Here is a 72089-nt window from a genome sequence, read left to right on the forward strand (position 1 = left end):
TTGGAAAGGGACATTCTCAAGCTGGAGGAGACCACTCACATGCATGAGGCTATCCTGTCCTTGGAGCTCAGAGAAACAGTGTGGTGGAACAGGTTGCCATCCAGTGGCAGAGGCAGATTTGCTGTAAGGGAAAAAAGGGGATATTCACCATGTCTCACAGATGACTTTATTAAATTATTGGAAAACGTGTCTTCTGCATCAAAAGCCATAGCTCTAGCAAATGTAATCCACAATTTCTTAGCTTATGTGTGCTCCTTGTGTGTGCATTCAATTGTATGACTGCCTGCTTCCATATACATATATATATACATATATATATATATGTATATATTTATATATACATATATATATTTATGTGTGTGTGTGTGTGTGTGTGTGTGTGTGTGTGTGTGTGTGTGTGTGTGTGTGTGTTTCTGAATGCCAGACTCTCTGTATGTGCAGAGAAGTGGATGAAGAGGGTATCTGTAGTTAAATTTTGGAATTGGGGTTGGTCACCTCCACGAAGCCCAGGAGCCACTGACAGACTCTGACAAAAATTGCCGCAGTGCAGGGCAGATGCTGACCCGAGACACAGCACAAAACATAGGGTGGACACAGGCCAGGACCCAGCAGGCCCCCACAGGCCAGTCCCACATCACCCTCAACCTACTAGCTTCCAACCCACTACATCCACACAATGTTGAAATTATTTAATGTAACCTTCAGATTTGCAAATGTACAATAGCTAAAGACTGGACTCCTCAGTAGGAAAAGGGACGTGTCATTGAGGAAATCATAGTTTAGAGTTTTTATTTTGATTCTGTATCTGTTTGTTCACCTATTTGGACACAGATGTGTAGACAGATGTCTAAACTAGAAATCACCACATAAAAAAGTGAACAGTTTTTCCACCTACACAAAAAGCAACGTGCAGATCTATTTAAAATAATGATATACTAAAATAGTATAATAATATTAATGATATAACAACATAGTACAAAAATATATTATTTGGTTTTAAATTACTTTCAATTTGTTGATACTTGGATCTATTTTAACTGTATTTTTGTGTTTTATTTCTATTTAAAACAGTAACATTTGCCTCCTTCAATTCTGCAGATGCCGTGAATGCTGCGTTCAAGTACAATGAGAGAATCAAATATAGGACACATGTTGACATGTTACAGAAGCCATTTCTGTGCTCTGTGCCCAAGCCGGGTCTCATGGGATCTGGTGTTTTCTGCTTCACCAATCAGCTCTCCAGCTAAAAATGTATTGAGAGAAATATGGGCTTCTGTGTACAACTGGGGCCTTTCTGAGTGCAAACTTTCCAAATCTGATGATCGTATCATCAAACTGTTGCCACCATGTTGGGGATTGTGCTACTTTTTGGAGAGCTGTGTCCTATTTGTGCTTCACACTGTGGGTCTGCTCACTGGAAAAGCAGTACATCTGAGATAGAAGAGGCAGGAAACGTATACTAAATGCACTGAGTAAAGCTGTTTTTTTATTCCCTTGAGCTTTATACATAACAGGAAATTAGCTAAGTGTTGTTGATAACTGGAAACTCTGAACAGACTCATTTTGGCTTGACTGGAAGTCCATTTAAAAACTGAAAGTCCATACAGGAAACTCACATTCATTTTAAATCTCAAGTGGCCACACTTCAAGTATGAAACAGCAAGTGTAGAGTGTATTTCAAACCATAATTCACATCACACATGCAAGACTGATATTGGTGTCATCTATAGAGGTTTATGACATTATGGATATTATATGGACAGACAAACAATTACAGATGGCCCCATTTAACAGAAGCTGGACATAAATATTACAAATGTTAAAGCTCATGCTACTCAGACACATGTAAAAGAAAACTGGGCAAAAAAAATGCATCAATGCATTATAAGATTATTTGGATGTACGTTTGGATGTCTACCAGTGTTTGGAAATATTTCTGCATTTGCATACTTGCTGATATCGCCGTGGTGACAAGAATCCTCTTCAGCCACACAAGTGTGAGCAACACACATGTGGACGGTGGGGCGATGCTCTGTGGATTGTTAATAGCAGCAGGACGAGCAAAAGTCATCTGAAATTTCATCATCTTGTCAGCAATGTTGATGAATGAACATGAAGCCTGTGTATAATTCTCGGGGAATATTACAATTCTGAACATATAGAACATATAGTGCAGAGCTGTAATGGTCGAAATCCTTGTCACAGTGCAAAAATCCTTTTAAAGGGTGTTAAAAACAAGGAAATGTGAATTAGATATAGTATGTCATATTTGACTGTGTGTTTTTTAGGATAATTAAGAATTAATTTCAAAATGGCTATGAAGTCTTATTTCACCTAATTTCTGTTTTAGCTGTAGCTAGCAAACAAAATGATTTTTACTGGTTGGCTCCATCTGGAGAGTTCATTCTAGCCTCAGTGATGAATAACCACCTTTCTTGTGCTGGAGAAAGCACTTGAAAAGTTTATTTACACTGAAGGCATTTGCAAAGTGTCTCAGTCAGGTTTTAATTAAGCTAAAACTCTGGGATTAAGAGTTTTTAAACACAGCTCTGTCCTGACTTAAGTCATTCCTCTTCAGCAGTCTCTCTCTTTTGGGGTTCCCCAGGGGTCTATGCTAGGTGTATTGCTGTTTTGTACATGCTACCTCAGGGGTTTATACTGAGGAAGGACAATGTTTGCCATCAGTAATCCACTCACACCCCGACTGAATCATCTGGCTGCTCCTCTCTGTTCGGCTGATGGTTCTGGTCCCTAAGCTCCTCACAGTCACTCTGATGTGGGGAGTCTGGGCTTCATTCAGGACTGCTCCTTTAAGTTAAACTCCAGTTAACCAGACAGCTTCTCATGCAAATTTAAAATGTAAAGGTCAAGTTTTTTCTGTGCCTGCTCCAAAACTGTGGAATACCTAACCTCTGCATATCCACCGTACTTAAAATTTAATTCCTTTTCCTTAGCCTTTGACTGAATAGAACATGAGAAGCTAGACAGTTTTTAGAAATCGTATTTCTTTTTGTAGCTTGTCTTCTGCTTTCTGTTTTATTCTGTATTCCTTTTATTGTTTGTTTGGTGAAATTGTTGAGTAGGTGGGTCAACTTTAGTTGTTTTTAAAATAACTGACAAAAAAATGTAACCGCCCCCCAAATTAACAATAGTGTTAAGGTTGACATTACTTTTTCCACTCCAGAAATGCTGTGGTTATAGAAAAATGGCAGTAGTGAATGGAAACAGCTGAAAGTCCCGCTTTTCTACGAAGAAAAAGCCCATGTTTTACTTGTAAGAGTTTTGCAGCACTACATTAATGTCGCTGTCAAAAGACAAATATTCTGAAGATATCGTTAGTTAGTCTGTTAGTCTGTTAAAAGATAATGTTCTTACAAGATTATTTATGGCCCTAAAAGGTCACTTCTGACTATTACTACAGATGTGGAGGATTTGAGGGAAATACTGATATACAATCTGTTCTCCATTTGGTTCAGACACTACGAAAAAAAATGTTGCTGCTAAAGTTAATTATTACGGGTAAACCCGCTGCAGGATTGTTGAAAGGAAATTACTGATCGCCAGCAAATGTTTTGTACTGACAAAGGCCACATAAAAAACACAATAAGACAACATATTTTCTGACCTGAGAAACTTTATTGTAACAAAAAAAAACCTGCAGGTGCCTCAGTGGTCTAGCAGCTGACTCCATCAGAGCAGTCCGTAATAGCTATAGCATAACCTGCTGTATCTTTATTCTTTACCAGTGGGTTGTTCCTTCCCTTGAAACTATGATTCCAATTGCTTCGTATTCCTGGGTCATAGGAGAAATCTATCCTCGTCATCTGTTTATTTTCACTAACCCCTACCACTTTTCCTGAGCAGATGATCCTGGGGGAAACCAAACGTGCTCACCCTGTCTGTGTTGCCAATAACAGGCCAAACATTCATTCTATATATTTTAAACTTGACAGGAAAAAAGTGGTCTGCCCGCTTTGGGTTGGGGTCATTCTCTGCCTCTGGTGGAGGAGTTTAAGTATCTTGGTTTCTTGTTCACGAGTGATGTTAGGATGGAACAGGATATGGACAGACGGATTGGGGCTTAGTTTGCAGCAATGCAGGCGCTGCACAGGTGTGTGGTGGTGAAGAAAGACCTGAGCTCAGCCTTAGAGATAGGGTGAAGAGCTCCATCATTCAGGGTGTAGCTAAAAGTAGAGCTGCTGCTTCTCTGCATTGAAAGGAGTCGAGGTGGTTTGGGCATCTGATGAGGAAGGCTTCTGTGCGCCTCCCTTTGGAAGTTTCCTGGGCATGTTCTGGAGAGGAGATCCAAGGGAAGACCCAGAATTCGCTGGAGGAACAATATATTCTGTTTGGCCTAGGAACCCATTGGGATCCCCCAGAATAAGCTGGAGGTGTGTCGCCAGGGAGAGGGATGTCTGGGTTTCGCTTCTGAACCTGTTGCCCCTGTGACCCGATCTTGGATAAGCGAAATGCGATGGACGGACGGACAGATTTCTCTACTATGAGAAGAAGGGTAGAAGGTAAAACTAAAACAAGCAAACAGGGACATAATAAACAAGTATATCTAAAGAAAATGATGTATAATGATTTTACATTCTTTCACATGTATTACATGAAATTGTCAATCTTTGATTAACAAGTTGAAAGATGTATGATTGAAATGTGGTTAAGAACTGAGGATTAGAGTAAAAAATATTAAGGTTTGACATTCTCAGTCAGCTATATATGAAAGAAAAATAACTTTAATCATTTGTGAAGCATGAATAAAAAGAATTGTAACTGTGTTTTAAAGTAAATGCAGAAAGCTGAAGAATGGAATGTGTAATACTGTGTAAAGTTTAAAACTGAATAGATTAGGGAAAGAACTGTAGAATGACTGGGAGTGAGGAGAGCCAGTTGTATGCTGACAATGAATCCTTTTAAAAGGAAGAAAGGGAAGAGGTGACTATAGCCAGCTGTGTGGCTATTATTGGCATCTCCATGGCCGAAACAACAGCATCCGTGGGTCACAGTGACCGTGACTAAAGTATTGGGCAATAACCAAGAAGCCGAGCGGAAAAGGTTGCGCAATAACTAAGAAGCCTAATAAGGGGCTGACTGGTGAAAGCATCAAGCGCTATAAAAACAATGCTGAAAGCAGAAACGGGGTTGTTCTCCTCGCAGAAGACCAGTGAATGAGATCGGACGGAGAAAAGAAGCTCAGATGGAAAAGGAACAAAGACACAGCCCAGGTGATTGACTGCATTAAAAAGAGGATCAACCCGTGAGCCCAGAAAGGACTGTACCTCAAAATTAAGAATCTGATTCCATCTAAAGCCTTTTTATCCAGACAACAGAAGTGAACTTGATCGGTGAACAGCTGATTGCTCTAAGTTTCAGGCTTCCGGAAGTCCTGAATCAGCCTCGTTTATGTCTCCGGGTTTCCCTCAACTCTTCGGCCTCTGGAAACTACTGTATTCGGAGACATATAACAACAAAGATCCTGTTTAACCAACAAAGCCTGGAGCATCAGTGCCTGCCACTTAAAGGAAGAGAACTGAAGATTAAGTCGTCTTTCCTTCAAGAAATCACTCAGTGTTACCAGAAGAAACGTTTCCATCAGGTGCATGGATGAGCCTCCGTCTTCAAAGCTTCTCCAAACTCACTAGTTTCAGCATCAGGGAAAGACAGGTTGAGTTGATTGATTCATTTTTATTATTGAAATTATTTTGTATTGCCGAATTTAAGCTGTTACTGAGCCCTTTTCATTGGTGGTAAAAAGTCTTGTTGCCTGGTTCTAAGATATTTTAGGAGGTTTTTATAGGTTGCCTTAGCCAAGTTTGTTAAAACAGCGCCCTTGGGGCTCGTGCTGAGCTACTAAAATGAACCTAGCCCATATATATACATATATACATGTTGTAAAATTAGGGAATGAGCAGCTGTGAACAAAAGTGACTGTTGAAATGGTAAATGGACTGAACTTATATAGAGCTTTTCCAGTCATACAGACCGCTTTACACTAGAGCCACATTCACCCAATTGCACTCACTAACGCTCACACATTCATACACCGATACGCAGATCGGTAGGCAACTTGAGGTTAAGTGCCTTGCCCAGGGGCACATCGACATATGGCAGGAAGAAGCTAGAATCGAACCCACAACCTTCTGATTGCAAGACGACTACTCTTCCTACTGAGCCACAGTCACCTCTAGTGTGGATGACTGCGATAGGCTACTCAGTCGTCCAGACCTCCAGTTGAAGAAGGGCGAGACTTTTGGATGAAGGCTGTCAGAGGCTAGGCGAGTCTTTTCCTGACACCAGCTTAAACAGAACTTTCAGTAAACCTGCTTAGTAAGATCTTTCAGGTTTAGGGAAGTCCAGACCCGTTAGATGGAGAGCTGGATTGAGCAATCCCTTTAGACATGGGGAAGTAGGAGGGATGGGTTAGCTCATCGGACAACGAAAGTATGAATTTATTAAAGAAAAAGTGATTTTGGGAAATTACTCAGAAGAATACATTTACCAATTCAGAATTTCAGGGCTGTAGTCTGAGCTGTATTGTACGTGCTACCTATTTTCAGGAAGCATAATGAAAAGAGCAAATAAATAATTTACTTTCCTTGTCTTTGCACATTCCTACCAAAGACACAGAGTTTAATATGATAATAGTTCATCATAGAGAGCTTTCTATGGAAAAAAGCAAGGGTCTGTAAAGTGCTTTTAGTCCGTTAAAGGAGCACTAGACAGAAAAGACGAGAGAGGACAGGAGGACTGAGTGTTGTGTGGGAAGAATGTTTACACTTCACAAGTACAATGCCATCTGTCCATCTGTGTCAGTGCATGTGTCAGACAGCATCAGACGCAGCCTTTGGCACTGTAGAAAAACACAGTGAGATGCTGCACATGGTTAGTTCCTGGGTTTTTGTTAATGGAGCAGAGGACACAGTGCTGGCTTGTTAAGACTTGGGGAGTTAATCTATCTGAAATAGAAACAGCTTATCTGTCCTCTGTAGATGATGTTTTAATTGATACGCTGGGCCTTTCTAAGATATCCTATTTTGATTCTGAACATTCCCACAGAGAAACACGTGTATAAGAAAAAGCACTAACAGATTGTTTTGAATTACTGATGAGTGCAGAGGGAGACGTGTCACTAACACAGTGTGTAACATGATTCACACAAAGAGATTCAGTAATGAATTAGACTTGAGACATGTGCAGTGATGCTTGCTTCACTTTGCATTTAGTAGGCTCACAGTATGACTTCATTCAACTGCCTTGCAGAACTACAGTGGTTGGACAATGAAACTGAAACACCTGGTTTTAGACCACAATAATTTATTAGTATGGTGCAGGGCCTCCTTTTGCGGCCAATACAGCGTCAATTCATCTTGGGAATGACATATACAAGTCCTGCACAGTGGTCAGAGGGATTTTAAGCCATTCTTCTTGCAGGATAGTGGCCAGGTCACTACGTGATACTGGTGGAGGAAAACGTTTCCTGACTCGCTCCTCCAAAACACCCCAAAGTGGCTCAATAATATTTAGATCTGGTGACTGTGCAGGCCATGGGAGATGTTCAACTTTACTTTCATGTTCATCAAACCAATCTTTCACCAGTCTTGCTGTGTGTATTGGTGCATTGTCATCCTGATACACGGCACCGCCTTCAGGATACAATGTTTGAACCATTGGATGCACATGGTCCTCAAGAATGGTTCGGTAGTCCTTGGCAGTGACGCGCCCATCTAGCACAAGTATTGGGCCAAGGGAATACCATGATATGGCAGCCCAAACCATCACTGATCCACCCCCATGCTTCACTCTGGGCATGCAACAGTCTGGCTGATATGCTTCTTTGGGGCTTCTCCACACCATAACTCTCCCGGATGTGGGGAAAACAGTAAAGGTGGACTCATCAGAATCAGAATCAGAATCAGAAAAGCTTTATTGCCAAGTACGTTTTTGGACATACAAGGAATTTGTTTTGGCGTAGTCGGTGCAATACAGTACAAATTAAACAGTACAAACATATCTACAATATAATATAAATATAAGTGCACAGTTTTAAGTGAGTGAGAGTAAATATAGAGCAGTATAAGATGCAAGAGCAATACAACAGTGCAGGTGATCATTGTGCAAGTAAAGCAGGAGTCCAAGCTGAGCGTTAATGTAACGCATAGAGTTACAGGTTACAGGTGTCCTGTCAGCAAAAAAAGGGGGGGTGTGGGGGAAAGGGAGAGTGTCAGTGTGGTTTCCGGGCTTTGTTAACCAGGCTGGTGGCAGATGGGAAAAAACTGTTCTTGTGGCGTGAGGTTTTGGTCCGGATGGACCGCAGCCTCCTGCCAGAGGGGAGAGTCTCAAAGAGTCTGTGACCAGGGTGGGAGGGATCAGCCAGAATCTTCCCTGCCCGCTTCAGGGTCCTGGAGGTGTACAGTTCCTGGAGCGACAGTAGACTGCAGCCAATCACCTTCTCAGCAGACCGAATGACACGCTGCAGCCTGCCCTTATCCTTGGCTGTAGCAGCGGCGTACCAGATGGTGATGGAGGAGGTGAGGATGGACTCAATGATGGCTGTGTAGAAGTGCACCATCATAGTCTTTGGCAGGTTGAATTTCTTCAGCTGCCGCAGGAAGAACATCCTCTGCTGGGCTTTCTTGATGAGGGAGCTGATGTTTGGCTCCCACTTGAGATCCTGGGAGATGATGGTTCCCAGGAAGCGGAAAGATTCCACAGTGTCAATTGTGGAGTCACAGAGGGTGATGGGGGCAGGTGGGGCTGGGTTCTGCCTGAAGTTCACAACCATCTCCACTGTCTTTAGAGCGTTGAGCTCAAGGCTGTTCTGGCTGCACCAGTCCAACAGATGGTCCACCTCCCATCTGTATGCGGACTCGTCACCATCAGAGATGAGTCCGATCAGGGTGGTGTCGTCCGCAAACTTCAGAAGCTTGACAGACTGGTGACTGGAGGTGCAGCTGTTGGTGTACAGGGAGAAGAGCAGAGGAGAGAGAACACAGCCTTGGGGGGAACCGGTGCTGATGGTCAGGGAGTCAGAGACGTGCTTCCCCAGCCTCACGCGCTGCTTCCTGTCAGACAGGAAGTCAGTGATCCACCTGCAGGTGGAGTCGGGCACACTCAGCTGGGAGAGCTTCTCCTGTAGCAGAGGAGAATCTCTCCAGAGAACAATACATGTTTCACATTGTCCAAAGCCCAAGATTTGCGCTCCTTGCACCATTGAAACTGAAGTTTGGCATTGGAATGAGTGACCAAAGGTTTGGCTATAGCAGCCCGGCCGTGTATATTGACCCTGTGGAGCTCCCGACGGACAGTTCTGGTGGAAACAGGAGAGTTGAGGTGCACATTTAATTCTGCCGTGATTTGGGCAGCCGTGGTTTTATGTTTTTTGTATATAATCCTGGTTAGCATCCAAACATCCCTTTCAGACAGCTTCCTCTTGCATCCACAGTTAATCCTGTTGGATGTGGTTCGTCCTTCTTGGTGGTATGCTGACATTACCCTGGATACCGTGGCTCTTGATACATCACAAAGACTTGCTGTCTTGGTCACAGATGCACCAGCAAGACGTGCACCAACAATTCGTCCTCTTTTGAACTCTGATATGTCACCCATAATGTTGTGTGCATTTCAATATTTTGAGCAAAACTGTGCTCTTACCCTGCTAATTGAACCTTCACACTCTGCTCTTACTGGTGCAATGTGCAATCAATGAAGACCAGCTACCAGGCTGGTCCAATTTAGCCATGAAACCTCCCACACTAAAATGATAGGTGTTTCAGTTTCATTGTACAACCCCTGTATTCACACTCCCTTAACTCTGATATTTATGACCACAAACCTCAACTTACTTTATTAGGATTTTATGACAAGATGTGTGGTTTTCAAATGTCTTTACAAATAAAGAGTGGTGTATTCATTTACACTCCTCTAATTAAAGTTATGTGTATCCATTTCAAAGTCAGCTAATCAATAGGCTGTGTGTACTTTTATCTCATTATAAATCCAGCTGTTGTTTCTGGCTTCAGAGGTTTGTTAGAGAACATCAGAGAACAAACAGCATCCTGAAAACCAAGGAACACAGTAGACAGGTCAGGGAGGAAGTTGTGGAGAAGTTTAAAGCAGATGTTGGTTCTAAAACAATATGCCAAGCTTTGAACATCTCACAGAGCGTTGTTCAAGAAATCATCTGTACAAAGAAAGAAGATGGACTAATTGCAAACTAAACTGACAGGCCAGGCATGGAAAGCGTAATCAGAGAAGCAGCCAAGAAGCATGTCGTGACTCTGGAGGAGCTGCAGAGATCCACAGCTCAGGACTACTACTAGCCATGCACCCCACAAATCAGCCCGTAATGGAAGAGTGGCAAAATGAAAACCATTGTTGAAAGTTTATTAAGCTTCTGTAGTGATCACAGCAAACATGTCGAGAAAGAAGCTTGGGTCAGATGTGACAAAAAATAAACTTTGTGACATTCATGAAAAATCCTGTGTGAAGGAAAAAAAACTGCACATTATCCAGAACACAGCATGCCCATGGTGGTGGCAGGATTATACTGTAGGGATCTGGTCGCTGGTCAGAGTTGATGAGAAGATGGATGGAGCTAAGTACAGGGCAATCTTGGAAGAAAACCTGTTGGGGGGATGTCACCTTCCAGCATAGAGGAATGGCCTAGTCAAAGATCTAAAGACCTAAATCCAGCTGAGAATCTATGGCAAGACTATAAAATTGATGTTCACAGATGCTCTCCCTCCAGTCTGACTGAGCTTGAGCTATTTTGCAAATAGGAATGGAAATTTCAGTCAGTAGATGTGAACTCATGTTTTACCCTCCGTTACATTATTACAGTTTTCTTTAACAATTCTTTCTCTCAAGACTGGCAACCTGTCCAGGGTGTACCCTGCTTCTCATCCAGTGGCAGCTGGAAATAGACATCTATCCCCCTGCGACCCTGCAAGGACAAGCGGGTATAGACAATGGATTGATGGATGGAAGCTTTCTGTCATTGAGATTTTCCTTCCACTAAACATACACTATTGTGTGCTGGTATTGAACCAAAAATCCAAGTAAAATAACTGAAGCATGGCATTGCAATGTAACAAAATGAAAACGTAACTAAACAAACAAGGTGTGAATGCTTTTGCAAGGCACTATGCGACATTATGAATGCTAAATATTCTTACTGCCCTAAGATTATTTAATAATATTTACAAATCAAGTTAGAGTTTGGGAAATCTGAAAAGTATTTTTTTAAAGATATTTTTGCATGTTTACAAACAAGTAAAATACATTAAATGCAAACGGTTTAGGTGCATTTAAACTCTGTTTCACAGGCTTAATCTTTTGAAGAAGCAGAAGGCTTGGCTAACATATTGTATTTTACTTCATCTGGTCGTTAAATTTGGTGTGACTGAGCAGACATTTATCATGATTGATTTAGAATGAAAGCATTATAAATTTATGTCACATGTATCTTTTCTTCCCGTGTTTTGCAGGCGCAGGTGCACATGGCCATCTTAGATGTGAAGTGTGTGCACCCTGCAGTGGAGAGACATTCAGGAACCCATGGATGAGCTCACAGCCAGCTTTGGCTTGATGCTGCAGACTCTCTGCTGTCCTTGACCCTCTGAAATGCTGTGTGCACTGTGACAAAACGCGATAAGCCAAAGGGTATGGAAATGTTTTCAGGACTTAGTAAACTGCCTTTTTGTCTCATCCCCCATAAGGATAACTAAAAGACTACAGGATTCAAAGTTTATCCAAAGCTCAAATTCATATCTGGAGAGGAACATTTGAAAACATACAAGCTCAAATATGCAGTTATTTAAAAAAAAAATAAGACACCAAATGAAGGTGTGTGTTGTTTTAACATATTAGGACATATGGATATTTATTTTTACAATACCCCAAATGTCAAGTAACAAGCAGACAAAAACTGACAAAAATAAATAGAATTTTCATATAAAGGGTTATTTCTAGTAGGGAATAAATTAGAACAACCCCACAATTATCTGTACCTTAAATAACTAAACTTACTCAGGCGTAAAGTGTCATTGTTACTCAGCATTTTAAAGGTTTATCCTGATCAACCCTCAGATATTTAGTTTGGTGCTCCTGACTGATGAAGTGAGAGAGAACACCACGGTGAGATCCAAAGATCTGTCTGGGACCTTCAGAAAGATAATTGTACCAACTTATGAGTCTGGTAAGGGGCTTGAAGAGGTCTTACAATTAATTTGAAACCAGCCAAGCCTCTGTACAATCCACCACAAGTGGTGGTGGATAGAAAATGAAAACGAAATCAATATAATGTAAAACAAAATATCGGTTTTGAAAACAATTTTTTTAAATTACAATTAAATTTGTAAAAATGGCATATTGGAAATGAAATACTTTCTTAATAATAAATGAAAAAATCTTTATTGGTCTTAAAGTAATCAAACTATTCTTTGGATGGCTGCGGCCGGTATTTAGATGATTTTGGTGGGAATGGCCTCTTTGCCATCATCCTAATCATTGGATTTTGCAACAGATTCTGCATCCGATTCAAGTCTTGAACCCCGCTAGATCGCTCCAAAGTTTTAAAGTTACATCGAGCCAGAAGAAACCTGTTGGTCAAATTAAAACCCTTTTAAATGTCAGGGTGTGAAAAGTTTTGTTGCTTAACTGTACATCTGTGGCATAGTTATGCCTTTGGATTTCCCAGAATGAGCAGCAGCATGGATTTCTGGAAGACAATTTACAACTTAATATCTGGACCCCAGGTTCTACAAGTGGACACTGGTGATGAACCGAAAGTCTTCTTCAGTCAGGTTTAACAAAATTAATGCATTTAATGACTAAAAGCATCTAAAATCTTTCTTTTTTTACCTTGTTTGGATCATGAATGCCCATGTTCCTACACCTATACCTGCAGATAATTAAACACAAACACGTATTGCTGCCAAGTCAATGCAAGCGACTGTCCACTGTCGCTACATGCTCATCCAGGAGGAGTGAATGCTGAAAGTCACTGACTCAATGCAATTTGCTGGGTTTCCTTAGATATAAAACCTTTTAACAAATCAGAATAATAAACTGAATCTGACTGCACTGTTGGATAATTAGGATTAATTGGAATTGATGTACCTGACTTGGAATCTGTATGATTAGCCTGAATTGACTTTAGAGGACATGTGTTGTGAATTGGTGCTATATAAATAAATTAAATTGAACCACACCAGAGCTGCTATACTTTAAATAAATTAATATTTAATTTATTTTTCAGATTGATTAGAAATATTCAGGGAGAATCCATTCGTCTTTCTTCCCTCTAGTGCTTGAAGGAGTCTGGACCATCTTAATTGGCTTCATTCTTTTGTGATTTCACCTTTCCTCGGCTTCCCGGAGAAAAACCTACCAACAACCTTTCTGCTGCTGTTTAAGAAAAAAGTTAAATCAAAAAATGTGCTGATTTTTGCCCAGCTGTTATGTCCAAACAAATATTTGCAAAATACCAGGAGAAAAGCTGCAGATAAATTTGGTCTTCTAAACTGAGAGCTCAGATTTGACTGTAAAGCATCAGAGAGATGGATTACAGCAAATACAAAAAGACATGCAGTACGGCCCATGGATCCGCTCTAAATATTACTTTTTCTTTACCAGGGAGAAAAGCAATTTTAGTTTTTTCTTCACATTTTAGCACAAAACAGGTCTGCAAATCTGCAGAATACTCCCACATTTTCCACATCACACATCTACGCCTTCCTGCACTTGCACCTTTCAGCTGCCCTTCATGTTATTTCTACCACATTAAATAAAAAGTATGTTGCCAATACTCTGCTAAAAACCTGAAGCATGTTGATTAATCTGTAACAGCATTGTTCATGTCACTGAAGCCGTAGAGGCTTATTTTCTGTCTGATGCCCGCAGCTGACTGATCAGTTCAGTCTATGTGAAAATAAACAGTCCTCTACGGTCCACGCTGAGACACCCTGGTGCTGTCCACCGGTCGTCAGATAACCCCGGACTCAAAGCCTCCCGGATGCAGGAGCAATTGAACATGAGTTCCTGCCAGTTGACCATGGTAGCTCAGGTCATCCAGTCCTGTTGAATTTACATCCATGGAGCCATCAGAGAGGTCTCCTTCTGTACCTGCTGAGAAATTATCAAAGATGCTGTGAGCTCAGAGAGATACACTGACAAACACCTTTCTTAGATATATTACGGAAAATTATTTGCATGCAAGTTAAATTTGCAAAACTAAACAAAAGTTTAATATTTTTCTGCTACTTTCAGTTCCTTTCACTTCTGGTCATGTTACAACCTCAAATATAAGTGTATCTTACTGGGATTTAATGTGATTGACCAAAAAAAGCATTGATTAATTGTGATGGGAAAGGAAATTTATATATGGTTTTCAACAGTCTAAATCTGAAAGGTGTGGCATGCATTTACGTTCAACCCTCCTGAGTCAATATTTTGTTGAACCACATTTTTGCTGCTCTGTTGCATAAAAGCGCTATATAAATAAACTTGACTTGACTTGCCAGTCTTTGGTGAATGTATGTACCAAGTTTGCACATGTACAGAGAGATGTTTGCACATTATTCCTTGCAGAATAGCTCAGGTTCAGTCAGTATAGATGGAGAGCATCTGTGATCATCGGTTTTTAAGCCTTGCCACATATTCTAAGTTGGATTAAGGTCTGGTACTTTGACTGGGCCATTCGAACACATGAATATGTTTGAAACTAAATCATCCCATAGTAATTCAGGCTGTGTGTTAAGGGTGGTTGTTCTACTAGAAGATGAACCTCCACCCATCTCAAGTCTTCTGCAGCTTCTAACCAGGTTGTCTTCCAGGCTTGTCCTGGATTTAAGTCCATCCATCTTCCCATCAACTCTGACCACCTCCTCTAATGCTCTCCTTGTCCAGCCTGTCAGTGCGGAAAGCCATGACTTGGTAGGTTTGCACACAGCTGCAGTCTGTGTACAAATTAATTGTCTTGTGAAGTCAGTTGATTGTACTGATTTTTATTTAGGGGCATCAGATTAAATGGAACTGAATACAAACAAATTTCTGATTTTTATTTGTAAAAATGTTGAAAATCCATTTAGCATTTTCGCTCCACTTCCCAACTATTTTCTGCTTTATGTTGGTCTGTCGAATTTTGACATTTGCCAATAATTAGCCTGGGGTGTTTATTAAGTTTGGTGTTTCATAAATAAGCACAAGACAATAGAGATGGAGTTAAAGGTATGTTAACCATTCTCTGTTTACCTTGTTTATTTCTGGGAAAAGTTCTTGAATGACGATGTCCAGCAGCACATAAGTCAGCTAATCAAGGCAACAAGGCAGGAAATCATGAAAAACATTAAACTCAAAATGCTGTTTACAAAAAGGGGGAATTTAAACAAAAAAAAACTGTGTTAAACTGATTTTCTGACAGCAGCAGTGTGGACATCTTCAAAAATACAGAGCAAAACTTTACTGAGATCTATTTTCTCCAGTCCTCCAGGGCTTTTACCTGTGTCCATATTTGTGTAATATCACTGAGAACCTGCTGTGAAAACAAACGGTGTGCGTTTCCTGTACCTGTTTGTTGAGAACCGGCTGCTGCAGTCCATCAAAGAGAAGGCGAATCCCCTCGTACTTCGCTTCTTCTCCGATACACTTTCCTAGAAAATCTAAAGAAACGTACACGTTAACAGAGCTGTGGCTGAATACTTACAAAACAGCCTGCGAGTGCAGAAAGACCTGGAATATAGCTCATCATCTCCTCAAACGTCCTCTTTGCTCTGCTTTGTTTGTCATGGGCAGAGCGGGGCGGACTGCTCTCACAGAACACTGCATCTGGAAGAACATTGGTTCTGTTACTGACAGGTTTTTTTTTTTTTTTAGAAAATCCTCCCTTGTCTTTCATGAGAAAACCAGAAGGGTTCTGGTTTACCTCTAAGCAGGGTGATGAGTGAGACCAGCCGGTGCTCCTGGACCACCTGGTTCAGTTTGTGCTGTAGGTAATAATCGGTATAGGCCTCCAGCGTGTTCTTGAACAGGATTCTGCCGCCCATTAACAGGTGATGCAACCAGTCAGGGATATGAAACACAACCCGACCTGCCGCAGCGACAAGGAAAATGTTTTCAGGGGTGGACACATAGTGACACGGTTAGAACTTTAAATGAATCACTCCATAGCTTTATTTCTTTACGTGGCTTTTAAATCTAACTCCATCATCATCCAGAGCTTCATTTTTTACTCAGTGCTCTTCAGGTATCCATGTGTGTCATCATTTTCAGGCTTATTTCAAGACATTCAGTGGCTCCTAGGAGTGTACACCCTCCTGGTAAAATTCTTGGTTTTTGAGATGTAAAAAATGAGACCACGATTCATCTCCTGATACAATTCAACTGAAAAACCAATACCGCTTGGACACAGAAGAACCTGGCAGTAGAAGTATTCACACCCTTAAAAAATGCTTTGCTGAAGCATCTTTAGATTCATTTTTGGGTTTGAGTCCTCTTTGGCAGGAGTCTGTCAGTTTTGGTAATATTTGCCCACTTTACCTAGCAAGAGTTCTCCAGATCTGTCAGACTGGGAGAACATCTCGTGTTAACAGACTCTGACAGTTGATTTAGACGTACGCTTAGACTCACTGTGATGAAATCCTCCATCTTCAGCTTTCTATCAGACACCTTAAGGTTTTGGGTAAAAACTGGTTAGCATTTGGAACTGTTCATGTCATCATCCACCTTGACAAAAACCTTTATTTCCATCTGAAGTAAAGTAACCCCAGAGCATGATGCAGCCACCACCATGTTCCCTATGAGTAGGGTGTTTTTTCCATGTTGTATCTTTAAGAATCGTGGCAAAATGTTCTAGTTTGGTTCCATCAGACACATATTCCTTCACAAGGCTTCGAGAGACTTTAGTTAGGCCTGGATTTTTTTTAAAGTAGTCTTCTATCTCTCTACCCTACTCTTTAGTCCAGACATATGGGGGAGTACACATGTAGAACAGAACCAGTGCTGACCGGAAATTCTTGCAGATCCCTCATTGTTGCTGTCAGGCCTCCCTGACCAGTTTCTGTCGCATCTTTCAATCGGTTACAGGGAAATGTTCTGTTTTTGTAATGCCATTGTGGTTTCATACTTAAAGTTATTGGGGCAACTGTGTTTCAGTGGGAAGAGTAGTCATCTTGCAATCCTAAAGTTGTGGGTTCGATTCCAGCTTCCTCCTGTCACATCTCGATATGCCCCTGGGCAAGGCACTTATCCCCAGGTTGCCTACAGATCTGAGTACCAATATGTGAGTGTTACTGGGTGAATATGACTTTAGTGTAGTGGTTGTAGGACTGGAAAAGCCCAATATGAATTTAATCTGTTTATCATTTATTGATGAAAGTATAGTGATGTGGATATTTTGTAGCCTTCTACTTACTGATACCTTTGCATTATTTTGATCCTTTGTACCTCTCTGTGTACTTGTGGCTCTGGCTCAAGGATGAAAGCACATGTTCACCAAAGGTTAAATCAGACTCTCTATATCTGATGGCAGATGTGATGATAGACTCCAACCTGATACTGGTAGATTCATTTTCAATGAAAAGGAGGTTCAACAAATGATTTATCTTAAAGTGTGCATTCTTATGCAACCAGATTATTACAGCCTTATATTTTTTGTACTTTTCCCTCCAAAAGATTGCTCTGTTTCCATGCAGTTGTACAGTACGTGTACTGCATTAAATGCAGAAAAGCTTCTGAAAGGATTTAACTTGGGGTCATTTTTACATCATATAAATCTAGCTTTTAAACTTTTATATCCAATTTATCAGGATACATTTTCAGTTGTATGTTTATTATGTTTAGTTAATGTTTTTTCTTCATCATCAACCATGTAACAAGCAGCTGAGTCATTGCTGCAACCTAAATATTATGGGATACCTAAGCAGAAAGTAATAAAAATGTACATTTATTTGACAGGATAGAACTGAATGACTGAAATGAATATATTTAGCCAACAGTGACTGAGCTCAGAATCCCCGATAAGGACTGATGTAGTCAAAGCAAAGTCACTGTATGAATCTGGACTGTGTATAAAACTGCAGACTGTTTATGTAGAACATTAAATACCACAAGACCATGACCAGCATATATCAAGTTTAAACAGTCTGGGCTTGCTGAAATCTTCTGCGTTATCAGAGGCCAGGGTTTCCTGGATTGAATGGATTTCGTTATGCAGGGTGATGAGTGGCTGTCATGTTAATTTTGTCTTCCAAGGCATGTCATTATGAACAGATATGCCAAATTACCGTACATTTAAATGAGAGAAACCATGGTGTTTTAAAACCTAAATGTTCAGGTGCTCTCCACACTGAGATTTTAGGAGAGCAGGACCCTTCAGCGTGAGGTCAGGGAAATACACATTCAAACATGGGTCTCTGTGGAGCCCTACTTCCAGGGTACTGAATTGGAGACGTTTCTACGTTGGATCAGCCAGAGGGACTCTGCTGTACAGGTCCTTCTCAAAATATTAGCATATTGTGATAAAGTTCATTATTTTCTATAATGTAATGATGAAAATTTAACATTCATATATTTTAGATTCATTGCACACTAACTGAAATATTTCAGGTCTTTTATTGTCTTAATACGGATGATTTTGGCATACAGCTCATGAAAACCCAAAATTCCTATCTCACAAAATTAGCATAGTTCATCCGACCAACAAAAGAAAAGTGTTTTTAATACAAAAAACGTCAACCTTCAAATAATCATGTACAGTTATGCACTCAATACTTGGTCGGGAATCCTTTGGCAGAAATGACTGCTTCAATGCGGCGTGGCATGGAGGCAATCAGCCTGTGGCACTGCTGAGGTCTTATGGAGGCCCAGGATGCTTCGATAGCGGCCTTTAGCTCATCCAGAGTGTTGGGTCTTGAGTCTCTCAACGTTCTCTTCACAATATCCCACAGATTCTCTATGGGGTTCAGGTCAGGAGAGTTGGCAGGCCAATTGAGCACAGTGATACCATGGTCAGTAAACCATTTACCAGTGGTTTTGGCGCTGTGAGCAGGTGCCAGGTCATGATGAAAAATGAAATCTTCATCTCCATAAAGCTTTTCAGCAGATGGAAGCATGAAGTGCTCCAAAATCTCCTGATAGCTAGCTGCATTGACCCTGCCCTTGATAAAACACAGTGGACCAACACCAGCAGCTGACACGGCACCCCAGACCATCACTGACTGTGGGTACTTGACACTGGACTTCTGGCATTTTGGCATTTCCTTCTCCCCAGTCTTCCTCCAGACTCTGGCACCTTGATTTCCGAATGACATGCAGAATTTGCTTTCATCCGAAAAAAGTACTTTGGACCACTGAGCAACAGTCCAGTGCTGCTTCTCTGTAGCCCAGGTCTGGGGAATGCGGCACCTGTAGCCCATTTCCTGCACACGCCTGTGCACGGTGGCTCTGGATGTTTCTACTCCAGACTCAGTCCACTGCTTCCGCAGGTCTCCCAAGGTCTGGAATCAGCCCTTCTCCACAATCTTCCTCAGGGTCCGGTCACCTCTTCTCATTGTGCAGCGTTTTCTGCCACACTTTTTCCTTCCCACAGACTTCCCACTGAGGTGCCTTGATACAGCACTCTGGGAACAGCCTATTCGTTCAGAAATGTCTTTCTGTGTCTTACCCTCTTGCTTGAGGGTGTCAATAGTGGCCTTCTGGACAGCAGTCAGGTCGGCAGTCTTACCCATGATTGGGGTTTTGAGTGATGAACCAGGCTGGGAGTTTTAAAGGCCTCAGAAATCTTTTGCAGGTGTTTAGAGTTAACTCGTTGATTCAGATGATTAGGTTCATAGCTCGTTTAGAGACCCTTTTAATGATATGCTAATTTTGTGAGATAGGAATTTTGGGTTTTCATGAGCTGTATGCCAAAATCATCCATATTAAGACAATAAAAGACCTGAAATATTTCAGTTAGTGTGCAATGAATCTAAAATATATGAATGTTAAATTTTCATCATGACATTATGGAAAATAATGAACTTTATCACAATATGCTAATTTTTTTAGAAGGACCTGTATATGCCTGGGAAAGCATGTAACATCTTTTCCAATTTAATTTTTGGTGCTCTGCTGATAAGGATCAGAACCCTGTCTGATGGAGACAGGACCTAATCTAGTTCTTATAGAATGGGACTGGGTTTCAGGCTTTATGAGTATGCCATTAATAGTCACTGAAGATCTGAGAGAAGTGTGCCTTTTTTACCGTCTTGTGTTTATTAATGTTAATAATTCATTTGCATCGTTCACCAAACCTAACACTAACCAGGGCTGTTGTGTATGAATGACCAGAGATGGATTGGACACATCCAGGTAGTTGCCACTCATGTTCATGTCCCTCAGTGGGAGAAAGTAAACGCTGCCAATGCAACTTGTGGGTGTTCGTCGCAATAAAAGCAAAAAACTAGCAAACAAATTGTTTTTAAGTTTTAGATGATTGAAAATCATGACCGCCATAGCAAACAATTATATTATGTAGCTGCTAGTCGATGATGAAGAAAAACTGAAATACAAAGGTTCAAAGTCTGTTAATTAAGCCAATTTAAATAATCCCAACAAGAGGAGCAAGGCTTCATACCTGAACATTTATATCAACTTCTTACCTAATTTTCTAAATCTATTTTAAACTGTTTTGTTTAATTAAATGATGAGGCCAGTATATATATTAAAATATATAACTCTACTCAGTCCAAGGGTGAAATTAAAGCTATAGAGCAAAGTCATGTTTACTGTGGTATAGATCAAGCACCCCAAAGTTGCATTATATAATCTAGAAACAACAGCAGCAAAAAGCAAAGAGCAAACAATTTAATTAATAAATACTGACAATAATAATAGTAATAAAGTAAATATGAATCAAGTTAGAGATTAGCTGGATGGTTACAATCAGCATATTGATATTATTATGTAATTAAGTGCATCACCTTTCACCTCTCTGCATGGCGTATATTAGCTTTTTTATAATAAATTACTTTAAGTAGTAAAAAACGTTTTTAAAAAACATGGAACGTTTGGTCTAATTTAATGTCAGGTTACGTGTTTTTTTATACAGTTTATGTAAATATCCAGTTTGATCTGCAGTAGTGATGGAAAGCTTAGACCAACATCTGCTTTCACTTACCCACATACATTAAATAATCATAGACCCCTTCAACGGTAATCATCTCCATGAAGTAGTTCTGGTTGTGTCTTTTCTCTGTCATCTCTGATCGGTTGGCGTTGTTTCTGAAGAGGTCGTTGAAGAGCTGGAAGAATGAAAAAAGTCCCACTGACTCCTGATAAGACTTGTTGCGAAGTAAATATGGAAAAGTGAACTAATTTAAACTGGTTAATAAGGTTTGAGATAGCTGCTCTAATATAGAAACAGGTGGATGAGTGAGAGATGATCAGAAATGTTAAAAGTCTTTGGATGTCTGTGATTCAGCTTCTGATAGATTTATATAGATAGATTTAGGTTTATTTGATAATGTTCTTAACTTGTCTTGTTACAAAACAGGTTTTTTGTATTAAAAATATAAAATAAATGAATAAACATAACACTTATTTTTTTTTTTCTTATATAATAGTTAAATCACCATTTACCATGAAATAACTGGGTTGATGGAAAACAATTAGTCTTTTTCAGTCTGACAGCACTGAACTAAAACACTAAGCTAGAGCATCTACAGTAATATTTGGACAGATCTGAGCTGTAAAGAGAACCTGGGTCGGGGCTGCCAGGAACAGAAACACGGTAAGGAAGCTTTAATCTGCCAACCTTCTTATCGTTCTCTGATGTAGGGCTCAGGATGGTGAGTTCTGGTCGACTGGGTTTGGGTTTGGGAGATTCGCAGGAGTTGAAGAAAGACTGGATGAAAGGCTCCAGATGCTGTCCTTTCTGAACAAAATAAATCAAATAAACAAGACATTATTAATGGAATATGAAGGCAAAAAGTTCCAGAATTTCATAAATAAATAAAATAATTATTAATTGTGTGATACATGAATTAATGTGACATAAATAAACAATAAAAATTTATAAATAAATTTTATTTACACAGTAATGTTTTTTTTTTATTCAAATAATCATTTCAATACTTAATTGTTTAACATCCTGGGCAGAAAAACCTCATGAACTTATTTATTTTTTGTCAGTGGGCAGGGCCTCCCTGTTTTAGTTTTAGTCGGACTTGCTGTGCAGGTTAACCAACCAGATGATTAAATAAATCAGTGAACAAACTTTTAGCGTTTCTTAAAATAAAAATGTACAAATGTATGTATTTTGACAGTACAATTTTTGTCTTTAGACTATTAAAAATCCCTGTGGTCAGGCAGATTTAACGAAAAAGAAATAAAAAAAAATAATAATCACTAGCGTCTAATCCAAGAACAAATGAATTGCATTCTGTACCTCTTTTATCAGTTTGCTCGGCACTGCCTTAATGATTTTCCCTGTAAGAAAAACAATTTGTTTGGTCTGTTCTGCAGAACAAGCATAATTTGTCCTTTTGTCATCATGTTCTCCACACGGTCTCTCTCCTGTCTTACCAAGGTTCACATCAGGCAGAATCTTGTCAAGAAACTGAGACTCCATGCTGTGAGGAGACAGGAAGTCAGCCAGGAGCTGGCTGTTGCTCAGCTCCGGGTGCTGCAGGAGTCTCTGCAAAGATCACATATTCCAGTAAGAACATTTAGCAAGAGGATCACTGTGCAGCTGTGTATTCTTCAGAGGGGCTTGGATAAATGGTTGATTTCATGCACTTCTGGGACTAAAGCAGGTCAAAGGCAAGAAAAGTGAAAGATTTTGAATTTGGAGCTTTTTTTATTTATTTACATTTTATTTAATTAATTACTAAGCAAGGCAAGGCAAGTTTGTTTATATAGCACATTTCAGCAACAACACAATTCAGTCTGTCACATGATGAAAAATGTACTTTGCAGTGACAAAAAACATTGCTGTCATGAAGCAAAGTAAAGATAAGTTGGACAACAGACTAAATTGATTGAATTTTAATATTTTAGGGCTGAATGAGCCCCCTGTCGGAGAATCTAATGTGGGTTAAACCAGTCATTTATGCATTCGGTGCTTTTAGGTCCATATTTTTTCACCATAAAAATCAATCTCCCAATTGCCTCGCTTACTGCTAAGGTAGAAAATCCCAAATCTCATCTTTATCCCCAGTAGAAAACTTTTAATCTAATTAGCAGGACCTTTTAAACTTGTATCATTTTAAATCTATTACCCTATTAAGACAGTGTCTCGCCCACGGCCAAAATTGAATAGATTAAAAAATAATCTAAAAGGAGGAAATCATGAAAATCTCATAAAAATAAACACAACTCAGACCGAAAAGAAAAATAAAACAATTAAATGTGGCTTACTGAACATAAGATCTCTCTCTTCAAAGACATTGCTAGTTAGTGACCTGATTTGTGACAATCAGATTGATTTACTTTGCCTCACAGAAACCAGGCTGCAGCAAGAGGATTATGTTACTATAAATGAGTCAACTCCTACTAATTATTTAAATTTTCACATTCCTCGAATTACTGGGCGAGGAGGAGGAGTAGCAACCATCTTTCAGTCGGATTTATTGACTAGTCCCAGACCAATCAATAGCTACAACTCTTTTGAATATTTAATCCTTAGTTTTCCTCATCCAAATTGCAAAGCACTAAAACCACTTCTGTTTGTTGTTTTGTACCGTCCACCAGGCCCTTACTCTCAATTTTTAGATCAGTTTTCAGACCTTTTATCTGATTTAGTGTTAAATACAGATAAAGTTATTATAGTGGGGGATTTTAACATTCATGTAGACACTGAAAGTGATAGCCTAAATATAGCGTTTAATGCTATCTTAGACTCAATTGGCTTTGATCAAAACATTAACAAACCTACCCACCTTTGTCTTCATTCTCTGGACCTTGTGCTGACATATGGCATTGAGTGTAAAGACATAACAATATTTTCTCATAACCCTGTCCTGTCTGACCATTTTTTAATAACCTTTGAGTTTAATTTAACCGAGTACTCCACACCTGAAAGAAAATGTCATTATAGTAGATCATTATCAGGCGATGCTGTAACAACCTTTAAAGAATCTGTTTCACTTTTAATTTCCTCATTATCACTGAAAAGCACAGTGGAGGGCAATAATTCTGTTTCTGCCCCTTCACAAATTGATTCTTTTGTTCATAGTGTTTCTTCATCATTGCGTGATGCATTAGACGATGCAGCCCCCTTGAAAAAGAAGGTAATCATTAATAGGAGGCTAGCTCCTTGGTTTAATTCAGAGCTGCGTACTTTAAAGTACATCACCTAAAAGACATCACCGACCCACTCCTGGACCCCCTGCAGTTTGCCTACAGAGCCAACAGGTCTGTAGACGATGCAGTCAACCTAGCCCTTCACTTCATCCTCCGGCACCTGGACTAAACAGGAACCTATGCCAGGATCCTGTTTGTGGATTTCAGCTCTGCCTTCAACACCATCGTCCCAGTTCTGCTACAGGAGAAGCTCTCCCAGCTGAGTGTGCCCGACTCCACCTGCAGGTGGATCACTGACTTCCTGTCTGACAGGAAGCAGCGCGTGAGGCTGGGGAAGCACGTCTCTGACTCCCTGACCATCAGCACCGGTTCCCCCCAAGGCTGTGTTCTCTCTCCTCTGCTCTTCTCCCTGTACACCAACAGCTGCACCTCCAGTCACCAGTCTGTCAAGCTTCTGAAGTTTGCGGACGACACCACCCTGATCGGACTCATCTCTGATGGTGACGAGTCTACGTACAGATGGGAGGTGGACCATCTGTTGGACTGGTGCAGCCAGAACAACCTTGAGCTCAACGCTCTAAAGACAGTGGAGATGGTTGTGGACTTCAGGCAGAACCCAGCCCCACCTGCCCCCATCACCCTCTGTGACTCCACAATTGACACTGTGGAATCTTTCCGCTTCCTGGGAACCATCATCTCCCAGGATCTCAAGTGGGAGCCAAACATCAGCTCCCTCATCAAGAAAGCCCAGCAGAGGATGTTCTTCCTGCGGCAGCTGAAGAAATTCAACCTGCCAAAGACTATGATGGTGCACTTCTACACAGCCATCATTGAGTCCATCTTCACCTCCTCCATCACCATCTGGTACGCCGCTGCTACAGCCAAGGATAAGGGCAGGCTGCAGCATGTCATTCGGTCTGCTGAGAAGGTGATTGGCTGCCGTCTACTGTCACTCCAGGAACTGTACACCTCCAGGACCCTGAAGCGGGCAGGGAAGATTCTGGCTGATCCCTCCCACCCCGGTCACAGACTCTTTGAGACTCTCCCCTCTGGCAGGAGGCTGCGGTCCATCCGGACCAAAACCTCACGCCACAAGAACAGTTTTTTCCCATCTGCCACCAGCCTTGTTAACAAAGCCCGGAAACCACCCTGACACTCTCCCTTTCCCCCCCCTCTTTTTTTTTTGCTGACAGGACACCTGTAACCTGCAACTCTATGCGTTACATTAATGCTCAGCATGGACTCCTGCTTTACTTGCACAATGATCACCTGCACTGTTGTATTGCTCTTGCATCTTATACTGCTCTACATTTACTCTCACTCACTTAAAACTGTGCACATATATTTATATTATATTGTAGATATGTTTGTACTGTTTAATTTGTATTGTATTGCACCGACTACGCCAAAACAAATTCCTTGTATGTCCAAAAACGTACTTGGCAATAAAGCTTTTCTGATTCTGATTCTGATTCTGATGTTAGAAATTTGGAGAGAAAATGGCGCTCTACACACCTAGAGGATTCCTACTTAATCTGGAAAAATAGCCTACTGTTGTATAAAAAGACACTTTGCCAAGCTAGAACATCTTATTTCTTATCATTAATAGAAGAGAATAAGAATAATCCTAGGTTTCTCTTTAGTACAGTTGCAAAACTTACACAGAGTCATAGCTCTGTTGAGCCATCCATTCCCTTAGCTCTTAGCAGTCATGACTTTATGGGATTATTCTTAAATAAAATTGATTCTATTAAAAAGAAAATCTTTGACATACTCCCGAAGAAGATTACTTCATCCTCAGCAAGTGAGACAACATTGGAAATAACTGCAGAATCTGATTTGTGTTTGGACTGTTTTGATCCTGTGAAGCTTCCTGAGTTATCAGAAATATTAGCTTCATCTAAACCTTCAACTTGTATGTTAGACCCAATCCCAACCAAATTATTTAAGGAAGTGTTCCCTCTGATTACCAGCCCCATTCTAGATATAATTAATCTATCCTTAGTAAATGGATATGTACCACAAGCTTTTAAGGTAGCTATAATTAAACCTTTACTTAAGACACCTTCGCTTGATCGAGATGACTTGAAAAATTACAGACCTATATCCAATCTTCCATTCTTATCTAAAATTCTTGAGAAAATTGTTGCTAATCAAAGGTGTGAACATTTATACAGCAATGACCTGTTTGAAGAGTTTCAGTCAGGTTTCAGAGCTCATCATAGCACTGAAACAGCTCTGCTGAAAGTCACTAATGATATTCTTATGGCCTCAGATAATGGACTTGCGTCTGTACTGGTTCTGTTAGATCTCAGTGCTGCATTTGATCCAGTCGACCATAATATTATCTTAGAAAGGCTGGAATATGTTGTAGGGATCAGGGGAACAGCAATAGGCTGGTTTAAATCTTATCTGTCTGACAGATTCCAGTTTGTTCATGTAAATGATAAATCCTCTTTAAACTCCAGGGTTAATTGTGGAGTACCACAGGGCTCAGTACTTGGGCCAATTCTCTTTACTATATATATGCTTCCAATAGGTCAAATTATTAGGCAGCATGGGATAAATTTTCACTGTTACGCTGATGATACTCAGCTTTACTTATCCATAAATCCTGATGAGCCCAACCAGTTAGATAGACTACAAGCATGTCTTGAAGATATAAAAACTTGGCTGACGTTAAATGTTTTGCTTTTAAATTCAGAGAAGACAGAAGTTGTCGTCTTTGGACCGGAGTCTTTAAAAAAGAAACTGCTTAGTCGATCACTTAACCTGGATGGCATTAAATTGACCTCCGGTAATAAAGTAAAAAACCTTGGTGTTATTTTTGACCAGGACATGTCATTTAAGTCCCATACTAAACAGGTTTTTAGGATTTACTTCTTTCATCTCCGGAACATTGCCAAAATTAGAAATATCCTATCTCGCAGTGACGCTGAAAAACTAGTCCATGCATTTGTTACTTCAAAGCTGGACTATTGTAATTCTTTACTATCAGGATGTCCACAAAATGCAGTTAAAAGCCTTCAGCTGATTCAAAATGCTGCAGCAAGAGTTCTGATGAAAATTAAAAAGAGAGACCATATTTCTCCTATTTTAGCTTCCCTTCATTGGCTCCCTGTTAAATCCAGAATAGAATTTAAAATTCTCCTCCTCACATATAAAGCCCTTAATGATCTAGCTCCATCATACATCAGATATCTGATTGGTCCATACGTTCCTAACAGAGCACTTCGTTCTCAGACTGCAGGTTTACTGATGGTTTCTAGAGTCTCTAGAAGTAGAATGAGAGGCAGATCCTTTAGTTATCAGGCTCCTCTCCTGTGGAACCAGCTCCCAGCTTTAGTCCGTGAGGCAGACACCCTGTCTACTTTTAACGCTAGGCTTAAAACTTTCCTTTTTGATAAAGCTTATAGTTAGAGTGGCTTCCTTATTTTTACCTCCGTCTTCTTCCCTCCCTGTTGGCTGGAGTAAGGGGGAGTCAGGTTTAGCCTAAACCGGCTCAGTTATGGTTGAGGTGCAAACACACCCTCCATTTCTGCTACCTGCATGACCCCTTCTCTTTTCCAATGGTTATAATCAGTCTGACAGAGGGAGGTATCCCAATCCTTGTGGTTTTTAGTATAACAATGACCCTTTGTGAGGTTCCTTGAGACGACATTGTTGTAAATAAGCGCCGTTTAACTAAATAATCTGAACTGAAACTATCTGTGTAGTTATGCTGCTATAGGCTTAGGCTGCTGGAGGACATAATGACCACTTTCAACCTCTTCGCTACATTCTCGCACTACTCTCCAATTTTGCATTATTTGCTGTTATTTCAGCTTTTAACCTTGTTCTCTCTATTCTCTTCCTAGAAGCTACACCTGGACTGGCTCTGTGTCTGCCTGTGACACCTTTCTGGAGAGGGGAATCGTCCGAGCTTCTGCTGGCAACAATTTAATGCTCACCTTCTACCGATGATCCACATAACCCTGTCTTTTAGTGTTTAACCCTTTCTCTCTCCTAGACATGGAAATTGACTGAGCTTTTATTGTAACTAATTATATGTGCTCTCTTTCAGACTCTAACCTTGAAAACTGGCTCAGAGTTTATCTGTTCTTTCTTTCTAGGTGAAACGACTAAAGGAGCTACATTCATTAACATTTACTTTTCCTTCCCATAGAAAGTACTCCTGGATCAGTGCTTCTTTGTTCTCTTTGTGTCTCTGCTCTGTTCTCTCAAACCTCCAGTCGGTCGTGGCAGATGGCCGCTCACACTGAGCCTGGTTCTGGTTCTGCTGGAGGTTTCTTCCTGTTAAAAGGGAGTTTTTCCTCTCCGCTGTCGCTACATGCATGCTCAGTATGAGGGATTGCTGCAAAGTCAACGCCAGTGACTGTCCACTGTCTCTACATGCTCATCCGGGAGGAGTGAATGCTGCAAGTCACTGACTGGATGCAATCTGCTGGGTTTCCTTAGATAGAAAAACTTTTTATCCAATTTGAATAAATAACTGAATCTGACTGCACTGTTCAATTGTTAAGATTAATTGGAATGTATGTACCTGACTTTGTGAAGTGCCTTGAGACAACATGTGTTGTGAATTGGCGCTATATAAATAAAACTGAATTTAATTGAATTTAATCTTTTATAATTAAAATAATTTTTTTTGGTTATATTTAGTTTTCACTTGATGCTTTTAGGCCCGTGTTAATAACAAAGTCAAATATATTCCCTGGGGAGGAGGCAACTCCTTAGAACTGTTCTGACCCATTATGCGTCTCGGTAATGGGAGAATATTCCTTTTAAAAACTGGAGACTTCCTGGAGATCTGTACCTTCCTCCTAGCTTCTACTAGGAGAGCCCAGCTCCGAGCGGTCTGTTAGGGAGGGGTCTTCCGCAGTGAACTGCTGCTCACTGTGCACAGCAAGGTCCTTTACAGTGTCTGTTTCAAGGTGGAAAATCAAATTAACCTTTAACCCGAGCAGAAACGTTTACCAAGATGTTTTAGTTAATAGAATAAAAGTTTAAATAGAAGAATCAAAAGCAAATCTAAACTTATGGGGTTTTAACTTTGATTTAAAACAACTTAGGGATTCTGCATTTTTGCAGATTTCTGGAAGTGTCTTCCAGTCATTTGAGTTTATTTACTTCAGCATAACATAAATAGGTTTTGCCGATTCTGGTTTTGTTGTATGAATCATTCTGAATTTAGTCTGCTGTACCATATTTATCTAGCATGTCTGCTTAAAATTGGTCACTCTTGGAAATGAGACACTGTCTCAGAGGGATAAACCTGTAGAAATAAAAGAGAAATAAAAATAAAAAAAGAAATGTTTTGCGATGATCCTTCCAGTAGAAATAGTTTCAAATGGTTAGTTTCAGGAATGTGAGGGTGAATAAAAACAGATGAATGTGTTAGAAAATAGAGAGCCATCCACGGTCGAATTGTACAAAACAGAAGGCAGGTAGTGTTTTAAATGCATCATGGTGGGTTGGATTTAACATGTGGTTCAGACATGGACCCCTCCTCTTGTGAAGTGCAGGAGCATCTTACAGAAGCAAAACAGGGTTTAATGATTTATGGGTTTAAAACGGCGTTTAAAACATAAAGTTCAGTTTAAACAGATAAAAGCAGAACGGCAAGAGCTTCATACAATGTTTCTGCTGAATGTTATGTTAGAGATAGTTTGTAATTTCAGATTCAAAATAATTGATATTTACAGAGAAACACTTGAACAAGTGTTCATTCATGTCATTTCTGCAACTTGAATTGAACCCTTGAAGACAACCAAGATATCATCTTTTTAAAAATTTAAACTTTATAGAGAATCTTTTTCTAATATTTGCAAAACACAGACAGCTGGGATATATAGTGGCTTGGAAAGTATTAATATGTGCTGATTTTATCTCCTATTTTCTAACATTCAAACCACAAACTTACATATATGTTAATATATATTTGTTTACATGGCTTGATTTTATTTTTACGAATAAAAATGTGAAAGGTTGCATATATATTCAGTTCCCTTCACTCTGACAACCCAAAATCCAAAAATCTGAGCTGACAGGCTGAGAAAGGAGGAACTGCAGAGATCAACATCCCAGGATGGATAATATGTTGACTAGTCATGCACATCACAAATCTCGAATGAATTTTGTCACAAGCCATTTAGAGGACACAGCAAACATGTGGAAGAAGGTGCTCTGGTCAGATACGTCAGGTAGAAAACCTTACAATGCACATGACCCTAAACACACCATCTCCACTGTGAAATATGGTGGTGGCAGCATGATGCTGTTGGGATGCTTCTTTTCAGCAGAGACAGGAAACAAAACCCACTGGACGCCCAAAAAGACTTGTGACGGAGGTGGAGGTTTACCTTCCAGCAGGACAAAGACGCTAAACATACAGCCAGAGCTAAAATGGAATGGTTTTGATTAAAGCGTATTCAAGCGTATAACTAGAATTGCGCCGCTCAAGGTGGCAGCAGGTTGGAGTAGCTCTGTTACTTTTGATTCTGATTGATTCTTTTTTTAGGAACTCTTCATTTTGTGGTGGATACTTTTTTTTTTTTGGCCAACTGTCCTCTCCAGTGTCGAATGCTGTGCAGCTTGGAGGATTTTTCCTAATACTTTTCTACATTTGTTATGATGCGTTGACATGGCAACTGGGTTGTTTCTTACAACCGGAAGCAGCTGATTAATATCTCAAAAACTCAAATAATACTTCAACTACAACCCCAAATCCCTGATGAGTTAAAAAGGAGACGCCGTGGATGCAGAGCAGGAGCTAAGAGAAGAGAGAGAAGGAGGAAGTTCAAACCATCTCTTTCGTCGATTATAATGGCCAATGTGATTGTTGGGAAACAAGTTGTATGAACTCCAAGCCCTACAAAGGACCCAGCCAGAGTACCGGGCATGCAGTATTATGTGTTTTACTGAGACATGGCTGCAGGATCATATCCCCGACTCCAGTGTCTCTCTGCCGGGCTTTTTAACCATACGAGCAGACAGAGATTTAAAGGGGAGCAGCAAATGTGAAGGAGGTGGACTAGCAGTACTTGTGAACAACAGATGGTGTAATCCAGGACATGTAACTGTGAAGTGTCAACTCTGCAGTCCAGATATTGAACTGTTAGCAGTAAGTTTTCGTCCATATTATTTACCCAGAGAGTTCACCAGTGTTATTTTGGCAACGGTTTATGTTCCACCTTCCGCTGTTGCCGACACTGTATGTGATGCCATCAGCTCAGTTGTTGATAAGCTACAGACACAAAACCCCAATGCATTTGTGGCAATTTCTGATGATTTTAACCATGCTTCACTCTCTGCTACACTTCCAACGTTTCAACAGTTTATCAGCTGCTCTACCAGAGAAAACAAAACGTTGAATTTGTTTTATGCAAATGTCAAGGACTCATACATCTCTACAGCAAGACCTCCTCTAGGAAAATCAGATCACAATCTTGTTTTTCTCTGCTCAAAATATAAGCCCCTTGTTCAGAGGCAACCTGTAATAAAGAGGACTGTGAAAAAATGGTCACAGGAAGCTGAAGAAGCTCTGCAAGGTTGCTTTGAGGCTACAGACTGGAATGCACTGTGCCAGCCACATGGAGAGGACATCAATACCATGACTGAGTGTGTAACTGACTATATAAACTTCTGTGTAGATCACCAGAACTGTGAGATGCTTCCACAATAACAAACCCTGGATCACCAGTGACCCGAAGGACCTGCATAACAAGAAAAAAAGAGCCTTCAGAGAGGGAGACAGAGAATTATTGAGGAGTTTACAGAAGCAACTTAAAGTCAAGATAAGAGACAGCAAGGAGGTGTACAAGAAGAAGCTGGAGAGCAAGCTACAGCAAAACAATATCAGAGATGTGTGGACAGGGATGAAGATCACGGGCTTCAGGCAGAGGGATGATTGGACCGATGAAGGTCTGGACAGAGCCAATGAACTGAACACATTCTTCAATAGGTTCAGTTCAGAAACAAGATCAGCATCCTCCTCTCTTGCTCACAGCCAAACAGACATCCCACCTGCCTTTGACCCACAGCTGTCCAGTAACACCTCAAATCTTTTATCTTCCACCTCAGCACTAGACACCCTTCTGCTTCTACATGTTTGCCTTCAACCATATCAGAAGATGCTGATGCTTCCTTTGCTTCCCCCTTCCACCTGTGTGTCTCAAAGAGTCAGGTGAAGATGCAACTGGAGAGACTGAATCGGAACAAGGCTGCAGGTCCAGATCATGTCAGCCCTAGAGTCCTGAAGGGCTGTGCAGAGCAGCTCTGTGGGATTCTGAGGCACCTCTTCAACCTTAGCCTGGCCCAGAAGAAGGTTCCGGTGTTGTGGAAGACCTCCTGTCTTCTTCCGGTACCAAAGAAAACTCACCCATCAGTCCTCAATGACTATACAGGTCCTTCTCAAAAAATTAGCATATTGTGATAAAGTTCATTATTTTCTATAATGTAATGATGAAAATTTAACATTCATATATTTTAGATTCATTGCACACTAACTGAAATATTTCAGGTCTTTTATTGTCTTAATACGGATGATTTTGGCATACAGCTCATGAAAACCCAAAATTGCTATCTCACAAAATTTGCATATTTCATCCGACCAATAAAAGAAAAGTGTTTTTAATACAAACAACGTCAACCTTCAAATAATCATGTACAGTTATGCACTCAATACTTGGTCGGGAATCCTTTTGCAGAAATGACTGCTTCAATGCGGCGTGGCATGGAGGCAATCAGCCTGTGGCACTGCTGAGGTCTTATGGAGGCCCAGGATGCTTCGATAGCAGCCTTTAGCTCATCCAGAGTGTTGGGTCTTGAGTCTCTCAACGTTCTCTTCACAATATCCCACAGATTCTCTATGGGGTTCAGGTCAGGGGAGTTGGCAGGCCAATTGAGCACAGTGATACCATGGTCAGTAAACCATTTACCAGTGGTTTTGGCACTGTGAGCAGGTGCCAGGTCGTGCTGAAAAACGAAATCTTCATCTCCATAAAGCTTTTCAGCAGATGGAAGCATGAAGTGCTCCAAAATCTCCTGATAGCTAGCTGCATTGACCCTGCCCTTGATAAAACACAGTGGACCAACACCAGCAGCTGACACGGCACCCCAGACCATCACTGACTGTGGGTACTTGACACTGGACTTCTGGCATTTTGGCATTTCCTTCTCCCCAGTCTTCCTCCAGACTCTGGCACCTTGATTTCCGAATGACATGCAGAATTTGCTTTCATCCGAAAAAAGTACTGTGGACCACTGAGCAACAGTCCAGTGCTGCTTCTCTGTAGCCCAGGTCTGGGGAATGCGGTACCTGTAGCCCATTTCCTGCACACGCCTGTGCACGGTGGCTCTGGATGTTTCTACTCCAGACTCAGTCCACTGCTTCCGCAGGTCCCCCAAGGTCTGGAATCGGCCCTTCTCCACAATCTTCCTCAGGGTCCGGTCACCTCTTCTCGTTGTGCAGCGTTTTCGGACACACTTTTTCCTTCCCACAGACTTCCCACTGAGGTGCCTTGATACAGCACTCTGGGAACAGCCTATTTGTTCAGAAATTTCTTTCTGTGTCTTACCCTCTTGCTTGAGGGTGTCAATAGTGGCCTTCTGGACAGCAGTCAGGTCGGCAGTCTTACCCATGATTGGGGTTTTGAGTGATAAACCAGGCTGGGAGATTTAAAGGCCTCAGGAATCTTTTGCAGGTGTTTAGAGTTAACCCGTTGATTCAGATGATTAGGTTCATAGCTCGTTTAGAGACCCTTTTAATAATATGCTAATTTTGTGAGATAGGAATTTTGGGTTTTCATGAGCTGTATGCCAAAATCATCTGTATTAAGACGATAAAAGACCTGAAATATTTCAGTTAGTGTGCAATGAATCTAAAATATATGAATGTTAAATTTTCATCATGACATTATGGAAAATAATGAACTTTATCACAATATGCTAATTTTTTGAGAAGGACCTGTAGACCTGTTGCCCTGACATTCCACATCATGAAGGTCCTAGAGAGACTCCTGTTGGCCCACCTGAGTAAGGAAACAGTAAACCATCAGGACCCCCTTCAGTTTGCATATTGCTGTGGAGTTGGAGTTGAAGATGCCATCATACACCTGCTTCAACAAACCCACTGTCATCTGGACAAAGCCAGCAGCACTGTGAGGATCATGTTCTTTGATTTATCCAGTGCATTTAACACAATCCAACCTGATTTGATTTGTCAGAAACTCCAGAAGACTCAGGTGGAGGCCTCAACAATCTCCTGGATCAAAGACTACCTGACAAACAGACCACAGTTTGTGAGACTGAAGGGTTGTGAGGCTAACCAGGTAGTCAGCAGCACAGGAGCACCACAGGGGACTGTACTCTCACCATTCCTATTCACTCTGTACACCTCAGACCTCCAGTACAAGACAGACTCCTGTCATCTGCAGAAATACTCGGATGATTCTGCAGTTGTTGGTGGATCAGAGATGGACAAGAAGCTGAGTACAGGAAGGGGGTGGACCGCTTTGTGGCATGGTGTGGAAACAATCATCTCATTTTGAACGTTGACTAAAACAATGGAGATGATTGTAGATTTTAAGAGAAACACGAATAAGTCAAAAACTATTTCCATCATGGGAGAAAAAGTGGAGGTGGTGGAGGAGTATAAACACCTCGGTGTTCACCTGGACAACAGACTGGAGTGGAGATGCAACTGTGAAGCCGTCTACAAGAAGGGACAGAGCAGACTGTACTTCTTGAGGAAGCTTAGGTCCTTTTGTTGTTTGCAGCAAGATGCTGCATATCTTCTATCTTCTATAAGTCTGTTGTGGAGAGTGTGATCTCTTCTGCCATCATCTGCTGGGGAAGCAGCTTCAGAGCCAGGGACTTAAAAAAGCTCAACAAGCTGATAAAGAAGGCTGGCTCTGTTCTGGAGACTCCTCTGGAACCTCTGGAGATCATTGTGGAAAGACGGATTCTTCATAAAATGAAGAACATTATGGAGAACTCTGAGCATCCTCTTCATGAGGCTGTCCTACAACAACAGAGTGTCTTCAGTCAGAGGCTTCTTCAGATCTGCTGTAAGACGGAGCGCTACCGGAGATCTTTCCTGCCCAGAGCCATCAGCATCTACAACGGCTCTTTGAAGAAACCTTCATAATATGAGCTATAACAACATTTAATTTCCCTTTGGGATTAATAAAGTATTTTTGAATTGAATTGAATGTGTTAGAATGACCTAGTCAAAGCATCAGACCTTAATATAACTGAGAATCTGTAGCAAGACGTGAAAACTGATGTTCACAGAAGCTCTCCTCCCAGGCTGGCTGAGCTTGAGCTGAGAAATGGTTAACGAATTCAGCCTCTAGATGTCTAATACTAATAGAGCCATACAACAAAAGGAGGTTCAACCAAGTAATGGCTCAGGGGGTTGAATACAGATGCATGCCACACTTTTCAGATTTTGAAATTTGAAAACAATAGATTATTTTCCTTCCACTATTTTGTGGTCCATGACATAAAATCCCCCCAAATACACTGAAGGTTGTGGTTATAATGTGACCAAATGTGAAAAAAGTTCAAGGGGTGTGAATACTTTTATGAGGAACTGTCAAATGTTATAACCCCAGTTTCAGTTTCTTGTTCTACAACAAGCATCTACCTGAAGGTACTCCTCGAACTCCTCCCGCTTGGATGTTAGAAACTCATAATTCTTTGGACCAATTATTCTCTTTGAGGGCAACTGAGCATCTGGAAATGAACCTTTAAAGAGTAAAAAAGTCTGTTAGAAAGGCTAAAAAAGGTAAATAATAGGAAACTAAATAGTACAACAGATAAATAAAATCTCAGTGATTTAGGTTTACTTCTGTGTAATAATATGAAAATCTTCCACAGAGCAACTGGCCAAATTTCTTTAAAAATATTACTCCAAATGATCTCAAACAGACATAAAACACATGAAATGTTCTGATGTGCAAACTGAAGCAACAATAAGTAGAAAACCAACCGTGAAACTCGGTGAGCTTTGATTCCAGGACATAAAACTCCAGATACCTCCTGTAGACTGACCAGTGCTCAGTATCATGACCCACTATTGGAAAGCAAATATGAAAATTCAATCAATTAGGTGAGATATTTTTAATCACTGTCTATATAAATTTTATTGTTTAAATGTGTTGGCTTTGTAAAGGACATTAATTTTTTTGTTTTTTAATTAATGCGATTTAAGGAAATATATTTAAAATAACTATGAAATAATGAACCCTCTAATGATTGTCATAGATCTTTTTGTTGCACTTATTTTTACTGGATTGATGAAAACAAGCAACTGAGTTATCCTTGTTGCAAAAATGCTTAAGTTATTTGGCTCAATGGTAAATGTCTTCCCCCTCTCTCAAAAAATAACAAAAATAAAGGCCACTAGTGGTGCAAAACCCAATCTTTAAAGAAAATATGTATTTTTTTAATTTACAGAACAAGAAAGAGAAATGTCAGTGGATCATGGACACAACATCCTGATCCTTATAGGGCATGTACGAGTTTACCTGCTTTCCTGTCATTGCGCTCCACATCGATACAGAAGACCGGAATCCTCTCTCTCTTCACATCGTCATCGTAGAAATCGATGTACGGGATCGTGATGTTCCAGGCAGTGAGGTTTCGAGGGGTGCTGGGCGTGGACGCCGCCTCCATGGGGGAGTCATCCTCCACTACCATCATGGCTTCCTCCACCTTAAATGAGAGGAAATGAGGGAGATTATAATAAGCAGTATGTTACGGCCATCTTGTAATGATACTCCATACTTTTCCAGACTGGGTCAGAACGCTGAGACTAAAACCTGAAATATTTACTGGGTGGTAAACTTAAAACACAGAAGGCTAATTTTCTTTACTCACATACGCCCCCAGGTGGCAGTGATATGACTGCCTGTAATTATGAAAATGTAGCTTATTTTTTAAATATTTTATATTTACATTTTCTCTTGTATGTGGAACACTGGCAGGATGAATAACAGAGATCTATTAGGTCAAGCTAAAATAAAACCCTTCTAAGAACCTGACAACCCAGGGTTCAGACCAGGAAGCAGAGTCGTAGTTTAACACTCCTCTCTACAGCTTCTGTACTGCTACCCACCCATTACCCTATTAAGACAGTGGCCAAAATTTAATAGATTAAAAAATAATCTAAAACGAGGAAATCAGGAAAATCTCCTCGAATTACTGGGCGAGGAGGAGGAGTAGCAACCATCCTTCAGCCCCATTTATTGACTAGTCCCAGACCAATCAATAGCTACAACTCTTTTGAATATTTAATCCTTAGTTTTCCTCATCCAAATTGCGAAGCACTAAAACCACTTCTGTTTGTTGTTTTGTACCGTCCACCAGGCCCTTACTCTCAATTTTTAGATCGGTTTTCAGACCTTTTATTTGATTTAGTGTTAAATACAGATAAGGTTATTATAGTGGGGGATTTTAACATTCATGTTGACACTGAAAGTGATAGCCTAAATATAGCCTTTAATGCTATCTTAGACTCAATTGGCTTTGCTCAAAACATTAACAAACCTACCCACCTTTGTCTTCATTCTCTGGACCTTGTGCTGACATATGGCATTGAGTGCAAAGACATAACAATATTTTCTCATAACCCTGTCCTGTCTGACCATTTCTTAATAACCTTTGAGTTTAATTTAACCAAGTATTCCACACCTGAAAGAAAATGTCATTATAGTAGATCATTATCAGACAATGCTGTAACAACCTTTAAAGAATCTGTTCCACTTTTGATTTCCTCATTATCACAGGAAAACACAGTGGAGGGCAATAATTTTGTTTCTTCTCCTTCACAAATTGATTTTCTTGTTCATAGTGTTACTTCATCATTGCATGGTGCATTAGACAATGCAGCCCCCTTGAAAAAGAAGGTAATTATTCATAGGAGGCAGGCTCCCTGGTTTAATTCAGAGCTGCGTACCTTAAAGCACAATGTTAGAAAATTGGAGAGAAAATGGCGCTCTACACACCTAGAGGATTCCTACTTAATCTGGAAAAATAGCCTACTGTTGTATAAAAAGACACTTCGCCAAGCTAGAACAGCTTATTTCTCATCATTAATAGAAGAGAACAAGAATAATCCTACATTTCTCTTTAGTACAGTTGCTAAACTTACACAGAGTCATAGCTCTGTTGAACCATCCATTCCCTTAGCTCTTAGCAGCCATGACTTTATGGGATTATTCTTAAATAAAATTGATTCTATTAAAAAGAAAATCTTTGACATACTCCGAAGATGATTACTTCATCCTCATCAACTGAGACAACATTGGAAGTAACTGTAGAACCTGATCTGTGTTTGGACTGTTTTGATCCTGTGAAGCTTCCTGAGTTATCAGAAATATTAGCTTCATCTAAACCTTCAACTTGTATGTTAGACTCAATCCCAACCAAATTATTTAAGGAAGTGTTCCCTCTGATTACCAGCCCCATTCTAGATATAATTAATCTATCCTTAGTAAATGGATATGTACCACGAGCTTTTAAGGTAGCTATAATTAAACCTTCACTTAAGACACATTCGCTTGATCGAGATGACTTGAAAAATTACAGACCTATATCCAATCTTCCATTCTTATCTAAGATTCTTGAGAAAATAGTTGCTAATCAAATGTGTGAGCATTTATACAGCAATGACCTGTTTGAAGAGTTTCAGTCAGGTTTCAGAGCTCATCATAGCACTGAAACAGCTCTGCTGAAAGTCACTAATGATATTCTTATCGTCTCAGATAATGGACTTGTGTCTGTGCTGGTTCTGTTAGATCTCAGTGCTGCATTTGATACAGTTGACCATAATATTCTCTTAGAAAGGCTGGAATATGCTGTAGGGATCAGGGGAACAGCGCTAGGCTGGTTTAAATCTTATCTGGCCAACAGATTCCAGTTTGTTCATGTAAATGATAAATCATCTTTAAACTCCAGGGTTAATTGTGGAGTACCACGGGGTTCAGTACTTGGGCCAATTCTCTTTACTATATATATGCTTCCAATAGGTAAAATTATCAGGCAGCATAGGATATACAGGTCCTTCTCAAAATATTAGCATATTGTGTTAAAGTTAATTATTTTCCATAATGTCATGATGAAAATTTAACATTCATATATTTTAGATTCATTGCACACTAACTGAAATATTTCAGGTCTTTTATTGTCTTAATACGGATGATTTTGGCATACAGCTCATGAAAACCCAAAATTCCTATCTCACAAAATTTGCATATTATTAAAAGGGTCTCTAAACGAGCTATGAACCTAATCATCTGAATCAACGAGTTAACTCTAAACACCTGCAAAAGATTCCTGAGGCCTTTAAAACTCCCAGCCTGGTTCATCACTCAAAACCCCAATCATGGGTAAGACTGCCGACCTGACTGCTGTCCAGAAGGCCACTATTGACACCCTCAAGCAAGAAGGTAAGACACAGAAAGAAATTTCTGAACGAATAGGCTGTTCCCAGAGTGCTGTATCAAGGCACCTCAGTGGGAAGTCTGTGGGAAGGAAACAGTGTGGCAGAAAACGCTGCACAACGAGAAGAGGTGACCGGACCCTGAGGAAGATTGTGGAGAAGGGCCGATTCCAGACCTTGGGGGACCTGCGGAAGCAGTGGACTGAGTCTGGAGTAGAAACATCCAGAGCCACCGTGCACAGGCGTGTGCAGGAAATGGGCTACAGGTGCCGCATTCCCCAGGTCAAGCCACTTTTGAACCAGAAACAGCGGCAGAAGCGCCTGACCTGGGCTACAGAGAAGCAGCACTGGATTGTTGCTCAGTGGTCCAAAGTACTTTTTTCGGATGAAACCAAATTCTGCATGTCATTCGGAAATCAAGGTGCCAGAGTCTGGAGGAAGACTGGGGAGAAGGAAATGCCAAAATGCCAGAAGTCCAGTGTCAAGTACCCACAGTCAGTGATGGTCTGGGGTGCCGTGTCAGCTGCTGGTGTTGGTCCACTGTGTTTTATCAAGGGCATGGTCAATGCAGCTAGCTATCAGGAGATTTTGGAGCACTTCATGCTTCCATCTGCTGAAAAGCTTTATGAAAATGAAGATTTCATTTTTCAGCACGACCTGGCACCTGCTCACAGTGCCAACACCACTGGTAAATGGTTTACTGACCATGGTATCACTGTGCTCAATTGGCCTGCCAACTCTCCTGACCTGAACCCCATAGAGAATCTGTGGGATATTGTGAAGAGAACGTTGAGAGACTCAAGACCCAACACTCTGGATGAGCTAAAGGCCGCTATCGAAGCATCCTGGGCCTCCATAAGACCTCAGCAGTGCCACAGGATGATTGCCTCCATGCCACGCCGCATTGAAGCAGTCATTTCTGCAAAAGGATTCCCGACCAAGTATTGAGTGCATAACTGTACATGATTATTTGAAGGTTGACGTTTTTTGTATTAAAAACACTTTTCTTTTATTGGTCGGATGAAATATGCTAATTTTGTGAGATAGGAATTTTGGGTTTTCATGAGCTGTATGCCAAAATCACCCATATTAAGACAATAAAAGACCTGAAATATTTCAGTTAGTGTGCAATGAATCTAAAATATATGAATGTTAAATTTTCATCATGACATTATAGAAAATAATGAACTTTATCACAATATGCTAATATTTTGAGAAGGACCTGTATTTTCACTGTTACGCTGAAGACACTCAGCTTTACTTATCCATAAATCCTGATGAACCCAACCAGTTAGATAGACTACAAGCATGTCTTGAAGACATAAAAACTTGTATGACTTTATATTTTCTGCTCCTAAATTCAGACAAGACAGAAGTTGTCGTCTTTGGAACGGAGTCTTTAAAAAAGAAACTGCTTAGTCAATCACTTAACCTGGATGGCATTAAATTGACCTCCGATAATAAAGTTAAAAACCTCTGTGTTATTTTTGACCAGGACATGTCATTTAAATCCCATATTAAACAGGTTTCTAGGATTTCCTTCTTTCATCTCTGGAACATTGCCAAAATTAGAAATATCCTATCCAGGAGTGACGCTGGAAAACTAGTCCATGCATTTGTTACTTCAAGGCTGGACTATTGTAATTCTTTACTAACAGGATGTCCACAAAATGCAGTTAAAAGCCTTCAGCTGATTCAAAATGCTGCAGCAAGAGTTCTGATGAAAATTAAAAAGAGAGATCATATTTCTCCTATTTTAGCTTCCCTTCATTGGCTCCCTGTTAAATCCAGAATATAATTTAATCATCACCTGGTGGTGAGTTGGATCCGCTGGAGGAGGAGAAAGCCGGACAGACTCGGCAGGCCCAAGCGCATAGTGAGGGTCTGCTGGGAATGCCTGGCGGAGCCCTCGGCCAGGGATGTATTCAACTCCCACCTCCGGGAGAGCTTCGACCAGATCCCGGGGGATGTTGGAGACATAGAGTCCGAGTGGACCATGTTCTCTGCATCTATTGTCGATGCTGCTGCCCATAGCTGCGGCCGTAAGGTCTGCGGTGCCTGTCGTGGCGGCAATCCCAGAACCCGGTGGTGGACACCGGCAGTAAGGGATGCTGTTAAGTTGAAGAAGGAGTCCTATCGGCTGTGGTTGGCTTGTGGGACTCCTGAGGCGGCTGACGGGTACCGTGAGGCCAAGCGTGCTGCGGCCCGGGCTGTGGCAGAGGCAAAAACTCGGGCCTGGGAAGAGTTCGGTGAGGCCATGGAGAAGGACTACCGGTTGGCCTCGAAGCGATTCTGGCAAACCATCCGGCGCCTCAGGAGGGGGAAGCAGTGCTTTGCCAACACTGTTTATAGTGGGGGCGGGAGACTGCTGACCTCGACTGAGGACATTATCGGGCGGTGGAAGGAGTACTTCGAGGATCTCCTCAATCCTGCCATCACGCATTCCGTGGTGGAAACAGAGGCTGGGGACTCGGGGTTGGATTCTTTCATCACCCAGGCTGAAGTCACCGAGGTGGTTAAAAAGCTCCGCGGTGGCAAGGCTTCGGGGGTGGATGAGATCCGCCCTGAGTACCTCAAGTGTCTGGATGTTGTAGGGCTGTCATGGTTGACACGCCTCTTCAACATTGCGTGGCGGTCGGGGACAGTGCCTCTGGACTGGCAGACTGGGGTGGTGGTCCCCCTTTATAAGAAGGGGGACCGGAGGGTGTGTTCCAACTACAGGCGGATCACACTCCTCAGCCTCCCTGGTAAGGCCTACGCCAGGGTATTGGAGAGGAGAGTCCGACCGATAGTCGAACCTCGGCTTCAGGAGGAACAGTGTGGTTTTCGTCCCAGCCGTGGAACACTGGACCAGCTCTATACCCTCTACAGGGTGCTCGAGGGTTCATGGGAGTTTGCCCAACCGGTTCACATGTGTTTTGTGGACCTGGAGAAGGCATTCGATTGTGTCCCTCGTGATGCCCTGTGGGGGGTGCTCCAGGAGTATGGAATCGGGGGCCCTTTATTAGGGGCCATCCGGTCCCTGTACGAGCGGAGCAGGAGTTTGGTCCGCATTGCCGGCACTAAGTCGGACCTGTTCCCAGTGCATGTTGGACTCCGGCAGGGCTGCCCTTTGTCGCCGGTCCTGTTCATAACTTTTATGGACAGGATTTCTAGACGCAGCCAAGGGCCGGAGGGGGTCTGGTTTGGGGACCAGTGGATTTCGTCTCTTCTTTTTGCGGATGACGTGGTCCTGCTGGCCCCCTCTAGCCAAGACCTACAGCATGCGCTGTGGCGGTTCGCAGCCGAGTGTGAAGCGGCTGGGATGAGGATCAGCTCCTCCAAGTCCGAGGCCATGGTTCTCGACCGGAAAAGGGTGGCTTGTCCTCTTCAGGTTGGAGGGGAGTTCCTGCCTCAAGTGGAGGAGTTTAAGTATCTCGGGGTCTTGTTCACGAGTGAGGGAAGAATGGAGCGGGAGATCGACAGACGGATCGGTGCAGCTGCCACAGTAATGGGGGCGCTGTGCCGGTCCATTGTGGTGAAGAGAGAGCTGAGCCGAAAAGCAAAGCTCTCAATTTACTGGTCGGTCTACGTTCCTACCCTCACCTATGGCCATGAACTTTGGGTCATGACCGAAAGAACGAGATCACGGATACAAGCGGCTGAAATGAGCTTCCTCCGTAGGGTGGCCGGGCACTCCCTTAGAGATAGGGTGAGGAGCTCGGCCATCCGGGAGGAGCTCGGAGTAGAGCCGCTGCTCCTCCACATTGAGAGGAGCCAGTTGAGGTGGCTCGGGCATCTATACCGGATGCCTCCTGGACGCCTTCCTCGGGAGGTGTTCCAGGCACGTCCCACCGGGAGGAGGCCCAGGGGACGGCCCAGGACACGCTGGAGGGACTATGTCTCTCGGCTGGCCTGGGAACGCCTTGGGCTCCCCCTGGAGGAGCTGGAGGAGGTGTCTGGAGAGAGGGACGTCTGGGCGTCTCTGCTGAGTCTGCTGCCCCCGCGACCCGGTCCTGGATAAGCGGAAGACGACGAACGAACGAACGAACGAACGAAGAATTTAAAATTCTCCTCCTCACATATAAAGCCCTTAATGATCTTGCTCCATCATACATCAGAGATCTGATTGGTCCATATGTTCCTAACAGAGCACTTCGTTCTCAGACTGCAGGTTTACTGGTGGTTCCTAGAGTCTGTAGAAGTAGAATGGGAGGCAGATCTTTTAGTTTAGTAACCAATTATATGTGCTCTCTTTCAGACTCTAACCTTGAAAACTGGCTCAGAGTTTATCTGTTCTTTCTTTCTAGGTGAAACGACTAAAGGAGCTACATCCATTAACATTTACTTTTCCTTCCCATAGAAAGTACTCCTGGATCAGTGCTTCTTTGTTCTCTTTGTGTCTTTGCTCTGTTCTCTCAAACCTCCAGTCGGTCGTGGCAGATGGCCGCTCACACTGAGCCTGGTTCTGCTGGAGGTTTCTTCCTGTTAAAAGGGAGTTTTTCCTCTCCACTGTCGCTACATGCACGCTCAGTATGAGGGATTGCTGCAAAGTCAACACCAGTGACTGTCCACTGTCTCTACATGCTCATCCGGGAGGAGTGAATGCTGCAAGTCACTGACTGGATGCAATCTGCTGGGTTTCCTTAGATAGAAAAACTTTTTATCCAATTTGAATAAATAACTGAATCTGACTGCACTGTTCAATGGTTTGGACTAATTGGAATGTATGTACCTGACTGTTGTGAAGTGCCTTGAGACGACATGTGTTGTGAATTGGCGCTATATAAATAAACTGAATCAAATTGAATTAAGAATGTTTAGAGCATTTCTGTCCTCACCATATCATCCTCTCCTTCCACCAGTCCATAGGATGGCAGCATGGCGCCCTCCATGGTCGTGCTTTTGAACACTCCTTTGATCTTACTGCCAATGCGGCTAATCCCGAAAGATTCGCCCCTCCTTGACGTGTTCCTGCAGTATGAACAGTGTGGATAATGAACAATGGCTGATGGAGGAGAGACACTTGACATTAGCAGAGCGCATGCAACTTCGGGAGACTGACAGGACGAGAACCAGAGTAGAAGATGAAGCAGCAGACTGTACAGAGGAGGGACAAAGAAAACCTAAGCCAAGATGTCACTTTGCAGTCATCTTATAATGTCAAAAACATGGGACAGTGGTAAAGCTCTGCTGGGCCAAAAGCAAAAACAAGTACAAAGCAGTGAGCGTTGACTTCACAGGTTTATATCTGAAAGTTTCAATAAATTAAAAGGGCATTGTGTTATTATCAGTTACAAGTCAACCAGATAAGGAACAAACAGAACAGATACTTGAGTCTGATAGGTTAAGAAACCCATAGAGCACACAGGGTCGTACCCAATCGAAGAGAAGAGCTGAGACAAGTCACTGCATTGTCAAAAATAATAAGAAATCAAAACAAGTTTTCATGCATCTGGCCTACCATGCAGGCATCTGGGTGGGACTAGGGTCACATGGGGGGAGGGGTGGACAGCATGACATCACACTGTACCCGGACACACAGATGGACCCTGACTTACTTGGGTGATGAGTGGCGGTGGGATTGCGAGCCGTATGGAAAGTTTGTGAACGTGGACTGGGCATGGAGGGAGGTAAAGGATGCAGGTGAGGAGCTGCCAGAGGTGGTGAAGAGTGAGGACGGGGACTCAGGGCTCCAGTCCCAGGAGCTATAAGCAGAACAGGGTCACGACCCCACAAGGAAAGTGGAGGTAAAGGACTGTGAATCGTATCAGGGCGGGCAGTATGGTAGTCAGGGGATCAGAGTGGACATTCAGTCACAAACAGAGCATGGTGGTTGCTGAACACAGATGAAGTAACAGGCGGACGAACAGGCCGAGCCGAGAAGGTTTCCCAGTAGCAGATATGAGGGAGGTTAAGCTTACACTGCCATTCAAAAGTATCCAGAACTCTTTAACGTTTCCACATTTGCCACAGTTCAGCCAAGAACTTCAATCTATTTCACTGGGATTTTATGTGACAGACCAAAACAAAGTAGCTAACTATCGCTAATGATTTTCAATGTTTTTACAAATAAAAAGTGTGAGTGCATTTGGTCCCCCTTTAATTACAGCTGCGGTGTCGGTGCATGTCTCTACCAGCTTTGCACACAAAAAAACTTATTTTTTACATATTCTTTACAAAAATACGTCAAGCTCAGTCAGATTGGATGGAGAGCATCTGTAAACATCAGTTTTTAAGTCCTGCCACGGATTTCAAGTGGATTTAGGTCTGGACTTTGTCTCGGCCATTCTAACACATTAACATGCTTTGTTCTAAACCATCCCATTGTACCTCTGGTTGTATGTTTAGGGTAGCTGGAAGGTGAACCTCCAACCCAGTCTCAAATCTTTTGGAGCCTCCTACAGGTTTTCTTCTAGAATTGTTCTGTTTTAGCTGCATCCATATTCAAATCCACTCTGACCAGCTTCCCTGTCCCTGCTGAAGAAATGCATCCCCACAGCATGATGCTGCCATCACCATGTTTCACTATGGGGATGGTCCATTCAGACCTCTATTCAATGTTAGTATTCTGTTGTAACATCTGACCAATGCATCTTCTTCTACGTGTGTCCACTACAAAATGGTGGTACTCTTCAAATGGGACTTTTTGTTACTTTCTTTCAACAATGGCTTTCTTGTTGAGATTCCACCATAAAGGTCAGATTGGTGAAGGGAAAAACTAAACTCTGTTTTGTGAACAGATTCTCCCACCTGAGCGGTGGATGTCAGCAGCTCCTCCAGAGTTACCATGGGCCTCTTTGCTGATTCTCTGATTAATGCTCTCTTTGCCCAGCCTGCCAGGTTAGGCAGATGTTCATGTGTTGGTAGGTTTGCGGTTGTGTCGATGGACTGAACAGAGCTCCGGGGGATGTTTGGGATACTGTTTTATAAACTAATCCTGCTTTTATTTTATTTTATTAAAGGGTATGAGAGTTAAAGAGGTGGGATACAAATGAATCATTTAGCTTCAAATCCCCCATTTATGCATTACTTTGTGTTGGTCTACCACATAAAATCGCAGTGAGTTACATTAAGGTTTGAGGAAAGTCTGTGAAAAAGTTAAATGGGTGTAAATACTTTCACAAGGCACTTTATTGGCTATTTTACATCAATGGGAATCGATTAATGTTCTGGTAAAACCCACTAACTGCTTTCTTAGTTTTAATATTTAGGTAGCTAAAAATGTTTTGAATACTGCCTTCCTCACAAGTCTGCTTTCACAGGTAAAAAACAACAGAACCATCAAATAAAACTCTTATTAAGGAGTCAAATGTAAGTTGTTTGGAATTTATGTATCATTATTATACAATTGACATGATGTTTTGAACTTATGTGCTAATAAAGGCAAGAATGAAGCGTCTTTATATCTTTCGTGCAACCCTGCTAAGCCAGTCACTGGTTGGTCAGCACACTGATGCCTCATACTCACCGAATGTCATCCAAACTGACGCTATTTCTGGAACAATATGCACAAGGAGTTAGTGGAAGGCCCCTGCGGCTACCTACACACCATACTCCGTGACCGAAAACAGAATTTTTTCATTTGTGAGATTACTTTACATTGAAATGACTTTACTTTAAAGCTACAGTGTCCCAATCCAATCCCTAGTATCAGATCAGTGGCCTAATGAAAGAATCTTCAAATGATCCGTGTAGGAGTCCCTGGTTAAACTCAAACCCCCGATCTCTGTTCCTGCACTGTCTGTGGTTTTATATGGACTATGCCCTCGGCGAGCCTTGCAGCCATGTTTTACATGACTCATTTTTAAAAAAATGGTTGTGCACATTTCTTTAATCTAATAAATCTGGGTTTTCTCTAACAATCTAGATGTTTTTACTCCTTACAGAGAAGCTCACAGTGAAAAAAAGACTATATTGGCTGCTGCAGCTCCCAGTATTTCTGTGGCGTGACCTGCTCTGGGACCGTGGAAAGATATTCTTAGATAGCTGTTTGTGTCTGGCAGAGACACACAGAGAGCAGCTGAAATGGTGATCATTTAAAAAAATCACTACGTTCAAATGAAAGCGCCTATTTGATGATGCAGGAGAACTTATTTTGTAAGCCGAATCTAAACAGAGAGTAAACATGCTAACGTTAGCAGTTAGTTGGATCTCCAATCATTGAGGCTATCTTGCAGAGTCTCCAGCTGGGAGAAAATATTTGTAGTTGTGAGGAACAAAGGAAATGGAAAGACTGCAGCATTTGGAATATCGTTGGCTAATGAGCCATTTTATCTCTATTTGGTTTTATTGCACTATTAATTTCATTCTAAATCATTTAATATTAGCCTTTTAATTTTGATTTTATCAACATTTCTGATTTCAATGTGAAATAATGTGTTTATATGACTGAGTTCCTCAGCTCTATACAGCTTGTGTTTTCAAGCAAATACATGGAAATGATTTTATTATATTTGATGAAGCTTTGGAATGGGACACTGTAGGAGCAAATCTCCCGTCTTTGATGACAAATATATCAAGGTCAAAATTACTTGATCTGATCATTTGGTTTTTCCTTCCCCTAATTTAACACATATAGTCTAAATGATATATAAACAGTCACTATCTTACACTTCTATTAGTTGAGCAGACATTGGGTGTAATTAAGTGACATTAAATTGTCTATCATGGGTGATGAACAACTTTGCTTTTTGATTTTGTATTATTTACAAATTTAACATAACATTAGCAGGAAAATACATTTAATAACTACAAATGTTCAAAATTATGTAGTAGAGCCTGAAGGTTTTTGGTTACCGATATTTTCCTTTTACCTGAATCTGTCTTTATTCCAGTAAAACTATTTTTGTTAAAAGTCCAATTAAAATCAGCAGAGCACTTTAAAACTAACAACCGCCAGCAGGATACAGACGAAACCAGATGTTATCAAGCTCTGCATTGAAGCACATTCAACATTCAGACTAAACCTTTCACGTTTTAGGTCCCTTAGAATCAACCAAATTATTTGTATTTGCTAAATGCCAAAATCAGAATAATAAATATTTTTTGACAATCTTTTGTTTTCTCTAAAGTCATACGTTTACAGCTATTAAGATTAATATGCCTTTAAAGAATTTGGGAGAGTCCAAATGGTAGAGGTTTTGATATGTTACTTTACAACATTGGAGTTAATTGGATGTACACCTGAAATAACACCTTACTTGTGCGACATCGTGGAAAAATTAAAACTGATCATACAAGATATCAGGAAGAGAACTGTGGACCCGATCTGAACCTGAAGGCTCCACATTTATCTGCTCCAGCATAGGTAAGTATTAACACCATAGGAATGTCTAGCCATCAAACTGGTCAGGAAGGAGACAGGTTCTGGTGTGAAATGTACAAATCAACCCCAGAACAAAAGCCAAAGACCCTCTGAAGAAGCTGGTTGAAGCTGCTAACAGAGTTTCATTATCCATACGTCCTGTAGATCTCCACAATCCTTTTCCTGATATATTGGCTGATTTCTAATGATTTACTCAAAACATCCCACAAAGAACCAAGATGTTTTAGGTGATATCCTTAAAATACAAGTCCATACAAACATGGGCTGAAAGCTCACTCGGACAGGAAGAAGCCATTCCTTCGAAAGGTGACATAAAGGAAGGCCAGATTATAGTTTGCCAACGCACTGAGGGGCAAAGACCTTAATTATTTGGAGGCGAGTCTGATGGTAGTTTTATTGGACCACAAAAATGTTTGGCAATAACTACATTGTTACATTTTGAGGAAAAAAGGGGGAAGCTTAAAAATCTTGCAGCTGCGTGGCCTACATATGAGCTCCAGCAGGTTGGGACCTCTTAGATGTATATTAGAAACACACTGAAGTAATATGATAAACAAAATACAGTGTGTTGAGTTTATTGTTTAACAATCTACATCACCATCAAAATCCTACACTAAATTATTGCTAAATTGATTTATTTATAAACTTTTTAGAAGGAAACTGATGGTAGGCTAAAACCTACCTGCTCATTTTGGAATTCCTGGCCGGGGACTCGGCTCCTTTCAGAAGCTGTCGAAAATACTGTAGGAAGAAACAAACTGTTGCTGAAGAACCACCACTTTATACACTAGGTGCATATATGCTGCATAAAGAAATGTCCAACATAGAAACACATTTTTTTCACTCTAAAACACTGAATCATCTACCTTCTTTTATTTAGAATTTAAATTTAAAAATATTATTATTATTGTTCGGAAAATAACTGGATAACTGCTGATTGTGGACACAGGCTGAGCTGCAGCCTGTTTCCTGTAATGAAGCTGCTTCTGAGGGGGAGATTCAGCCTGGCAGCCTGGCGCTATGCCAGCGTCAACTCTATGGCCGGTTGTGTTATCTGCTTCTGATGACAAGCCTGGTATGGATTGGTGGATGAGAGGTGGGAAGAGTGTTTTGCACCATGGCAAACTAACTCCAAATTGCATTTGCTGAACAACTGAGTTAAAAAATGTCTAATTCTCAAAGGTGTTTTTAAACCTATTAGTTGAGCGTTTCATTTGCCACTTCAGTTACTCACCTCATCGCTGTGACAGAACATCGGGGTGAAAACATTTTCCAGGAGGGATAGCACATGCTCATAAGCTTCAAACAAGCACCTCATGGTCTGGAGTTTCACCACATCCACATATGGGCCCTCAGCAACTGAGTCAACAAAGAAAGCAGAAAAAGAAATAAATGTGTTGAAGATTTGTTCATTTTTACTTTAAAAATGATCAAGATCTCATTTAACTTACGTCCTATTGGTTTGTTAGACTCACTTGATTACAATAATGGTTAGGAAGGCTAGTTTAAAATGTTCTGGGTATAAAACCAAAATAAAAATCCACAACAACTGAGATGACCTGAAGAAGAGAGAATCGAAGACCAGATCTCCACCTATCAAGCAAGCAGCTCAAAAATGAAAAGTGTGACTTTTATGTCTGGTCAAAACTGGCCCTCTATTTCAAATATTATCACAAACCATCTCATCTTAGCATTGATTAATTTGAAAATAAATATCTAAACCTGCCTAAGGAATTCTAAAAACGTCATTTAGGTATTCACATTTACATTTTATTGCTTCCAATAAAGAAAAGCATTTATAGAGAAATTATTATGTTATTGGCAGAACATGTCTGAAATCTGTCTTGAGTCACAGTTCTATTGTTTACAGACATATACAGACGAATCAAAAAGTATACATTATATGATAATATTCCATGCTGGTTAATGTTGCACGTTTAGTTTCAGGACTGTTTCAGACTCTTTAACCTGATGGTAACGGTCTGTATTCATGAGCGTGGTCAGGGTTAGAGGAGATCTTAGGAGTTAATTTCCACATATTATTATGATTCAATTCAATTCAATTCAAATTCAAAGATACTTTATTGATCCCCGAGGGGAAATTAGATGGGAAGATTCACACTTTTTCGACTGGATGGCCCACAGTCTTAGGGCAATTTTTCATTTGTTGAAGCAAATGTTGACGAGGATAAAGTTCTCTAGCTGTTCAGCAGAGACATGATCAATCATTCTTTGTCAGCTTTGGTACCAGATGCTCAGCAGATTTCTGTGGTTCAGAATTACCCAAATAAGAAACATACTTTTGCATCTCCACAATGTTTTTGTGCGTGATCACAAGGGGGAAATATTTGGATCAGAACAGAATGTCAGGGATTTTTATTGTGCCGTTGTTAAATCCAATCACCGTTCTGACGTTTTTCTGTACAGCGAAAAACTTTAGTTCAGTTAAATGGGATTTTATGTGATAGTCTTAGACAATGCCTAACGCTGAATGGGAAGACTTTTGCCAAATAGTTCACAGTTCCCTGGCCACACACTTCCCCACAGCATAATGCTGCCACTAGCATGTTTTACCGTAGGGAGGGTGTGTTTAATCTGAACGTCAGTCAGTCATTTTCTACCGCTTATTCCATAGTGGGTCGCGGGGGAGCTGGTGCCTATCTCCAGCAGTCTATGGGCGAGAGGCAGGGTACACCCTGGACAGGTCGCCAGTCCATCGCAGGGCAACACACAAACAACCATGCACACACTCTTTCATACACCTAAGGGCAATTTAGAGTGACCAATTAACCTAACAGGCATGTCTTTGGACTGTGGGAGGAAGCCGGAGTACCCGGTGAGAACCCACGCATGCACAGGGAGAACATGCAAACTTCATGCAGAAAGACCCTCAGTTGGGATTTGAACCCAGGACCTTCTTGCTGCAAGGCAACAGTGCTACCAACTGTGCCACCGTGCAGCCCCTGAACGTATCGGAGAAAAAGGGACCAGATACATATTGACACAGTCTGAAGAAAAATGTCGAAAAAATTGAGAATTTTCCTCCACTTCACAGTTATGATGTTATGTTGGCCTATCCCATAAAATCCCAATATACATTAAAGTTGTGACAAAATGTGAAAAAGTTGAAGGGACATTCTAAAGTGTTGCACTATAAATGCCAAAAAGTGATAAATGCATAATTAACTATAAAATAAATATGTTTCGTTACGCGTTTAATTTTATCCTCTCCTTTTAAGTTTGGATTCATAAAAAAGTATTATGCTTAAAGGGTTGGCCGGCCAAGGGGGGCAGCACATTTCTCAGGGTGACCACTGCCCTGCTGTACCTGGTGGAGCCACTGCTCCAGAGACTAATCAAAACTCTTCAATGGACCAATTCAAAAAGAGAAGCCTGTGGCTCTCGCTTCATCATTGTGCAATAATCAGAGACAAAATCTAAGCACAGACCTTAAAACAGTAGGGCATGCAGAAAGCTCATACATTTCAAAGAAACTGAGGGGTTTTGGCAAAGCTAAAAGAATAAAATATTCAAGTGTCCCTAACAGCAACTTAAATCAACTTAAATGATTTTAACAGGGTTTATTTACCGACCAGAAATTGATGCTTCACTCTAAAGATCTCTGACGTTACTGTAAACACTCAAATACGGAGATAAATACAGCAATAATTCCTAAAATAATTCAGTGCAAATTGTAAATCAGGTATAGTTGTGCCCAAAAATCCATTCCTCCTATGAAGATTTAAATTCCCTGTACTGGAAGCATTTAGGGGTTACATACCATTTCGGATTTCTTCCACTATAAAGGGGTCGAAGCGGATCTTGTCAACGCTCTCATCCAAGCAGTAAGTCTCGTAGATCTTCTTCACCTCTTCGTGCAACATCATCTTCTCCGAGTCCGACAGCTCCGGGCACAAAATCCTATCGTTGAATTCCTCTGAGAAGTTGGGACAGTCAGACATAACAGAGTCACTGTGTGAAAGATTTTCACAGGACAGAGCCGTAGCATCTACGAGCGAGACCAAACAGAGCAGCGCAAGTGGAGCAGAAGGTTGTCTTGGTGTGAACAGGACACACTCACCTACTGCGAGACAGAACTGGAGCACGTGCACAGCTCCCTCTTGTTTCAGGAAGTTCATAAAACGAAAGAGGAGGTCTTGCTGTTCTCTGATTTCTTTCAACTCCAGCTTGAGCACCTGGTGCAGAAAAAAACAGACATACAGATTATAGACATGATCGCTCTCTCAGATGCTCCAAGAGTCTTCTCTGTGTGCTTACTTGGTTTCTGCTTCATGTTATTTCACATGTTTAATGTATGATAAGAGGAAACATTTTACTGACATACATATTTATAAAATATGTTTTTCATTGATACCCTATATGAAGAGCAAAGAACTTACTGAGGGCTTTTTGTTGCGAGAATCAGAATACTTTTGTAAAAATGGAACCAGTGTTGAAGTTGGCTCTGTTGCTTCTTCGGGCTGTAGAGACAATAAATAAATAAATAGTCATACTCAATAAATTAGAATAAAAGTTATGATGAGACTTGTTTGTCAGAATAAAAATACCTTTAGAAAAGAACCTTTAAGCATGTATTAAACACACTTTCATTAAGCCCACATTTCTGTGTTTAAAATGTTTTTTATTGTTCTGAATATTCTAATCTTAAATCTTGTGTTTTCATTGGATGTAAACAGAAAATCATCATAATAAACAGAAATAAACATCAGTCTGTGTGGAATTAATCTATAAAATGTGTTTCACTTTGTGATGGAGTTATTGAAATAAATTAACTTTTGAATAATATTCTAATTTATTGAGTATGACTGTAAATAAATAAATACAACAGCTGTTTTTCCATTAGAAATTACATTCACTCTGCAACATCATGAAGGAAAAACAAACTAAACATGTTGGTGAAATGTGGTGAAAGGTTCATAGTGTACTTACAGGAGAATTGTCGATAAATATTAGGATTAAATGATTCACTGTGTCCTGTAATGTAAAGAAGACATTCGCTCACTTATCCTGATTAGAATACTTTTTCTTTTACTTGTATGTTTATTAGTAAAAGAACCCTAAATAACAACCGCCAAACATATGCTCTATCAGCAGGAGGCTGAAAGAGACAGCAGCTTTAAATTTCTGCCTTTAACATGGTCTGAACTCACTGGATCAGCTAAGTAGTCCATGGAAGGAAGAAAGACAGAACCGGCCAAGACTTCTCTTATCAGGAGAGTTAGAGATCTGAGAGGAGCAAAGAGTCGGAGGAGCAGAAAGTGAGACAATAAAAGCAGATCCTTGACTCTTCACATTTTCTCCTTGGGAGATAACAGAGTCCTGCAAAAGTATTCACACCTTTTCCACATGATGACGTTTCAGAATAAATTACACGCAGGTGGACTTATTTGACTAATTAGCCAACTACTGAAGGCAATCAGTTGCACTCATTATTTAGGTGTATTACAGTAAAGGGGGGGTAAATAAAAATACAACACTTGTGGACTACTTTGTGTTGGTCTGTCACATTACATCCCAATAAAACACACTGAATATATTGTGGCTGTAATCTGACAACAAAAAAGTAACTTTGGAAGAGCTGCAGAGAGCCACTGTTCAGGTGGGAAAAAATCTGTTGACAGAACAACTGTTAGTCAAGCACTTCACAAACTTGCCTTAAAGGAAGAATGACAAAAAAAAGCCATTGTTATTAGAAGTCCTGTTTTCAGTTTGTCACAAGTAGAGGACACAGCATGTGGAAGAAGCTTCTCTGGTCAGATGAGATCAAAACGTAACTTTTTGGTGAACATAGAAAATACAAATGGTCATTGAAGACTGAAGGGCCAAAGGACAACACATTAGAAGAATTTATAGAAAAAGAATACAAAAACAATCAGCACTTTTAACACAAACTGGACGCTTTTTTGCCAAGAAATAATAGATTCATAGACTTCAGCTGTATAGAATTTTACAGCCCGACTTGGTGAGCCGAACCGAACCAGATGCTGCTGGTTTGGGCTGCTTTATAGAATCTAAAGGGAACATTTTTTGTCGTGTGTATGACGTCGCTTATGTGCCCCCAAACACTGCACCAAAAACACCGACCCCATCTTGAAGCATAGCGGTGGAAGGATCGTGGTGTGGGCGTTTCAGTAGCAGGTAAACAGAAGCTGAATGGAGCTAAATCCAGGACAACCCTGGAAGAAAACCTGTTAGGGGCTGCAATAAACATGTATGTCACACTTTTCATGTTTTCACTGTAATTATTCTGAAAAACATGTATTCCAGGCCTTGAACTTAACAATCAGGCAATACTTTGTGTTGGTCTATGAATCTCAAAGAAAATACATGTACATTGAAATGTGTGTTATGAATACTTTTGCAACGTTCTGTCTATAATGCATATATGCTGAGTACTAAAATAGGATTCATTTTGCAAGCTGCATCTTCTACCACAGCAGTTAGTTACCCGCAGTCTGTGGCCTTGGGTGGCAAGATGTAGGGGAAGAGGATCTCAGTCAGCTTCCGGAGGTAGAGAAGCTCATCTCTACGACTTCGGAGCGCCACATGGAGATCAGGACCATACTCATCCAGGGCAGCTTGTTGAAGATACTCTGTGTTCTTCACTACTCCGGACGGACAACAAGAGTAAAATGACACCAGTAGTATCATATCTTTTAAGGAGTCAATGTACTGAAATCAGCAATACCTTTCTGCCGGGCTTTGCTGATAATCTCAATGTGTTTCATGGAAACTTTGAGGAGCTTTTGTGTGATGACTGAAGCCACGTTCACCTTTGAGAAAATAGAAAGAAATAAGATCAAGTCGAATAATAATAATAATAACAATAATAATGTCAGAATGTGTCACCTTTTGAATTCGGCGAACCAACACAGCTGCAAAGAAGCGTAAAGTCACCCTCAGCTCGTCAACAAATGACTCGTCATCCGTGATATCTCTAGAAGACGTCATTCTGTCACTTCGATCGAGCGCCATCACATACAACCCCCTCATTTAAATATCAATATATAAAAATACCTACCGGTACCAGGGATATACAAAATTTTCTAAGACAAGCTCCAGAATCTGTAAAAAAAAATAACTGTTAGATGAGATCGCTGGATTTAAAACAGCTTTTATTGTTTGCTTTGATAGAGATGTCAGACACACCTCAGACAGAGAAGCATCCACCTTAGAGGGTATTTTTAGGTCAAGCCATGGCTGATAGTTTTCCAGTAATAAAGTTGGTCTGGCAAACAGAAAGATCCCAGTATTATACACAAAGAAAAGTTAAAAGTCATTGTTGACCACTAGCTGTCAGTGTGCCATTTTTCATGGCTTAGATGTGATCTCTTTATCTCCAAAATGGTTTGTTTATTTGGTATTAGAGCATCTTGCACACATTTTTTTACACAGCAAACAGAAACTTTAATGTATTTTAGTGGGATTTTGTAATGAAAGAAGTGCATATTATAAAGTGAAAAAATACATGGCTTTTGCAATTTTATTCAAATAAAAATGAATATAATGCTGCATGCATTTGAGTTCAGCTCTGTGGTCCTATGTTTTGAAGAACCGTGTTTTGTTGTAATTACATCAGCAGGTCTTTTGCAGAATCCAGCTTTGCATATCCGGAGACTGAGACTTTAGCCATTCTTATTTGGAAAACATAAAACTTTTGCCACAGACTCTGAGTTGGACTTAGGTCTGGACTTTGACTGAGCCATTCTAACACATGGATTTGATTTAATCTCAGTAGCTGTAGCTGTATGTTTGGGGTCGTTGTCTTGCTGGAAGGTGGACCTCCACCTTTACCAGCATATTTCTGGCAGCGTGATGGGACGAGTTCATGAGTTTCAGGTTTACCTGCGATAGTCACTCTTACTCGTCTCATGTTTCCCTAAAATTATGAAAAGTACTGTTTAATCTGGTATGTCCAAGTCACAGTCAAGATATTAGGGATTCCTCTCTCCTGTTTCTGACTCTGCGCCTCATCTCTCCTTTTCTCATTTGAATAAAAAAATATATATTTTCTTTTGTCCTTCTTTTTTCATATTGTTTTTATTTATTTTATTTTTCCTTGGTTAAACTCTTTACTTCATTTGTGCTATACTCTAGATTTACATTAACAAACATGTGGTTTTTGGCTTTTTTGCATTATGTGCCAAAGTCCAAAAGACCACCACAATAAGTCCCATCATATTTATCCTGTGTATTGTTTGCTTGTCTCGTCTACTCTCTGGGTGATTGTTGTTTATCACTAATGTTCTCTCACAAACCTCTGAGGCCTTCACAGAACAGCTACACTTATACTGAGCTCAGATTTTACACAGGTGGACTCTGTTTGCCATTTAGCTGACTTCTGAAGGCAATTGGTTGCACCGGGTTTTATTTAGGGGTATCAGACTAAAGGAAGTCTAACAAATATATACATTATATTTTTTATTTGTAAAAATGTTTAAACACATTCTATTATTGTCCTTGTGAATTATTTCCTGCTTTGTGTTGGTCAACTGTTAAAATCTCCATAAAACACATTAACATTTGTGGCTGAATTGTGAAAAAATGGGCCAATGTCCAGGAGGTATGAATGCAGGAGCTCTAGTATTCAGGTTATTTACCTGTGTCTTTTGCATTTAATCTTTCCACAAACAGCGCAGCTGTGGCCCAGGGGAAACAGCTCCGGCTGGAAGGACTGGGAGGGAAGATTAACTCACATTAACAATCTGTTACCAGTAACTAAAATCAAATTGAGTTTGGAGAGTGCAGCTTTAATCTGATCCACCTTAGTCTTTGGTTTAATGGACATGAAGATGTTTGGCAGCAGAGACTCGGGCCCCAGTGAGCAGTAAAAGGTGACAACACCAGCCAGGAACGACCAAAACACCATGATAATGTGAATATATCTGTGAAAACAAATCACATCATTCCTAATCACAAACAAACATTACATCATATCAGGCCAACACGTGATGCGTTCAGGGGCCCTGAGTGGCCTTTACTTACCTATTTAAGAGTATAGTGGACAGCAGTAAGCCCAGCAGCATAAAACAAAAGACTGGGTACTGTCTGCCGAGCTCTCTGACCCGGTCCAGCTTCACCCCGCGCCTTGTCAGCTGCAGAAAAGCTCTGATGCGCCCCATCTTTAGCCTACTTCATATCACCATGAATACATAAAACGCTACACAAACAGATGCGCCGCAGCGACCCCGGTTCTGGGAAATTTAGTGTGCCTCTGCAGAGATTTATTTGATTTTGAGTCTAACACTTACTGCCAGTTTACAGCCGATGATATTCGGTTGTGATCCAGCTGAAGGCACATAGGTGAATCTGCAGAAAATGACACAAAGAGTGCGTTGTTGGATGATCGGCGCAGGCGTGGTGCCCATCTACAGCTGTCAGGATTAGGATCACCCAGCATGGTTTGAGCAGAGCGCCGTGAAGCTCATAGAGGTCGGTGTCTGGCTAATGGCTGCGGCGCTGCCCCAGTCGGCTCTAACCATTAAGGGCCTGCCTGCCTGCCTGCCTGCTTGCTGCCTGGTTGTCAACACCGGAGACGCGTGATGTCACCGCGCTGCGCTCCCAGCTCCAGCCTCTGGTTCCTGTAGTTCTGGTTCTGACGCTTGTCGATACCAAATACATTCACTGCTCCTTCGGTAGTATTTTTTCATCTTGCAATATTTACAAATCACGTGTTATATGCCTGGTTTTATTTTGAACAGTGAATATATAAACAAACAAAAACAAGATTATTTGATTTTCGTTTCAGAGAAAATGTTAAACTAAAATATGAGCTGTTTCTCTTCTTTCTGTTCAGAACCGATGAGTAGAAACGTCTTGATTTGATTTTAATATTTACGATAAAAATGAATTCACCAGAGTGATTGTCTGAGCTCCAGCTTATCCCGGGATCCCAAAGCACCCCCACCCCTCCAGTTGAAGGTGTGGCCCAGGGCCTCCTCCTCTAAAAGGCACAAAGAGGCCCGAACCACCTCAAATGGATCCTTTCAATGTGAAGGAGCGACACCTGTGAAATAACATGCTCCAGCCAGTTTATTGTGTAAATTAAAAGGTCAACTCTAGCTTCCCACAGAAACAAGCGTCAGTGCACACATGCCTCTGGTGACGTCACATGAGGCAGGGAACTGATCATAGTTTATTGGCGTTTTGCTTCATGGCATCAATGAAATTCCTCCTTCAAAGATGTTGCTTGTCTGCTGCATGTCTCACCAGACTTATAAGCCTTCAGTGTAGTCATACAGCAAATATCAAATCATTTTATAGAAAAAGTATTAATTATGATACACTAGATCTGTTTTATGGGTCGGTGCCTAATTGTTCTGTGGATTTGTTGATTTAATCTACTTTATCTACCAAAATAAAAACCGCTGCACATCAACTTCATTTAGACGTTTACATATTAGCAGTAGTTTAAACTTAATTTACCTTTTAAATGATAAATGCATAAAGTAACAAAACGGATATTGAGTCAAAAGCATCTAAAAAATTGTCATTTTTTTAAAGTCATTTCTCGGCGCAGGTTTTAAAGAGTTTAAAGTCATGCATCCATCACCTCCATCTTCCTTACAGGATCAAATGGGGGCTGGTGCCCATCTTCAGCAGTCATTGGACAGGCAGGGTACACCCTGGACAGGTTGCCAGTCTAACTCGGGACAAACAACCATGCCCACTCATACCTAATGCTCTGCACAGAAAACGTGACTGTTCAGATTTAAACTGCATACTTTGAAGTAACTCCGTGATCATATTCAGAGCACAGCTGCTCAGGAACATCATTTACCCAAAGAGTAAGACACAGATAGAAATCAAAAACTTTATTACAAAAATAAGTTACACTCACCTCCATTTTACAGTATAAAACAATTTATTTGCAGGAATGCAAAAAATGTTGTTGGCCACCAACAATAGTTTAAAACTGCTAACATGTTTTTTTTTTCTTTTTTTCAAAAGGTGGTTGTTATGCTTTTACTGAGGGAGTTAACTGTATAGAAAACTGAGCTTGACAAACAGTTTCCTTTATGCTATACTTGGAAACAAATCACTGCAGTATCCCTTCTACCACTGTGGGTCTGTGATCCCTTCCAAAATCATAGCAGCTCAAGTTAGGCACACATGCTCACTGACTGGAAAATATGGCAATTCAGTCATCCATCAGAACCGACCTTCAAGATCTTCAACATAGATGCCGTTTCATGACGTAGGAAGGGATCATTCGAGATGATCATGATTTTACATGATGGTTTACGCTCAGTTTGTTGACATTATTCTGATGGTGTTTGAAAATGGATTTCATGAATATAAAAACCCACCCAGTGGACTAAAACAGTGGCACAAAAGGGACACTGCAGGGCCTTATTTTTGTATTTTTTTTTTTTTAATCAAAGACATTTGGATGCCTTTGATTTTAAGCCTTTACAAAACGTAACATTTTCCAAAAAAACTATACAACCAGTAACTACATACTCTGAAGAAGCAAGGCGGCTAATTCAGTTCAAAATAGGATAAAAGCAGGGCTTGTTTAGACTCATCATATGAGATTGTTTTGCATGCCCAGCTTGACTGTTTACAGCCTGGAGAGCTGCAGCCAAAAGGAGTATATTACATTAAGTACATCATTTTAGCGCTGCAGCTCTTGTGCATATTTTGTTTGAAAACAAGCCCTGCTTTCATCTATATAGTTTCCCTATTTACAGTACAGGCCGGGTAGTTTAGTCCTCTGTACTGAGGTAGTCAACCAACCCTTAAAGACAAGTTCTGAAAAGAACCACTTTCCTGGAATGCCTGACTTATCCATGCCAGGTGGGTACACCCTAAAATCCTGCAAATGTTCTATTTCAAACATCCAGATCAAACAATAACATGGATATTTCAACAATATAAATTGCGATTAGCACAAAAATATACAATAGCATCAAGCTCCTTTGAGCCACTTCAAACCTAAAAACTTAAAAAGTGCAATTTCTTCAATAATTCTTTTTTTTAAATGGCATGTTCAGGGACAGGGAAGGGGTAGATTGTAAGGGCAATTCATACAGCCCTGAGTACCAGGGCAAACCACAGGGAGTCGCAGCAAAGAGGCTTTCATGGGTATATTCAGAATCTTCCGATCATTTGTTTTCTTTTAGGGTGGCAGTTTCTGGGGAGGGGGAGCAAAAATAAAATGGGTGGAGGGGAGATGTTTCTTCTTCCTCTGTAAGGCTGGAATTTCACTGGACCTTTTTCTTCGCTCGTCATTTCAACATCCATTGCAGCTTATGGTGTAAACCCACACATCAAGTCAGTCTGCACTGTGACAGGTCAGGAACGCCCTCGGCCCCGTTTCCCTGCTGAACCAATAAAAAGAAACCTGATAATTAGATTTAGGCTGGAGGTATGATTTAGGTGCATCACCTTCAGGTTGATGGGAACACTTAATGAAGATGCATGTCAGAGTGAAATAATGAAGCTTGAATAAATCTACTTTAACAAAAATACTTTAATAAAACAAAGTGAAGAAATTCCCTTTGAGCCAAATCCTCTGATTCATTCTTATTAATATGCTTTTCACAAAACGCCTCCATGTGTCGCTGTGTCAAGTTTCCCACCATGTTGTATTTGGCATTCATGGGTTCCAAGAATGAAAAGGTATATAATCAAAGTTAATCACAAAGAAACATGAAAATAAAGTTAAAAAACATACATATCCAGTTCTGTTAATCATATCAGGACAATAAATTACATGTTCTAACATGGAGTTCCACAAGGCTCATATTTTACATCCTACACTTTTTAAATGTCTTCATGCTACCACTGGGAAAATGGATGCTGATGGTTTGTTCCAGCTACAACAGACACATGATGCGCTTTTTAAAAGGTATTTTAGATATTAGGTCATGGATGGCAATTTATTTTTTTATTTCAATCAGGACCAAACAGAAGGTTTAATAATTACCAATGACTTTCAGAGAAACTTGCAACAGAACTCATCTCTGGGAACGAACCCTTCTGATCAAATTAAAAGTTTCTTGATTCTAGTTGTAGAATTTTACCTCACATCAAAATGTTCAAGGCGATTTTGAACTTAAAGAACATTTCTAGAATTTGACAGTTTCTTTCTCGGTGCAATGCAGAGATGCTAACGTGGTTTTAAAACTTTTTGATTACTTTAATGATCTGCCTTCTTGTCTTCCTAAAAAGAATACAGCCCCTCTCCAACTAATACAAATTTCAGCGACACAAGTGCTGACAAAGACCAGAAAAAGTTATTATTTCTGTTTTAAAGTCTGCTTTAACTCACTGCAAATTTTTAATTTTAACATGAAATCGTTTATTTCATTTCCAATTATGTCTTCTGATAGCAGAAACCCCCAGTGAGGAATACTTGTCTTCTAATGGCTCTCACCTGTTTAACAGCCCTCCTGAACACCTGAGGGCAGCAGAGACCTTTGATTTAAAAGCAAATGAAGCGTTTTGCTTTTAGACTACTTGATAATTCATTTAAATTCAAGTTAATCACATCTGTAGCTTCATTGCATGTGTAACAGTTTTACTATACTGTGTTTTCTTATTAAATTTTACACCAGTTGTTTGAATTAAATGGAAGATTTTAATTGACTTCAATTTTATTTGTATTTCTTTATCATTTATTTTTCACAGTTTAACATGTCCAACTATTATTTTATGTTTTGTTTAAATAAATCAGGAGTTTCGAATCCACGCTTCTTAGAAATTGTTTCATCATTAACGGCTATCGGTCCGTCTAACCGTCACCTCTGTTAATCTCACATTTCTGTAGCATGTTTTCATGCTTGGACAGTTTATTTCTTTGTTATTCGGTGATCATTTCCCCTTGTTTTTATCTTGTGTAAAGCACTTGGAGGTCCCTTGCTGCATATGAAAATTATTCTATATATTATAGAGCCCGTTTGATATATTCTGTAAAATTTCCTGCCCTGTCAAACTTCATTTACCTCTGATTGCTCCAATGCCTCCACGATGGTTGAGGCCCACTCGGCCCCTCGGTGTCATAACACCACGGCCTCTGGTCTGACTGAGACCTCCACGGACTCCTCCTCTGGCTCCTCGTCCTCGCACAGACACTTGGAAGTCATCGTAGCCATAGTAAGGATCGTCGTAGCCACCCCGGTAGTTATGGTAATCATATCCATAGTAATCGTAATAGTCTTCATAACTGTAATAATCAGGAGGATAAGAATAACCGCCCCTGCCACCTCTTCCTCTGCCTCTTGTGGGTGGTGGCATGTGAGGAGGCCCATAATAGTAGTATTCATCATACCTAGGAGGAATAATGTAGATTCAACGTCAGTTTTGGCTCAAGCAGGATGAAAGAAATAAAACAGCTTCTCACTAGTAATTTACTGAGGAGCTCTGTTAATTACATGCTGCCACACCTAGCCTGAATAACATTGTTCTTGCTTACATTTGCGTTTTGGCGGCTTGTCTCTGGGCTTTGCGCTCTTTCCTCTTCTGGTCAGGGGGCTTGGCAAACACTATTTCAATGTGCTCTCCTTCCAGTTCTTTGCCATTGAGCTCGGCTAAAGCCTACAGAAGATTTTTTTTTTTTTATCCTGCGTTGACATGTCTAATATATGAATGAATGCAATATTTGTGAAGAAGTTTTTTCTTTCATACCTTCACAGCACCATCTCTTTCTTCAAAGTGGATGAAGGCATAGTCTTTCAATTTCTTGACTCTCTCCAGCTTCCCATATTGACTAAATGTTTTTTCAAGCGTCTCTTCTGTAACAGTGCTTTCTAAATTCCTCACAAACAGCACCTTGACCTACGAAAATAAAGGATTCTTTTTATTTTGTAATGACACAGACAAATCCAAGAGACAATCTGGAGACATCAAAATGTCTGCTTTGTAATCTCTGTGGCTTACCTTGGCCATGACTTCTGGATCTGGGTCCTCAATCGGATCAGCCCACTCCACTGTGACCACGTTTCCCCACACCTTGACCTTTCCACTCATGAGTCTGCGGCGAGCTTGAGCCGCTGTCTTATGGTCTTCATACTCCAGGAAGCAAAAGCCCCGGTTCTTCTTCTTGTCATCTGGCTGGTGGTATAATATGACATCATTTAGACCTTCTGCAGAGACAAAAAGCAAAAAGAAGAGCAGCTTTGAGTCATTTCACAAAACACGCTTACATTTAAAATCTACTAAGTGCCTACAAACAAATACTGCAACACAGTTAATGGTAGATCATTTACAATGAAAGCTTTAATGTTTCATCCAGACTAGCAAATAACCAAAATTGTCCTCACTGCGACTGCAAAAATGTTTCACATATATAAATTTAGTCGAAAAATGTCAAACATGAACACAAAGTTTGTTCTACGTTCCATCCGATCGGTTTTAAGCAGCAACACTAGTAATCAAACGCAGTTAACTATTCAGACAAAACAACAGCATATATATTAATACTGTAAAAGCTGGACCTGCAACAAGCAGCAAAAACAAACATTCAACTACAGAAAGATTGCTGAGCTAACAGAAAAAGACCAACAACTCAGACAGACTCACCTGTGACTTTAGCAAATTCTTCAACAATCTGCTCTTTTGTTTTACTCTTAGGGATGGAGCCAACAAACAGTCTATTATTGGCCACAGAAATGCATACGCCGATGTGTTTACCCGGTCGAATTTCATTGTTGTTGCACTGTGGATGTTTAGAGAACAGTTTGAAATTAAAATCTAAATGGAAATAACAAAGCAAAAATTACAAACCAAGTTACTACCAGAGTTTGCTGATATAGGATGTAAAATAGTAACCGCAAACACTTTCATCTAGGAGTATCGTTAAAATATTAGCACAGTTAATGCTACACAATATACCTTATATCTTAATAAAATAATAAGTATATATGCAGTGGAGCATGCATACCAATTTGACAGCTTGCTGCGCAGAATCTTTAGTGCAATATGTTACAAAGGCGTAGCCTCTGTTTAGACCGCTGAGAGGGTCCATCATTAAGCGCAAGTCCCAGATGGTGCCAGCTTTCTCGAACAGCGGAACCAGCTCATCCTCAAACAGGTCTCTGGGAATCTTCCCTACAAATATCTGTAGGGTTGATTAAAAAAGTGCATGAAAATAGTTGTTTTATTTAAAAACTTCAAGAAAAGATGAAGTATGGATGACATTTTGGGAAAGGTATCCAGTCAGCTCTTAGCGGTAAACTATCATTGTAACCTTGGTTACTACAGGAGACAACAAAGTTTCATCATTTGGACACCAGAAGTAAAAACACTTCTAACATAAACAGAGTATACAAGCTTTATAAATATAAAGAAGGAAAGCAGTAAAATAATGTGACCGTTTATGTACCTCTGTACCAATGGTGGGCTGTGGCCCTGAATGGGCAGACTCTGGTGGAGGGCCCCCATACTTCCTTTGTCCTGTTGTCACATCAAGTGTGTAGCCAGTCCTATCCAACAGAGCCTAAAACCAAAGTATATCAAACATGGAGGAGTCAGTTACATAGTTATTAAACCTAAGTTTAAAAACTCAATACATTGTTGTCTTAAAAAAAAAAAAAAAAAAGAAACATTTTCTGAAACTGTTCAAAGCTAACAAACGTCTCCCATATATTGATTAGGTACATCAATTCTTACTTTGATTTTGGCTTCATCTGGTCCTTTGTTGGTGTCTGACACTTTGGTCCCTTGTTTCTCTCTCTGTCTGTATGTCTTCATCACGCCACAAAGAAAGGCACTTTTGTTCTGTAAAAAATTTACACAAGAAAATCAAGAACCAGTAACAAACAAATTAGACCAACATGACATACAGGAAATAAAAGTGGCCACAAACAGCCAGTTCGTGTCATTTAGACCAGCCACAAGAGCTTTGTGCCATTACATTAAGTAAAGCAGTTGTCACAGCAATCAGTTTTATTTCGCACTCATATAAGAGCCACAAGAAACACATTTGTTGTTACATTTTTTAAATATAAATAAAAAGATAAAATACTAAAACAATGTGCAACAGATTTGCACAAAGAACCCAATTTTCATACTATAATAAACTAGCAATATGTTATGCATACCTGAACATGTGAGAGGTCGCTGTCCTTGAATTGTAAAAGGACTTGGAGAGCACCTTCTTCGTTGAATTCTTTCAGAGCCTCGATTGCTCGATCATCTAAATCACTGTGTGAAACCAAACCTAAAGGATGGACGACAGAGAAATGTGCTACCAACAATAAATACTTAATATTTTATTCACATGTGGCACGCATGAAAAGAAAGCAGTGTGCAAACTTTTCTACAGCAGCTCCTTAGGTGCAATAATAATAAATCATTACAACTAGAAGTAGTGGGGTAACTACACAGCCAATCAAATGGGGCTGAAGTCACAACACTTGCAAAAGGGCCATCTGATATGCTTTAAACCTTTTATACTAGAGATTTTAACTGGACTAGAAAACATTTTCCCTTTATGGAGGGGCCATCACCTGTCTGAGGAAGCCACCATTGTTTCAGTTTAAACCCCATCTGGCCCAGATAGTGGTAGTTTTCTAGAAGTGACCAACCCCTCCCAAAAAAGACTAAAGTGTCTGAAAACTAACAAATCAAACTAACCCAAAATGTAAAAACTTAAGGAAAAATAATTGCACGCCTGGGCAAGGTCATCGAAAAACTTGGGGGGGAAAAAAAGGATTATCCATCAAGACGCCATGTTGGGGATGCAAATTCTGTGTTTTTAGTACACATTTAATCACACTGATAGTGTATAATTAAATATTTTGAAGCACTGCAGTACCCATTTTGGTTGGAAACCACAAAAAGTTGCTTCAGGATCCCAATTCCCCCATTCAAAAAGGTGATAAAATGACAATACATGCATGAATTCATACAAAGAATTGCATATTAAATATGCAAGTGTATTCATAATGCCTTACCTGCTATGTAAATTTCATCTAGTTTTTCAGCAACTTTCTGTGGTAAACCAGCTTCTAATAAAGTCTGGAAGTGCTCAGAATGGGTAACTGCAGCAGAGGTGTCCATTGGTTCTTCTGGACCATTTCCATTTATATGTTCTGTGGCCATGTCTCCAGAAATCTGTATAAATGCAATGAGCCAAATTAATCCTGGGTCAAGGGCAAGACTTTGGATGTGTTCAAGCCTCAGATTTGTAAACAATATCATCTTAGAAATACAGAAATGCAAACAAAAAATGTGATCCTGGGATATGGAGTTTTTACATTTATGTCCAAAATATCATACAAGGGACATTCCTGTGGGAAATAAACTATTGTTTTGCAGCCCTTCAGTGGCTGGAAACCTTTCCCCATCTTGACTTTATACTAGCAGCTTCCAGCTTGGAAGAAGCCCCAAACATGGACATTGTGCACAAGACAGACAAAGCATATACCAAATGGTTGCACATTAAAAGGCAGAAAATTACATCTTATTGTGGCATTCTGATTTAGTTTGTTCTTGGCTTGTTTTTCCAGAATCACGGCTCCTGCAGCAGTCATGTCCGCTATACTCTCCTAATTGCATGTTAGCCGACCTTCTCATTGCTGACTTCAGCTGATATACGTGTTCAGACAATATGCCCCAGCTTCCGGCAGATGACCACTGAGTACAAATGTACTGCTTCAAACTAAGTTCGGTCAATAATTTTTGGGGCCCACAATAAATGCTCCAAATTTCACTTAAAACAGAACATTTAATACACTGTATTTTGATTGTGGTATGGAAATAATCTCATATCTTGAGTAGATAAGATCAAACTGTTCTCTTTGCATTTCAAAACTCAGCAGAGCTATTCCTGTTTTGGGCGACGGTTGCTCTACGCAAACACTAATTTTATAATCTAATTTCTTCAAACGTTTACTAATCCACCTCACAAACACGTGCTGTCTTTGGTTAATACATTACTCCTCCACATTAATGTATATTTTACTATACAAACGAAACAATGTTGAATTTGTTGTGCATAAATGGTTGGGAATATTTCAAATTCGTTATTTTCTGATCTTTCACGTGTTTGAGATGTTTAGTTTAGCGCCTGACATTAAGGATACCGTTAGCAGGCTAGCCGGCTAGCGCGCACAGCTAACCAGGGACCCTTTTGGGGACAATAACACGAGACTCGTGTGTGCATTTTCACTGCGAACTACAGCTACTGCTTTAATAGACAGGCGGCATGGCTTACCGCACAGTTGCAAGACGTTGTCGATATATCCTGAGCATAAATTAGGCTTCCCTATTGAGTCATATTAGCATAAAGTGACAATGAGCATGTCAGATCCACGATCTGTCAAAATGAGCTAGCTGAAGCTAGCATGCTAACTCGCACGGTATTACCAGAGAGGCCATTGTTAGCGCGGCATTTGTTGGTTCAGACTTCATCAAGTGACAGACCACGCTTTTTATATTTAATGTGATTTAACGAGGCCTTGAAAGCTAAGTGTTTAGCTCAACGGATGCGTGGTTAGTCAACGTGCCGCCACACAGGAAGAATCCATTTTCAAAAAGCCGGTCTGGACAACTCGTTCCCAACCACCACCAGTTTCCACATTGTTTGAAACAGCACCGCACGATTCGTGGGGTTTAGTACTGAATAAAACAACATTAACGAGACCATTCAGAAGCATTCGCCCTACCTGCCGCTGGCACACCAATGTGTATGGTGCTGATTGTATAGGAAGATAAACGTGATATTTAAAAGACGGAAAAAGTGTAAAACTCCCGGCACTGGTCCGACTTCAGTCATTCACTCTTGATGATGTAAAATGGCTGCCACGTTCACGCCTCGAGTTTTGTCTCGTCGATGGGGTTTCTTGGACAGCCCTGCACGGGCTTGCCTTGTAGAGCGGCGACGGGTCATCCGCAGCCGAATGCAACAGAATTACAGCGAGGGACACACATACGTCTGTCTCTCAACAACAGGCTATGAGCAGTTTAAACCACGTTTTGTTATTTCTAACACTACTAGTCAAACACACAGCTAATGAGAAAATGTAGCTAATTTAATTCTGTATATTAAATTTAAAGCTCAAATTTTAAAAAAATACCAAAGCTAAAAGAACCTTCAAGCAACGGTGTAAAAGGGGACGCGGTTTTCACCCAGTAAAGTTACATAACCCCCGAAAAAGAGACACAAAGACTTGAAGATCAAGCCCTTAAACAACAGCGTAAAATATTCATTGCTCTTGAAAACCCACATTTTGTCATGAAAGAACCACAATCTTGAATGCAGTTTTTGGGGATTTTATATCATACATTTGCAGAAAATAAAGCGTAACTGTAGTGTGGACGACAATTATTCACGGTTTCCTATTTTAATTACAAGTAAAATATAAAAAGTGTGGCGTAAATTTGTACTTTGTAGAACCTCCTTCCGCTGGAGTCATGGCTACAACTCTTGGATTATTTGTTTACCAGATTTGGAATTCTACAGACTAAAATATTTGCACATTTTTGCTTGAGGAATAACTCAATCAAGAACATCTGCTATGATCAACCTTCATGTCTTGTCACAAATTCTCAACTAGATTTTGGTATTTACTTTGACTAGGCCAATCTAAATCACCCTATTGTAGTTCTGGCTGTGTGTTTTGGGTTGTTGTCTGAACGTCCACCCTAGTTTCATGTTTTTACTGGCTCTTACTCAGGGGTGGGCAACTCCAGTCCTCGGGGGTCAATGTCCTGCAACGTTTAGATGTCTCCTTGGTCCAATACACCTGAATCAAATGTATGCCTCATTCCCAGGTCATTCAACCATTTGATTCAGGTGTGTTGGACCAAGGAAACGTCTTAAAGTTGCAGGGCATCAGCCCTCGAGGACTGTAGTTGCCCACCCCTGCTCTAACTGGTTTTCTTCCAGGAGTGTCCAATATTTATTTTATTCCGTTTTCAACTTTGAGGCTTGCTTTTGTTGTTGTTGATAAGAATCTCCGCAGCATGATGCTCCCACCACCATATTTTACTGTGAGGATTGTGGTTCGGGGTTATGTGCTGTGCTTGATTTGTGTGACACATATTTTTTCACATTTAGGCAAAAAATTAAATGAGTTGAATTGATCTGTCTGACAGCAAAATGTGGATTAAAATATATTTAAAACGCAACATATCATTCCCCAATCACGGTGATATGCAGTTTTAGTTTTTTGCCAAATACTGCATTTCGTATGTTGCAATAAAGTTTAAGTTTGGTTTCATCTGACCAGAGCTCCTTCATCTATATGTTTGTTGTGTCCCAGCTTGTAGCAGACTGCAAACAAGACTTTTTATGCTTTTCTTTCAACAGTGGGCTCTTGAACTGAAGTGAAGTGTTTGACCATAATGACCACTTTTACATTTGAAGACAACAACGGGGAATCCTGCAAATAGTATTTTAACTGTAAAGCACAAGGATGGCAGCAAAATATTGGATGAGTGTTTTGTTGCAGGAGGGAATGGTGCACTTTCCAAAATAGATGGCATCTCAAGGAAATAACATTATGTGGAAATATTGAAACAGCGCCTCAAGAGATCAGCCAGGAATTTAAAGCCTGGGCACAAGTGGGTCTTTCAAATGGACATCAATGTTCCTGAGCATGATGCCAAAGCATTTACAAAGTTGATTAAAGTGAACAAGGTCAATGTATTGCAAAGCCCTGATCTCAGGCCCACAGAACATTTGTAGGCAGACCTGAAGATGCATGTGAAAATAGAGGCCTACAAACTTGACCCAGTTACCCCCGTTCTGTCAATAAGAATGGGCAAGAATTATAGCAAATCTTTCTGATAAGTTTGTGGAATGATGATCCAAGAAAAATACAGTTTAAAAAGACAATCTTACCAAAAACTAAGCAAATACAAACTGCTGAATAAAAAAAAAAAAAAAGATATTTCTCCTTATTCTGCTATTTAGCAAATATAACTAATTTTGGTAATCCTAACTGACATCAAGCAGAAACGTTTAGTCTGATTTAATCTCAGACAGTGTCTTTTTATACTGTATATAAATATCTGGTTTTAACTGTACATTAACAAAGACCTGTCTGTGATTGGCCTGGGACTTGTCTATCTCTTACTTCTCATCACATCTCACACCCAGACAGCTGGAACAGGGTTCACTTCCTTTGACACGGAACAAAAAAAACATGGATATTATAATGGATGGACTGATAAATGAAAGCCATATGAGAGACAGACCTGAGAAAATGACAGTTAGGAGGAATGCAGACACAAAACAATCATATCTGTATAACACTTGGTTAAAACAGGTGGTTAGATGAGCCAAATCTATTCAACTATTACTCCATGTGTGCTTAAACTTTAAATTAATAATATAAATGAGAAATATTTTATGTGCTACAGGGGGTAGTGAAAAAGTCCCATTTTTCACCACACTGTGTCACCCCTCTCACAATGTTGCACTCACCCATAAACAGGAAAAAGCAGACCAATCCGGCTCAAACAAGAGCATAGCAATCTAATTTCATGTCAAATATAATTATGTGTTTTCTATTTTAGTTTTATAAAGATATTTTCAAACCCAAATTTGATAGAGCACATCATCAAAACAGTACAGTTTGTATTTGCCAAGAATAATAACATAAAATAAAACATAACAAAAACAGGATAACAGGAAGTGTAGGTTTTTACTTGCAGACCTTTTGTGGTATTTCACAGTTTTCCACTGGATGAAATTAGTCTCACAGACTGAAACTGATTCCAGTAATCCTGCTATTGCAATCTCACCGGCCACTTCATTAGGTACATCCAGAACTGTGGATTCAGATCTAATGAGATCTGGTGGATGTGGGGGCCCTTGGAGTACAGTGAAGAAGCCAGTTGGAGGCATTCTGAGGTTTGTGACATGATGCCTCATTCTGCTGGAAGTAGCCATCAGCAGACGGGTCCACTGTGGTCAAGGGATGGACATGGTCAGCAACAGTACTCAGGGAGGTTTTAAACAATGCTCAATTGGTACAACAGAACTATGTGTGAAAAGAAAATATCCTCCACTCCATTATACCACCAGCAGCCTGAGCCCTGATACAAGCCTGGATAGATCCCTGTATATAAGTA

The 72089-nt window shown here is 40.5% G+C and overlaps 2 protein-coding genes across 10 annotated transcripts; both read right to left on the bottom strand.

The window, feature by feature from the left end:
• Positions 1–11855: 11855 nt before the first annotated feature.
• On the bottom strand, positions 11856–58810 carry LOC124855496 (sorting nexin-14-like). 7 transcript variants are annotated; one of them, XM_047345404.1, is made up of 30 exons: positions 58047–58651; positions 57826–57946; positions 57662–57735; positions 56211–56289; positions 56083–56126; positions 55911–55998; positions 55750–55834; positions 55510–55666; positions 54212–54287; positions 53991–54035; positions 53441–53521; positions 53122–53236; positions 52822–52977; positions 50275–50399; positions 49723–49781; positions 47184–47210; positions 45274–45420; positions 44554–44686; positions 36819–37005; positions 36281–36364; positions 35936–36036; positions 22567–22678; positions 22430–22470; positions 21797–21916; positions 21161–21284; positions 15929–16093; positions 15736–15831; positions 15574–15665; positions 15259–15315; positions 11856–14130 (listed from the first exon to the last, which is right to left on the bottom strand). In XM_047345404.1, the coding sequence occupies exons 1-30, from the start codon at positions 58181–58183 to the stop codon at positions 14092–14094; spliced, it is 2967 nt and encodes a 988-aa protein (XP_047201360.1). In that variant the 5' UTR covers positions 58184–58651; the 3' UTR covers positions 11856–14091. The 7 variants fall into 7 exon arrangements, with proteins under 7 accessions (XP_047201360.1, XP_047201359.1, XP_047201362.1 ...); XM_047345403.1 differs by having other exon boundaries at positions 11856–14133; positions 58047–58637; XM_047345406.1 differs by lacking the exon at positions 15259–15315 and having other exon boundaries at positions 11856–14133; positions 58047–58653.
• Positions 58811–60408: 1598 nt separating this feature from the next.
• On the bottom strand, positions 60409–68831 carry LOC124855497 (heterogeneous nuclear ribonucleoprotein Q). 3 transcript variants are annotated; one of them, XM_047345411.1, is made up of 12 exons: positions 68675–68831; positions 66962–67121; positions 66107–66225; positions 65676–65783; positions 65389–65502; positions 64948–65124; positions 64587–64722; positions 63945–64150; positions 63693–63842; positions 63481–63602; positions 63011–63336; positions 60409–61387 (listed from the first exon to the last, which is right to left on the bottom strand). In XM_047345411.1, the coding sequence occupies exons 2-12, from the start codon at positions 67107–67109 to the stop codon at positions 61359–61361; spliced, it is 1635 nt and encodes a 544-aa protein (XP_047201367.1). In that variant the 5' UTR covers positions 67110–67121; positions 68675–68831; the 3' UTR covers positions 60409–61358. The 3 variants fall into 3 exon arrangements, with proteins under 3 accessions (XP_047201367.1, XP_047201366.1, XP_047201368.1); XM_047345410.1 differs by lacking the exon at positions 60409–61387 and adding an exon at positions 61517–61672; XM_047345412.1 differs by lacking the exons at positions 60409–61387; positions 66962–67121 and adding an exon at positions 61517–61672 and having other exon boundaries at positions 68675–68823.
• Positions 68832–72089: the final 3258 nt, after the last annotated feature.

Source organism: Girardinichthys multiradiatus, chromosome 19 (assembly GCF_021462225.1).
Source record: "Girardinichthys multiradiatus isolate DD_20200921_A chromosome 19, DD_fGirMul_XY1, whole genome shotgun sequence".
Lineage (NCBI taxonomy): Eukaryota > Metazoa > Chordata > Actinopteri > Cyprinodontiformes > Goodeidae > Girardinichthys > Girardinichthys multiradiatus.

What these genes read in the sequence shown, in the direction of transcription:
- LOC124855497 (XM_047345410.1), bottom strand. Translation starts at nt 67,109, where the DNA reads ATGGCCACAGAACATATAAATGGAAATGGTCCAGAAGAACCAATGGAC. An exon ending in ATCCAGAAGTCATGGCCAAG is followed by an intron (nt 63,843 to 63,944) that starts GTAAGCCACAGA and finishes TTATTTTCGTAG; the next exon opens with GTCAAGGTGCTGTTTGTGAG. An exon ending in AAAGAGATGGTGCTGTGAAG is followed by an intron (nt 63,603 to 63,692) that starts GTATGAAAGAAA and finishes AATCTTCTGTAG; the next exon opens with GCTTTAGCCGAGCTCAATGG.
- LOC124855496 (XM_047345403.1), bottom strand. Translation starts at nt 58,183, where the DNA reads ATGGGGCGCATCAGAGCTTTTCTGCAGCTGACAAGGCGCGGGGTGAAG. An exon ending in TTTGTATATCCCTGGTACCG is followed by an intron (nt 55,999 to 56,082) that starts GTAGGTATTTTT and finishes GACGTCTTCTAG; the next exon opens with AGATATCACGGATGACGAGT. An exon ending in CGAGCAAACTGATAAAAGAG is followed by an intron (nt 21,917 to 22,429) that starts GTACAGAATGCA and finishes TATTTTGTTCAG; the next exon opens with AAAGGACAGCATCTGGAGCC.